The sequence below is a fragment of the Galeopterus variegatus genome, unplaced genomic scaffold (genome assembly GCF_000696425.1).
Source record: "Galeopterus variegatus unplaced genomic scaffold, G_variegatus-3.0.2 Scaffold779, whole genome shotgun sequence".
Lineage (NCBI taxonomy): Eukaryota > Metazoa > Chordata > Mammalia > Dermoptera > Cynocephalidae > Galeopterus > Galeopterus variegatus.
The window spans coordinates 86,144-153,552 of record NW_007726890.1 but is presented as its reverse complement, the minus strand read 5'-3'; the positions used below and the strand labels follow the sequence as shown (position 1 = coordinate 153,552).

Here is a 67,409-nt window from a genome sequence, read left to right as displayed (position 1 = left end):
GGGGGGGGGGGGGGGGGGGGGGGGGGGGGGGGGGGGGGGGGCGTAGAGGGCAGATAGTTATTTCTCTCTTCCTATAAATGTTCACTTTAACAAGAGAAGAAGTGTCCAAGAGGGGGAAATTTGAGGTCAGTGGGGCCTTTCCTCTGAGGGCACCTCTTCCTGGGCCCTACACTGTGCCCACTAAAGCTGCACCATCTCCTGGGAGGTGGGACGAAGATGTCGACCCCTGGCTCCCTTTCGGTTTCTGCCAGCATTAAGTGCATTAGGGAGGGCACACTAGAGTGAGAGCTGCCACCAGAGTGAGGATAAGGCCACTCTGCTCCCAGGCCTTGTTCTCAGTTGCACTCATCCTACTGCCCTTAGTGACCACGGTGTCAGGAAACTGCGAGCATTGTTCTCACCAAAGAAACAAGCATCTTAGCCTCAAAGTCCCAAGGGTACTGAATGCTGCCATTTAGTGAGCACCTACACATGTGCCAGCCATATATTTATATATATTATCTCATATGATCCACACAGTGTCCTCCTGGGGTAGGTACCATTATCACCCCAATTGACGGAGGAGGAAACTGAGGCTCAGAGAGGTTGAAGAAGTTGACTAGGAAGTTGCAGGGCAAGGAGTGTGCCCAACTTCAGAGCCCATACTCTTTTAACCCCCATACCACATTGCTTCTCCCAAGGCCTTGTCTGTCCAATAAGCTTTCAAAGGCCCTAGGCCCTTCAGAGGGCAATCTGACCTTTTGAGCCAGCCAGTCCTCTTCTAGGATCTGATCTACAGAAAGAGCCACATAAGTGCACAAAGATATATGGACGAAAACATTCACAACAATGCTGTCCGTAATAGTAAAAAATCGGAAACACCACAAATGGGGAATTAGATACATTATGGTTCGTTCATACAACACCGTGCAGCCATTAAACATGATGTTGTAGAACAATATTTAATGACATCAGGAAAATCTTTGCTTTTTTTTATTCTTTGATTTCAAATTTTAAAATTATACAAATAATGTACAAACATTTTTGTGTAAAAGAAATCCATGCTATGTCAGGGGAAAAGCAAGTACTAAAACATTATTTATACAGTGATTACATTTTTATTCAAGAAAAAGAAAACATGCACACTGAATAAAGACTGGAAAGATCTGCTCCAAATGGTTACCAGTGGTGATCTTATGAGAGGAGTTGGGTGGGACTGAGGGAGTGAGGGAAAGAAGTGTTCACTTTCATTTTTTTTTTTTTTTTTTTGTCCTTTTTGAGACCGGTCGCACCACGCTCAGCCAGTGAGCACTGTGAGCGCACCGGTCATCCCTATATAGGATCCGAACCCACGGCAGGAGCGCTGCTGTGCTCCCAGCGCTGCACTCTCCCGAGTGTGCCACGGGTTCAGCCCAAGAAGTGTTCACTTTCTACGCCCTAGTTCTATTTGAATTTCAGAAGTACCTATTACTTTTATATCTATGAAAAAAGAAACAATATTTCAATTTTTGAAAAAATAAAATTAAATTAACAAACAAATAAGACCCAAGCTTCTGGCCTCCAATATGGAGTAGCAATGAAGTCATTATCCTGCTGCCTTTTGGCACCAGCTTCTGGAAGGATGGGGGTGGGAGTGGATAATGCCCAAAGTGCTTAAAAAATCCAAAAAGCCCAGGGTGCCTGGGCCCCCATCAGATGGGATTCCTAAACCTTTTTAAACTTTTGGTTAATGTCTATCTACTAGCTCTAAGCTGGGGAAAGAAAAATATCAGAAAAATGATGTTTGAGATGCTTGAGAAAATGATGTTTTGAAATCCTCCCCTGCCCTGCAGAGGAGGCCAGGGGTGGTAGCATGTGTCAGAGCTCTGGGCTCCAGATTGGCCTGTAGGGTGATTAGTGGCTGAAGGCAGCTGTGCAAGGGCTCTAACAATCACAGGAGTCTGGGAGGGGCAGGCGAGGAGAGGCAGACCACAGGCCAGGGCCTCAGGGGCCATCAAGGCAGTGCTGAGCTCCCCAGCCAAAACTCCTCCTCTAGGCAGGGCTGTCAGAACCTCTTGTCCAGCCCCACGGACTTCTAGAAGATGCCAAGTGGGACCCTGAGCTCTGCAAACCAAGATCTGAGGTCCAAGAGGCTGACTCTTCACAGCTGGAGACCCTGTACCCCACCCAAGTCTGGGATGTCAGAGGCCTGGGGAGCTGTAGCCTCTAGCCCCCCTTGGAAGGGTGGGGACAGGCTGGTTCAAGGCCCCTCCAGGTCCTGGGAACAGCCAGTGGAAGCTCCTCTGGGGCAGGCAAAGCTTAGCACTTAGGAGCTTGGGCTGACCCAAGTTCAAGTCTTGGCTCTGTCATTCACTAGTTGGGTCACCTTAGACATATCACTTTACCTCCTTGAGCCTTGGTTTCTCCATCAATAAAGGGAAGATAATAGTACTAGTCCCATGGGACTGTTAGGAAGATTTAATGAACTGGTGTATATAAAGTATTTAGCACAATGTGCAGCACAAAATAAATGCTCAATGAATGATCATGGGTCTGATCGCCTCAATTTGCACCACCCTTCTACTCCCATTTCACTCCTTTCAGGCTCTTCTCACCTCTGACCTCTAGTCAGTTCAGTGACCAAGAGCAAAAGCTTTGGAGTTTAACCAAAAGTGTTTTCAAATTCTGGTTCCCCCACTTACTGGTTATACAACTTCAGGTAAGTTACATACACATACATTTCTTTTCTGAAAAATAGGGATAATGATCTAATAATACCTACCTCTTGGGGTCATTAGAGAAATAATGAGATAATTCATATAAAGCTCCTGGAACACAGTAACAATAAATGGCGGCTATTTAACCTGTTTGTAAACTCCAGTGCGCTGAGCTCAAGACGGCATAAAGGCCATGTCCATATGTGCTTGTCTGTAGACTACTTGGCATTAGGGCCTGCCATGGCCCAGAGACAAACTGACATCCAAGCCCCCAGGAGGTGCTGGGATTCAAGGGTAGAGGGTGCCCAGAGAAGCTGGCAAGGACCATCTGAGGGGCCTGGGGCAGCCTAGCTCTGTCCGGTTCGCAGTAAGACAATCAGCCCTGGGCATAAGAGTTATGGTAGACAACTCCCTTGCACTTCCATGGGATGCTAGAAGGAAGAGGATAAAGGCCAGATTCAAGCAGAGTTCAAGTCCAGCCAGCTCCCCACCAGTTCAGACTTAGAGCCACCTTCCTCCTCTCCTTCCCACCAGGGAAAGCAGCTGGAGGCACTGGACATCTCAGCTGAACTCTCTCCCCCTCTCACTCTCTGCCTCTGTTTCACAACCTTACTTTAGACTACCCCAGGCATGTTCTGACCAGCTCCCCCAAAGGCCTCTACAAATTCCCTCTCCTGCTTCCCAAGCCCAATGGCACCATGATGTGATACATGGCACTGAGGCCCCAGCCCCTGCTAGTCAGCTTCCAACTTCTCACTCACACAGCTCTGCGCCCAAGGCTTTTCACAGAAGTGGAGGCTGCAGCTGGGCCATGAGAGACCAAGGGCATTGAAACAAAAGCTAAGAGAGGTTTTTTTAAGGGGAAAAAAAAAAAACCCAAAAACAAACAAACAAAAAATCTACTAATCACCATGGTCTCAACAAGGCCCAACACCTTCCCCCCTCCAAAGTCAGGAAATTCAGGATGAAGTATGAGGTTTCCCAGCTGGGGAAAAGACGTGGCTCTCCCACCTCTCCTTCACAATAGAGGTTACCCTGGCTTCTCACACAACGTCAGCCACATTACATATTACTCAGCCAACAACACAATCAAGTGGGAAGGAACTGCCTCCCCTCTAGACCCAGCCAAGACTCCTCAAATCAGGAAGGACCTAAATCAATGGAATTCTATAGCACTTGATATGTAGGCTTCACCTTTTCCTATAACTTCACAGTGACCAATATAGCATTTGTATACCATTGCCTCTGGGACCTGCCAGGGATAGCATCAGAAAGAGCCCAGGGCAATGGCCCTCATAAAGGGACAGCCAACTTGACTGTGGGAACCTGGTAAGGCAACTTCCTGACTTTCTGTGCTTAGGAACCCCCACCATCAGTTCAACCTAAGTTCAGGGGTCTGGAAAGAGATTTAAGAGATTTAAGTTTAAAACAAAAATTCAACAACCACCCCCATCTCAGCCCAACTACATACAGTCAGCCCTCTATATGCCTAAAATGGAGAGATCAGTAATATCAATCCAAAACGATTCAAGGATTGCATTGCTGACCACATGCAAATACTGTAATTCTAAATCACTGGCAATGCAATTTCTCCTAAAGTTAACCCTAGCATGTGGTCAGTTTTCAACAAGTGTTTATTGAATGTTAAATAAATGAAAGGTTCATTTCATTCAAGTGACATCTAAAATTATTCAAACTCATATCTGCCTACACCTGCTTAACAGAGGGGCAGGGGGTTATGCCGGGAAGCTGTCTGGATTGGGAGTCAGTAACTGTCTGTGTGACCTTGGGTACATTACAGTACTTCATATGGAGAGAGAGAGACAGGAGAGAGAGAGAGAGAGAGAGAGAGAGAGAGAGAAACAGCAGCATAGACTACGTGAGCAGTATGTTCCTTTCAGCTGTGTTGCTCACCAGAGCATATATTTTATGACAAATAATCATTATGTCTCCTATCTGGGCGCAAAACTCCAACCCTTTTAATCCAGTTGGAAGAGCCAAATAGCTGAAAATGGGAAGTGGCTGGCAGAAAGGGCAGTAGGAAAGAGTGCTTGAAAGGGAAGGGGCATGGAATGTGTGGGAGGTCATTTTAGTCCATATTCCAGCATCATAAAACCACTTCTAAATCAAAGGCCCCTGCATTTCCCGGACCAGGTGTAGTGTGTGAGTTCCAACTTGTAATTTATTAATCGATTAGAAAACCCCTTAATACGGAAGAAAAATAGAAAAAGGATTTGGACAGATAACTCAGAAGAAATACAAATGGCAATAAACATAAAGCAGAGGGGAGGTAAAGAAAATGTTTAACCTCACTATTAACCAAAGAAATAGAAATGAAATGACATGAAGATACAGTCTACATCGACCAAATTACCAAATGCTTAAATGAGATGTGCTGAAGCAGACTCTCTGATGCACTGCTGGCAGGACAAACAGAGACAGCCTTTCTGCAAAACAATTTGGCCGTATTTATCAAGAGCCTTTAAAAGAACATTCCATTTGACTGAGTAATCCCACTTTTAGGAATTTATCCTAAGGAAATAATCACAGATATGCCCATATAAAAGTATAAGGAAGCTCATGAAAGCATTATTTATGATAATACAAAATGGGAAACTCCTAAATGTCTGACATTAGGGGGAGGGTTATGTACATGTTATGGAGTCATTAAGAAGTATTTTCAAATAATTTCTAATGATACGAAAAATACTAAGTTAAAAAAGCAGGTTTATATTTATAGTTGAATTCCAGTTATGTTTAAAAATTTACATGCACAGAAAAAAGACTAGAAAGAAATACACCAAAAACATTAACAGTAATTATTATATCTTGGTGATGAGTTTACCAGGGATTTTTAAAAATCTTATTTTCCTGTACTTTCCTAGTTTTCAACAATTGGCTTGTATTACTCTCAAAATTTAAAAAGAGCACACTAAAGGTATGAGGGGAAGGGGTTGTTTGTTTATTTTCTTTTTAAGCTATCCAAATTATTTAAAGATAGAAAGGGATCTTTGAGATAATATAGTCCAGTGGTTCTCAACAATCCCTTAGTGTATACAATATTTTGTAAGGCACTCTTTGCCACCCTGAAATGAACTTCATAGTTAATATAACCTGCTCAAACACATAATTTCTTTCAATTAGAGCAATATAATATAATAGCTACACTATAAAGGAGAAATAAAAGTAAAGAAATTTCTAATAAGATAATATGTATTTCAATATACAAACACCTGGGCAAGACTATACTAAAACATATAAAAAAGTAGTGAGATGCTTCCACCTATATGTAGAATCACTGTGAATGCATTCACTGCAAATGAAGACTCTACAGGTATGTCACACTGGCAACTTAAATACCCATAAATGGCATTGCCATCAGTGACACAATTTTCAAAAGTTGTGAACAGCTCCTAGTAAAGTTCTGAACAAAATAAAATGCCATCTTCCCCCAATTTACACAGTTGTTGCATTTCTGGAAATTCAGCGTATATATTAAAACTGTGAGTAGGGCTTGCATCCTTTAAAACTAATGATATTCAGAGTTTTAGCCTTTGACAGTATTTCTAAAACCTGTCATGTAAGAACAGCAAGAGATCCCCAAAATGTATTCTCAAAACTGGCACAAGTGCTTTTTGAATTATTGGGAAAATGGCTCTTCTTTAATAGCACCAAGGTATGAGAAAAAATTATCATTTATTTTAAAACCATTTGCTATGATCCCTTTTTGATTTTCCCTAGCCTGGCCCCTGCCTCAGAAGCACAAAATGAACTGAGCTGGAAGAAAATGATGAACAGGGCCAAGCTACAGGGAAAGGAAAGGAGGCTAGGTTGCTAGGTTACCACTTGAGCCAATCCAAGTGGTCCCAGAGGGGTACCAGATACAGGACAGGTCCCTCTCTGCCCTACTAAGTTGAGGGCCCTCTCAAAGGAAGGAGGTCAAAAGGTGGAGGAGGAGAGCCAATCACTCACATTAGGCACAAGTAAAGAAATGAGGCAGAAGCACAAAACAACAGACATCCCTGTATTTCTAAAACCATTCAAGTCTCCTTCATTAATTGGCTTCCCCTTAAAAGAAAGATTTCTTTATTAAGAAATACCAGAGAGTGAAAAACCCCCAACACATACACATTTGTAGGCTCACACAAAAGTGCAGAGATTTACATATTAAATTGCATTTAAGTTAGAAAATAGATTTAAAAACAAAATACATTTTCCCCCCCACAAAGTAAAGAGATTTGGTCAGTTGGAAAGGGGCCTTAGGGGTAAAGGCAGGATGGTATAGACAGGAAGAATGGACTTTAGCTGCTATAGAATTAGAACCCACTTCTAACCCAACCCCACTCCTGGGGGGAAAAGCAAAGACGGAGATGATCTCAGCTAGGGCCATTGAGGCTTCAGAGCCAACTGGACATAAAGAAATGGCCCAACATAGCCCAATTCCACCTGCCCCCAGGAGTTTTGGATCAGCGCCAACCATCCTGGCCTGGGAAGGTGGGGTGCATAGGAAGCTTGAGGAATGGGGAGGAAGGGGAGAGTTGGAGACAGTGTCAGCCAAACAATTTAAGGCCTTTCTCCTCCCCACCCCACTCTGGGAAAGATCAATTCTTCAGTCTCTCCTCTAATCAGAACTCAGGCTAGGGACAGTCCCAGCTGGTGCATGGTATGAACGGGACAGATCTTCAGGCCACAGTCTTAAATACTAGATATATAAAACTAACTAAATAAAGAAGATTTATAAAGGACAAGAAAGAGGGCAGGGAGTATGAAAAAGCAGAAACTTTTTAAAAAGTCATTTCACACTAGAGATAAGAGATTTCCATTTTGACCCTTCACATCAGAAAAAGAAAGCTTCTCTGACTGACCTACAAGTCTGCAGGAGAGTGGCTGAGGTAAGTTGAGGGAGGAGAGAAATCCATCCTAGCCCAGGAGAGGAGATGGGCTGAGTCCTGACTAAAGGGGTTCATATGAGTGGCAGGTTAACTGTAAAAATCTATTAACTTCCAAACTCTCCAGGCTTGGCCTTGTTTTGAAATAAATAAAATCTGAGAGGAAAAAACTAAGAGAGTCAGAAAAAGAATGGGAAAGTAGAAGCAGATAGGAGAGGAATGTGAGCCAGTCTCTCTCCCAATCTCTCTCTCCCTCAGGAATACTAAACTCAAATCCTGCTTCAAGGAAAATAGGAAGACATAGAGAAAAAATGGGGAGTGGCCAGATTTCATTAATTCCAATTAACTGGAAAGAGTGAGATAGGAATTGGAAAGGGGTCTTGATTACGGACCATTTAAAAAGAAATATATACCATCACTTGTAAAAGATCATTAACAAAATATTTCCAAGGGGAGGCTCTGATGAGTCTCCTTTAATAACCAAGACTCATTTGCAATTAGCAGTAGCCATCTGCTTTAAAAAAATAGCCTAATAAGGACCTTGTTCTCTTAAATAAATATAATCCCCCTACCCTCCCGATCTTGTTCACATTACATACTGCCTTGAAAGGCCTTTCTTCATAATCTAGAATAAGATAAACTTCAGCCCAGAATGTAGAATAAGTCAATGGAGAGTTTGGGAGCTATCTCTTCTACCCAAGGGCACCCTGGAAAATGGAAGTATGGGTAGTAACAAGCAACCCTTTCCAACCCCCACCCCCACCCTATACACAAACACATTCACATCCCCAAGGTGGTTCTTGGAATGGAAGGGGGAAGGAGGAGGCAGGCAGTTTGCATTAGACACAGTTTAATTGCCTTCAAATAGATTAAAAGTTCTGGTTTGCACTTTCCCCCTCCCCATAAGTCATCCAGACAGAACCCTGGCTTAGAAAGAGAAAAACACAGGTGCTCTAGGAAATATAGCCACATATAATACATAAATCTTCTTCCCTGAAATAGAGCAGGTCCTGAGCAGAGCTGACTGGGGGCCACAGCCCACCCCCAGGGTGAAGTGGCTCTGGGACTCTGTCAGTGGAAGTGCTGGAAGAGCAGGGCTTGCAGGAAGCCCCCGGTGTGGTTACCATAGCCCGAGATGGGCGGAGACCTTGGAGTGGGTTATCCGGGAGGGCAGCAGTGCTGGGCTTTCCCTCACTCAGCTGAGGCTTAATGGAAGTACTGGTTAGCATTTTCTTTCTTTTTTTTTTGTTTTGTTTTGTTTTGTTTTGTTTTAAGGGGACACAGAGGAAGAGGAGAGGAGAGCCTCTTTGTGCCTTGGTTTCCATATTTGTGCATTCAGGGCCTCAGCAGGCCTCACACAGGGAATCTGAGGGGCTAGTGTTTAAGTGAGCACTTGGGCTTCCTCTGAGGAAAAAGAACCACCAAAGTGCAGACTTTTATTACTGCCATTCCTGCTCCTAATGGGAGCAAGAGTCAAAAAAAATTAAAAGAGCTAATGAGAAAGGAGTAGAGATGAGACAGAGAGTGTGAGGGGCTATACCGTTGGCATCTCATAAGTGCTTATTGAGAATGGCACAAGAATTAAAGTTTCTGGGTAGTCTACAAGAAATGTAAGTTGTTATCTCTACCACAACTACTTACGTATATATAATGGGAAAAGAGTGGGGCTTGGGTGTTAGAGAGTGGTTGGGGGACAAAGGAGAAGCTACATGAATAAATACAACAAGTGTGAAAGGTACCTGCCCCATTCCTAAAAGGATTAGCTGGCAATGCTGGCACTTTGTAGCCAGGAGAATCCTCCAATCTCACTCTCCATCCTCATCAATTCTGAAGGCCCCAAGAACCCAGTTAGGATTCCCTGGCTAGAGGTTCCTGTTACTGCCTCTGGACTTGGGACATGCAGCAGCTTGAGACAATTTGAGCCAGTCCCAAGAATCTTTAGCCCCAGAATGAAAGCAATGACCCCAAGCAGAGAGCTGGGACCTGGAGGGAAGAGAGAGAGGAGTCCAGGGGAGTGGCTGAGGCCATGGAAAACCAGTGCCATGCCCAAGAGACTCATTTATCCAGTTACCAGAGGTGACTGACATCTTCACCAGAAATAAATTTTTAAAAAAAATGTTTTATAAAAGCTTGCAGCAAGAAAATGCCAGTGTGCGATTGAGTAACTAAAGACCGAAGAAAGACAGTAAGATGGACAGCTTACTTGCTCTCTGTCTCAGGTTTTATCTTCTCCCATGAAATTTCTCATAGCATTAATTAAACACAAACAAAAGTCTTTTCTATAGATAGGCTATTTCTCAGCTTCAGTCACCTCCTGTGGTGGCCCTGGGGGCTCTGGAGGTGGCATCTCTTCGGGAGTGTTAGAGTCCTCTGGCATCTCATTTGAGTTCAGATGTTCTGTTGGGGCCTGAGAAGGAAAAGATATCAGACTCAACACAAAGCTCTCCCTTAAAATCCAAATGCAGATAGACACTGAACTCGTCTTCTGAACCCCTTAGCCACAATGATGCTACAGATATGCAGCCACCAACATCAAAGTCAGAACCAAGACCAGGCTATCGTTTTCTCAGCAGAGTGCACTGAAGTTTATTTGAGTTCTACCCTTAAGTGTCTATTGTGGACAAATTTTCCATTATTACTCACGATAATAATAATAGGAACTACAAATAATCACACAGCACCCCCCCCCCCACACACACACACACCACTCCTTCACAACAGAATGTTTTACTTGTCTAACAAGGCCTGACCCAATGATTCTCCAATCTGGTTTCTGCCCTAACACTTGGCTAACTAGAATAGTGATTCTAAACCAAAGAAGGTGGGATGTCAAAATCTTCAGATGATCATATATGGTTTGAAAATGCTCCCTAAGTGATTTTAAAATATCATCCTTCCCCACATTCAACTGAGAATCACTAACCTAGATTGTTACGATTTAAAACCAGACTCATAAGAAAAATGATATTCAAAATGATGACAGTAATATATAAACATGGATTTGCTGTACTTCAAAAAGAAAATTCAACATTTAGGAAGGCAAAGTAGAGAACAATTATCTACCTTACAAAAAGCATTCACTTAATAGTAGGATTCTATTTGAAAACAAAGTTCAAGTCTACTAAAAATATATTAGAACTAATAAACAAGTTTGGCAAGGTTTCAGAATACAAGATCAATATCCGAAAATCAATTGTATTTTTATACACTTCCAATCAACAATCTGAAAATGAAGTTAGGAAAACAATTTCATTTACAATAACATCAAAAATAACACTTATGAATAAATGTAACAAGAGTATAAAACTTAAACTCAGAAAACTACAAAATATTGTTAAAAGAAATTAAAGAAGACCTAAAGAAATGAAAAGACAGCCCATGTTAATAGCTCGGAAGACTTAATCTTCTTAGAATAGCAGTGTTCCCCAAACTGATCTATAGGTTCAATGCAATCCCCATCAAAATTCCCACTGGCCTCTTTGCAGAAATTGACAAGCTGATCCTAAGATTATATGGGAATTTAAGAAACCTAGAATAGCCAAAACAATTGTGAAAAAGAAGAATAAAGTTGGAGAACTCACATTTCCTAATTTCAAAACTTACTACAATGCTAAAGTGCTAAAGTAACCAAGACAGTGTGGTACTGGCATAAGAACAGACATATTGATCAATAATATAGAACTGAGAGTGCAGAAACAAACCCTCACATTTATAGGCAATTGATTTTTTGACAAGGGTGACAAGACAATTCTATGAAAAAAGAATAGTCTTTTCAACAAATGGTACAGAGAAAACTGGATGTCCACATACAAAAGATGTGGACCCCCTACTTCATACCATACATGAAAATTAACTCAAAATGGATCAAAGACTTAAATGGATCAAAGAGATAAAACTATAAAACTCTTACAAGAAAACAGAGGTATAAATCTTCATGGCCTTGGATTAGGAAACAGTTTCTCAGATATGACACCAAAAGCACAAGCAACAAAAGAACAAAATAGATAAATTGGACTATATCAAAATGTAAAACTTTTGTGCTTCAGAAGACACCATCAAGGGCCGGCCTGTGGCTCATTCAGGAGAGTGCGGAGCTGATAACACCAAAGCCATGGGTTCGGATCCTATATATAGGGATGGCTGGTTCGCTCACTGGCTAAGCATGGTGCTGACAACACCAAGCCAAGGGTTAAGACACCATCAAGAAAGTGAAAAGACAACCCTCAGAATGGGAGGAAATATTTGCAAATCACGTATCTGGTAACGGACTTGCATACAGATTATATAAAGAACTCTTACAACTCAACAATAAAAAAGACAAATAACCCAATTAAAAAAGAAACAAAGGATCTGAATAGACAATTCTCCAAGGAAAATAGACAAATAGCCAATAAGTACATTAAAATACACTCAACATCATTAGTCATCAGGGAAATGCAAATCAAAATCACAATGAAATACCACTTCACACTCACTAAATTGGCTAGAATCAAAATGTCAGATAAGAGCTGCTAAGGATGTAGAGAAACCGGAACCCTCACACACTGCTGGTGGGAATGTGAAACGGTGTAGTTACTTCAGAAAACAGTCCAGCAGTTCCTCAAACTATGACCCAGCAATTTCACTCCCAGGTGAAATGAAAATATACATCCATACAAAAACTTGTACATGAATGTTCACAGCAGCATCACTCATAATAACCAAAAGGTGGTAACAACCCAAATGTCCATAAACTGACCAATGGATAAATAAAATATGGTTTATCCACATAATGGAATATTATTCAGCCATATAAAGAAACAAAGCACTGCTACATGCTACAACATGAATGAAATTTGAAAATATGCTATGTGAAAGAAGCTAGTCAAAAAATACAACACATTGCATGATTCCATTTATATGAAATATACAGAATAGGCAAATCTATAGCAAAGGAAAGTAGATTAGTGGTTGTCTGGGGATGGGCCTAGGGAAGGCGATGGAAAGGGAGGGTGACTGCTAATGGATACAGGGTTTCTTGGGGGGGGAAAGATATGAAAATATTTTAAAATTGATTTTTGCAATGATTGTACAACTCTGTTAATATACTACAAACCAGTGAATTGGACATTTTATTTATTTTGTTCTTGTTTTTTGGGTTTTTGTTTTTTGGTGGTTGACCAGTACAGGGATTGAGCCCTGGACCTTGGTGTTATCAGCACCACACTGTAACCAACTGAGCTAACTGGCCTGAATCAGACATTTTAAAAAGGGATTGTATAGTATGTGAATCATATCTCAATAAAGCTCTTATTTTTTAAAAAAGAAAGTTCAAATAATAACTTTTTAGAAACATAAGAGCTGGCCAGTTAGCTCAGTTGGTTAGAGTGTGGTATTGATAATACCAAGGTCCAGAGTTCAATTCCTATCACCAGCCAACTGCTTTATAAAGTACATCTTGAGCAGGACAGCTGGAAGAGTTTCCACAACATCTGCACAGTCCAGTGAGGAAGCCCTCTTCTACCAAGGTAACCACATCACCAACTCCAACATGATATCCTATAGCATTTTATGCTTCCCTCATCAAGGTACTTTTCACAAAGTTGAGCAATGACCTGTTTTCTTGTCTCTCATCCCCACTAGAAAATGAGCTCTTGAAAGCAGGGACATCATTTGCCTTGTTCACCAGTATATCCCCAGCACATAGCTCAGTGGCTGCCACAGAGGAGCTGCTTAATTTATGCTGAAGAAATGAATAAATCTTAATCTACCTCAAGGGCACAAAGACCTGAAGGCAATGTCGAGACAGAAACAGAGACAGGGGAGCTAGAGTGATTAGGATACAAAATCACCTAATTATATTTCTAAGCTGTAAATTTAGCCAACACCCTATCACCAACTCAGCCTTAAGAGTCAGGAACACTTACTGGGCTCTGTGGCAAAAGGCTGCTACCGGTCTCTTGAGTACTGGGAGGTCGACTTCCACTTTCCTCCAATGGCAAAATACCCCTTCGATCCAGCACACTGAAAGGACAGAAGAGTTAATAAAGGACTTGGCATTCACCTCCGCACCCACCCAGCTCACTGATCCTTGCTATGTATACTGGAAAACATAAACTTGTCCTTTAGCAATCTAGACTCATCCCAGCACACGCCTCCTATCTTCTATTCACTTTTTCTTCCACAAACCAGGGAACGCCACATTAACCAGGGAACAACCAAATAAAATAAGAATGAAAGATCATCCCTTCCAAACAACCAGCTCATGGTCTATGGTCTGTGTAGATATGGTACCAAGTGACAACCTGTGGGAAGACCTATTTGACACCAAGAGGTCAAAGAATGCATCAGACCAGGTAACAGGATTGGGTTGAGTTGCTCATCGCAAGAGCCCCAGGACCTTTTAGTCCCCTGAGTACCTGGGGGGCAAGGGGCCACACAGCACTTCACAGCAGTTCTTCACAATGTTGCCATGGCTGTAGGGATTCTGGACACGATTCTTCCCTGTCCATGATCCTTTGATCTGCATGGTAAAAGCCAAGGCTTACATTAAAAATTATGTTGAAGAAATACATGTAGCACGGGATGATGCAAAAGTTCCGGAGATTAATGGTGGCAATGGTTGTACAACAATGCAAATGTATTGAATGCCTCTGAATTGTACATTTAAAAAATGGTTAAGATGGCAAGTCTTATATTGTGTATACTTTATCACAATAAAAAAAGAAATACATACATAACCATGAAAAAACATTCACAATAGAGTGAAAAAAGTGGATAACTGAACAATACATATTATTTTTATTTAAAAATACATAATGTATACACATAAACATGGGAACAAGTCTAGACAAGTCTAGAAGACTATAAATCACTCCATTAACAAAGGTGATGTCTAAGAGGTAGTTACAGGGACTTTTCTTCTTTTTTGTTCATCTGTATTTTCTGATTTTCTACAAAGAACATGGACTGATTGGTAACTTATTAAAAGTAATGATTTATTCAGTGCAACTGTCCCTCTCCATTCCAAATCTAGAGGCACCAAACAGTTTTTAACAGTTTTCCTAATGCCCTACAGGCATTCAGCTCCAAACAAAGCTGTCTACTTTCTCTTCCACACATGCAATTTAACAATCTCCCACCCCAGGTTTCTGCATGCCTCAACCTCTTGGGCCCTGGAGACTAAGGTCTCTAGCAGGTAACAAGAGACCAGTCTTTTGGGAGAGGAAGAATACGTGGTGAGGAGAAGAGATAGTTCACTCACATCTTCATTGGTTGTCTGGTTGAGAGCCACAAGGAAAGTGTGAAATCCAGTCAGTCCCACGACGGACCACAGCGTGAAGAAGCAAATGAGGACTTCTAGAACAGTGAGGTGAGGTTAAGGAATGTTGAAGAAGCCACACCAGGGGACTCAATGCCTAACCTGTGTTAATGGCACCAATCACACTGTCTTTACCTCTTGGAATATATATGAGAAAAAACCAAGTGTCCATACATAACAACAGATGAATTCTAAACCTTTATGAAAGGTAAAGGATTTCTGTTCATCCACTTCGAGTAGATCTCTGGCATCTCTAGTGTATTTAAGTGCTTGCCTATTTATTCACCACTGGCTCTTTGAAGAGGATGTTTAGGAGGGGCCCAAAGCTAAACAATGTTGGCTATCACTGCCAATGGGAATCCCACCAAAAAATAAACTTTATAAATAAAAAAATAGTGGAAAAAAAGGGATGTGTTTTATAGAAATCTCACCTGAATCCCCTTTTCAGAAATGCAGCCACTGTACAAAATAAGTCTTAGCGGTAACAGGAAGGCAGGACTTCCAGTAAGTAACATAAAAGGTATACTGAGGCAAAGTATAGCCCACCAAAGGAGAGAAGACTGAGCCTAGGATCAGAAGGACTTGGGAGGGAGGCAACCGAGAAGGGGGTGAGGGGAAGTCCTTCCTCCAAGCCTGGGCCATCTTCCATTCTGATTGCTTGCACTAAGACTACATTTTTTTATTTTAGACTTGGCACTCTTTGACGTTTGAAAAACTAGATGGTGGGAGAACTGCTGGGAGAAAGCATGCTGGAAAGTAGTTTAAGAAAGCTTCACAGGGACATACTGCCAGGGGAGGATATGTTCCAGGAGTTTCTTTCAATGTCTCCAGGAAGCCAATTTTCAAGGATTCTGTGAAATTGGGAGGAGGAATAGAGAGAAAAATTAGTGACTACAGTCAAAACTACACACTATTCTAGTGCCTACTCACTCCTCTCCCTCTCTATCCCATGCTACATACTAGCAAGAGATAAGCTCTCAGGGGCTGGCTGCTTAGCTCATTTGGTTAGAGCGCCACCTTGTAATTCTAAGGTCAAGGGTTCAGATCCCTATGCCAGCCAGCCCCCAAAAAAAAAAAAAAAAAAAGAGGGAGAAAGAGAGAGAGAGATAAGCTCTCACTCAGACAAGGGTGAAGAATATTACCTCCAAGCTGGTAGTCTCATGACTAAAGAGTTCACATTTCCAAAGCAGGACCAGGCACTGGACTAGAGAGCCGGCCAGAGCATCATGCTCCCTTCCCTTTTCCCTAGCCCCCAACTATGGGCAAGCAGGGGGACATTAACAGATGAAAGAAATCAGAAATAGCCAAGAAAATTCCTCTCTCCTCACCAGTCTGTGCCCTTCCCTTGTTCACAATCCAGCTCATGACTCCTCTCTCCAGGAAGCTGTTTTGATTAAGGCCACCCCCTTAACTCCACATCCCATCCACCCTCAGATTGTTTTTTTGTGTGTGTGTGTGCATGTGCACACATGTGGGTGTGTGTTTTCTATCTCCCAAAGCAGACCATGAGCTATTAAAAGGCATTTCTCTGGTAAAAAAAAAAAAAAAAAAAAAAAAACCCTTCTACCATCTAGCACAAGGCAGAAGAAAAGAAGATGCACAGAGCCAAAATGCATCCCTAACTTTTGGGATCAACTCAGAAATGTCCAGTACTCTGCATGCAGACCAGTAATTATTGTCCCAGTCCCCAGCAGAGGGCCAGAGAGAAGGCCAACACATTCAGTAAGTACTGATGTGAGCCCAGGTTTGCAGCCCTGCTCAATAGCAGACAGTAGTGCTCATTTCTAACCGGTCCTAAAGTGCCTTCACAGTGGTCAAAGTCCCACCAGGAAACCCAACTACCCCCTAAGCTGTCCTCAAGTCTCCCCCCACCCCATCCCACTTCCACTCCAACAACAGACACTGCTCTGAATACTCACTGAGGGCCACATAGACGATGTTGAAGGCAAAGACATAAATTGTGAGGAGGGAGAGAGAAAGGATGAAGAGGTAGAAGTAGCGGTAGTTCCTCTTTCCAACACAATTCCCCACCCAGGGGCAGTGATGGTCGAAGCGCTCTGTGGGAGAAAGAGGAGAGTCCAGTGTCAAAGAGAGAGTCCAGAGCAATCCCACCATCCACGTAATACCTCATTCAAAGACCCCCAGGGTTACTGCCTATTTCAGTTGTAAAATACACGGATTTCTGTTTTTTACTTCTACAAAATGTTTTCACAGCCATCTCATTTGATCCCCACAATCATCCTGGAAGTTGGGCAAAAGGAGATACTCTTTTACCCATTTTACAGATGAGGAAACTAAGGCACTGAGGGGTTAAGTGATCTGTCTCACTTTGCCAGTTAACAGTAAAGACATTGCTTTTCCAAATAAAAACCTTAGCAGGTGGGTCTATTAAGTTCAGGAAGAATAAACAGCAAAAGTAATAGAAGAAAACACAAATGACAAAGAAAAACAGATTTGACTCCATAAACTTTAAAAAAATATTTTGTCCATGTTAAAAAATACTATAAAGAAATCTAAAGAGAAAAAAAAAAACAGCATTGTATATAAGATTGTACCTCACTATATGAAAAGACCTTACAAATCAATAAGAATACAAATATTTCCACAAGAAAATAGCTGGGGCTGGCCAGTTAGCTCACTTAGGATAGCATGGTGCTGACAATACCGAGGTCAAGGGTTTGGATTCTCATACCAGCCAGCCAGAAGAAAAAGAAAAGAAAAGAAAATGGCCAAAGGTTACTTGAAATTTACTAAGAGAGATCTTAAGTGTACTCAACACACACACACACACACAATGGTAACTATGTGTGGTAATGGATATGTTGATTAATTTGACTGTGGTAATCATTACAATATATATGTATATTAAAACATCACATTGTACCCCTTGAATATATGCAATTTGTCAATCATACCTCAGTAAAGCTGGAAATAAAAATAAGATATATATATATAAAACAAACAAAAAATAGGGTAAAACAGTTAATAAATACCATATAAATATATATTTAAAAATTTTCAGGTTCACTAATAATTCAGTGAAATACTAGTAAAACAATAAGATACTATTTTGCTTATCAAAATAAGAATATAAGTAATAATATCCAGTGCTAGTGAGAATAGTGTAAAATGGACACTCTCAGGTACTGCTTGTGGGAGTATCAATTGAGAGAACAATTGGCAGTATGTATCAAGAGCCTTAATAATGCTCACACCCCTTTGGCAGAATAAATCCATTTTGGTAATTTCTCATAAGGAAATAGAGATGCGCACAGAAATTTAAGTTCAATAATTTTTATTAAATTTTATTGTGGTAAAATATATATAACATATGCATATTATATATAACAAATATATATATTTGCCATTTTAACCATTTTAAGTGTATAGTTCAGTGACATTAATTGCATTCACAATGTTGTGCAACCCTCACCACTATTTATTTCCAAAACTTTTTCATTTACCAAACAGAAACACTGTACCCATTAAGCAGTAACTCTCCATTTCCCCCTTCCCTAGCTTCTGGCAACCTCTAATCTTCTCTCTATATAAATTTGCCTATTCTTGATATTTCATATAAATGAAATTACACAATAATTGTCCTTTTGTGTCTGGCTTCTTTCACGTAGCATAATGTTTTCAAGGTTCATCCATGTTGTAGCATGTATCAGTACTTCATTCCTTTTTATAACTGAATAATATTCTATTGTATGGATATACCACATCTTATATTACCCACTCATCTGTTGATGGACACTTGGGTTGTTTCCACCTTTTGGCTATTGCAAATGATGATGCTATGAAGATCAACATATGAGTATGTTTTGAGTCCCTGTTTTCAATTCTTTTGGGTATTGTTATGGACTGAATTTTGTCCCCCATCCCCAATTCATATGTTGAAGCCCTAACCCCCAATGAAGCTGTGTTTGGAGATAGGATCTTTAAGGAGGTAACCAAGGTTAAATGAGGTCATAAGGGTAGGGCCCTAATACAATAAGACTGGTGTCCTTATAAGAAGAGGATGAGACACCAGGAGTATGTGAGTATAGAGTGTGTGAGGATGCAGCAAGAAGGCAGCCATCTGCAAGCCAGGGAAAGAGGCCTCAGAAGAAACTAACCCTAACGGCCCCTTGACCTTAGACTGCCAGCCTCCAGAACTGTGAGAAAATAATTTCTGTTGTTTAAGCCATCAGTTATGGTAGCCTGAGCACACTAATCCAGGAGTGAAAATGCTAGGTCATATGGTAAGTCTACGCTTAACTTTTTGAGGAACTACCAAATGGCTTTCTACAGCAATGTATGGAGGTTCCAATTTCTCCATGTCCTTAACTTTAATAATTTTGACTGCAGTGCTATAATAATGAATAAAAAGGAATAGTGAATAATGTCTAATGACAGGAGACTGCCTAAATAAACTAGAATATAACCATATGATGGATTATGCAGTCATCAAAATACTATGTTCAAAAAACATTTATTAGAGATGTAGAAAATGCACTAAGGATTTTAAGTGACAAAAGCAGGATTAAAAAACTATCATATATGGTCTGATTTCACAAATGAGAGACTGAAAGGAAATACACCAAAATGGAAAGTGAGTTTAGAATTAAGTTTTATTTATATTTTCTGTACTTCCCATATTTTCTACAATGAACATGTATTATTTTAATGAATAAAAAAACTCACAAAGAATAAAAATACATCATTTTTAAAAAGCAGTGAGCTGTGTAATGGTCAAAAAATAAGGCTGTAAGAATGTTACAACTCTGGGTAAAGGGCTATGGCTGTAGATTGGATGCCCCTCCAACCTCATTGAAGCTTAAAACTCCACCGTAACTGCCAAGAGGAAATAATGAAGTCAGAGTTGCAGCAGAGAAATTCCATCAGTGCCATGCCTACTGGAGCCTAGTGGAGCGGGACTGCCACAGAGACCCCAGAATTATGGAGCTACCAACGTGCAATGCCAGCCTGTGAAGAGCTAAAGCATCACCTGACACCAGGAAAGCCATAGGAACAGAGCTGCCTGAGGACTTGGGGACCCAACCCCACACCAGTGTGCAGAGGACATCGAACATGGAGTCAAAGTACAGGATTCTTCAGCTTTAAGATTTGATGCTTACTCTGCTTGTTTGGGGCCTATTTCTCCTTTCTTTTGGCCGTTTTCTCCCTTTTTGAATGGGAATGTGTACCTTGTGCTTGTCCCACCATTGTATCTTGGAAGTAGATAACTTGTTTTTGATTTCACAGATGGGACTTTGAACTTTGGACTTTTGAGTTGAAACAAGTTAAGACTTTGGGGATAAAATAAATGTATTTGCATGTGAAAAGGACGTGAGTTTTAGGTGGTCGGGGTGGAATGCTGTAGATTGGATAACCCCCCTCCTTGTTGAACCTTAAATCCCCACTGTAAGTGTTGAGGATGGGAAATCCTATTACAGTAATTGAAAGGTGGGGCCTTGAAGAGGTGATTAGATGGTAGGACCATGCCATAGTGAATGGATTAATAATGGTGGTCTGGGGAGTGGTTCTGAGGGCTTTAAAAGGAGAGTACGTGAGGAACTCTCCACTCTCTGCTCCACCATTTCCTGCCATGTGACACCCCTGGTACTGTTGCCATCACCAAGACCCTCTCCAGATGTGTTTCCTGGACTTTGGACTTCCCAGCCTCTGAAACCGTAAGCAATAAATTTCATTTTCTTACAAATTACCCAGTTCCATACATTTTATTATAAGCAACAGAAATGAACTAATGCAATTCCCGAGAAAGGGAATCACTGGCATCAAAGTGTATACATGTTTTAAGGTTTTTGTTTGTTTGTTTGTTTGTTTTTGTCTTTTTGTCTTTTTTCGTGACCGGCAATGGATTGCAACCCTCAGTGTCGCGCCCGTACCGGACCGGGACCGGCAATGGGATCGCAACCCTCGGTGTTGCCCCCGCTCCTTACTCAGCCAGTGAGCGGCCGGTCTGCATGTGGGATCCGAACCCTCAGCGGGAGCGCCGCCACACTTCCCAAGCGGCGCACTGTAGCAGTGCGCCACCGGGCCGGCCCTGTTTTAAGGTTTTTAATGAATCTGTTTAGGTTGCCTTCCAAAAAGTTTGTTCCAATCTATACCCCTATAGTACAGGACTAAGCATTATCAGGTTTTCCTTGCTAATTCTCTAGATTAAAAAAGCATCCAGTTTTAATACCTATTTCTTTGATTATTAGTAGGAATGAACATTTTTTTCATGTTAACTAGCCAATTGTATTTCCTGTTTAATGAATGGTCCATATTTCTACTTGAATGTTAGTGTTTTTTAAAAAATCGATTATTATGAGTTCTTCATATTTAAGAATATTAATAAGTTTTTTATATTAATATTAATCTGAAAACCTTACATCAGACCCTCTTTAAATATCTTTTTCTGGTTCATTTAAAATGAGTTTCAATTTACAAAAATCTTATCTACATATAACTTTTTACCATATAAAGCAAGATACACCTCCCAACCTTTGCCTGAAGAATTGGCTGGTAAGAAGAAATCAATGTCCTCAGACATGCTGCTACATGGCATACAGAAGGAATGTTAAAGTATGCCTTGTGATAATATCAGCAATTTCACATATATGTCTATCAATAGGCATATTTATAGCTTGTTTCTGATCTTTCCCAGGGTTCAGCACACAGTAGGCAGTGATTATAACTAAGCCATATATATGTGGATGGAAGCACAGACCCCTATATCATGCACATATGCCCAACACACTTGCAGCAGCAGCACACATGGAAGAAACGTGCAGTTTGAAATCAAACCTGTTTCAGCTTTGTCTCATACTAATTACATAAATTTAGAAAAAGTGCTTCACCTATTTCCTCTTCTGTAAAATGGGGATAATACTGATCTCACCGGGTTGTTACGAGTCTCAAATGAATTAAAGGGAAATCGTTTAGCACAGGGCCCAGTATGTAGTAGGAAATCAAATGCTAGCATCTTTCCTCCCTTTGGGAACACCACTTTTTATACCCTATAGGCCTTCCTTCCTCAATACTGCCCTCCAGTGGACAAGGATACTCCTCACCCATATAAGGTGAGCCCTGCATGAAACAGATCCAGTAGAGGAAAATGTAGATTTTAAAAACAGGTAAAGTTTATTCATCAAAGATTTTTTTTTTCCATTTTAGACTAGAGAATATTTAAATTATGATTTGATCCACACAAGTACAATTTATTTGCAGTTGTTCAAGAGCTTCTTTTCTATGTAAATGTCCTATCTAAATCTAGCCTGTCTCCCATCTAAATCTTTCTTCCCACCCCCACTGATTTTTCCCACGAATGTGACCACCCTGACCCTCTTGTTCAACTCAGCTTTCCCACCAGGCAACATCCCCTTGGCTTTACTCACCCACACAGTTGTCACAAATGCTACAGTGGGAGGCCCGGGGAGGCCTGAAGATCTTGCATGTATAACAGTATTTCAGTTTCACAATCTGGTTGTTTATCTGGAAATTCTTGATACGAGGGGGTGGTCGCTGGCCCTGGGGCACCGCACCATTGGTAGCTTCTGTAAATCAGTAAAGACAGTTAACATCAAAGCTAGCCATTATTTGAGTCCAAAAGTCTCACCATCTCTCCAAAAGCAATGGGGGTAATCAAAGATTCCCTAGGCCCACTGTCTTCTTCACATGAGCATTTTTAGACTAGACTTTTTTTTTGTTATTTAAACCTGGTTGCTTTATTTTGCACTTTTAAAATAAAAATATGAAATGCTTCACAAATTTCTGTGTCATTCTTGCACAGGGGTCATGTTAATCTCTGTATCATTCCAAATTTAGTATGTGTGCTGCTGAAGTGACCACTACAGACTAGACTTTCTTTTTTTTAAAAAAAAAAAGATGACTGGTAAGGAAATCTTAACCCTTGACTTGGTGTTGTCAGCACCACACTCTCCCGAGTGAGCCACGGGGCCGGCCCTAGACTAGACTTTCAACATCACAGAGTGTCGCCCCAGAATTCCACTGAGTGCCAAGCAATTCTGTTGTGTACATATGAAAAAGTGTTTCTTCAAGGTTTTCTGTCTGATTACAAAAAAATCATAAAAGAAAAATGGCTAAAAAAGTAAATGAAATGGAAACATTCAACTTCACTAATAATCAGAGGAATAAAAATTAAAACACAAAGATACAATTTCCACCTATTATATTAACAAAGATTCTACTTCTAAGAACTTATCAAAATTACAAAGAAATATAAGAGAGGTTTATTTGTTACAGAATCCCTTTTAATAGTGAAAAACTAAAAGTAACCTCAATGTCACAATAGGAGACTGGTAAATTATGATACATGCATAGAATAGAATATTACGTAGTCATTTAACATGATGTAGACAAACACAGGAAAATACTCATAGTATATTGCAAAATGAAAATGTATGCTAAAAAGCAATATGGATAAAAGGAAACTATCTTGCAAAAATAAAATATATGCATGAAAAAAGACTGGTAATACTTAGAATTAGAAAAACAACTACTAAAATAAAAGAAATACATGCTTATAAAAAGGTTGGAAAAACAAAATATAAGAAAAGGTAAAAATCACTGAAAACCTCTCAACTCAGAGATATTCATACATTTTAGTGTATTTGCTTCTCATCCTCTCTTAACGGATAAATAAGTGTTCATGATTTTTTAAAATTTGAGATCATATTATAAATGCAATTTTGTACCATAAATTGTTTACTTAACATTATACTGTGAACATTTCCCCATGGTTGTTATTTTTTTTCTAAAACATCATTATTCCATCTTATGCATACATTTTGATTAATTTAACCATTTTGTATTTTTGCACATTTAAATTGTCTCTGGTTTCTTACTATTTTTTAAAAAAAAATTTTAAATTCCTATAAAAGATGACAGGTAAGGGGATCTTAACCCTTGACTTGGTGTTGTCAGCACCACACTCTCCAAGTGAGCTAACCAGCCATCCCTATATAGGGATCCGAATCCGTGACCTTGGTGTTATCAGCAACACACTCTCCCAAGTGAGCCACAGGCTGGACGGCCCTGGTTTTTTACTATTTAAATGATGTTGCATGCAAAAACTCAAAACATTACAGATAAAAGCTTAAGGCCCCTTTGATCGCCACCCTAATCCCAGTCCCCTCCTCCCTTCCCCAAGAATGTATTCATGGGTTAAAATTAGTTTCTAAAACAGAAAGGAAAAAGAAAAGAATGTCAAAGTCTGAGCAGTAATATACGAAGTTGCTGGCATTAAAATAGTTATACTCATATTAATAAGAAAAAGGGAAAAAGAAAAAATGATGCACTGAAAATCTTCCTACAGGAACTTGTAAAAATCTGATTATTTCCTTCAGCTAAACCCTTAGAGAAGTAAAATTACTGGATCAAAGGGTATGAACCCTTAAAGTCCATATTAGTGATTGCCAAGTTGCTTCTCAGACAGATTGTATGAATTTGCACGCCTGCCCATCTGCAGTATATGAGAATGCCTGTCTCATTGCACCCTCGCCACGCAGTATAATTCTAAAAACAGAATATTTTTCAATTCACTTTGATTTTAAAAATATCTGCCATATGGAACATTTTTCCTTTTTTTGCAGAGTGGGGTAGATGCTGTGAAATCAAACAATAACAGTGTGTCACAAGTCTTAAAAGGATGGGGATGGCTGTTCAAGAGGATAAGTACCAGCATGCCACCCTACTGTTCCTTTGCATATGCTTTACATGAGGGCACCTGAGAGACAGAGTTCATGGCTCAGGCCCTGTGAAGCAAGGGAATCACATAACTTCTTTCCCCACCCCCCACTCACAGCAAACCCAGTACAGGGCTAAGCATAAGTTGACAAAAACTTGCTAACGTGAACATACGTATGAACTCAAGAAACATTCTTCTATCGTGAGAAACAGGCTAAATGCAGAGGTCGCAATGTGGCAGCTTTAGTCTGGGCCCCAGGCCCATTGATCAGGTGCCAAAAGAGCTAACCTTATTAACAATCTGCTTTGAGATGCAAGGGACAAGTCACGGCACTGCCTTGACCCTCACTTTCTCCATATGTGACTGGGAAGGGAGCTATAGAAAAATAGTCCAGGCAGAGAGAAAAACAGCACTCAAAACTCTCCCTCACTATCTTGCTCCTAACTAGCCCAGTTCTACAGGGTCTCCCCCGAACTCTAGCCGTGTCAACACACCTTGCCTCTGCTTTCTTCCCACTATTCCGACCCTCACCCACCCCAAAGTAGTTCTAGCTCATATGTGCATAAACCAATTTCTCCTTAGCTCAACTAGAGCAGGCTGGAATTTTTCAAAAAGAAAGCCACTAAGAAGCTAGGAGAAAACATAACTAGAATAAATAAAAGAAATAACAAAAGCATGGAAGCCTTCAAGGCACCCTCAAGGAACTAAAGGCTAGTCAGAGACTGGTGCGCTACTGGCATAGCTTCTTAGTCTTACAAGTCCTGGGTCCCTTCTACTCTATCTGGCTTGGATGGTGACTCAAGCTACTTGGGCACCGAACTTGAGAAACACTTACTAGGCACTGCTACTGATCTGGTAGGCTCCCACTCCCTCCTAGTACTGGCCTCATAGTCTTCTTTCCCATTGTCAGCTCCTAGGATATCCCCTTCTAGCCCTGGGATGTTCTGCTTCAATTCATGAAGCCACCCTGGCTCCTGGATAGTGTAGCACTTCATCTCTGTACCAAATATTATCATCCTGAGCCGCAGTCTGCACTGTACTGGACCCACAATTGCTTCCTTTACCCCTACTAGAGTTTTCAGTGGGTCCTTGCATCAAAGCTGCCCCTTCTCACCTTGTGTGTTCCCCTAAAGTAGGAATTCTTGGTCAGGGGACCATGAATGTGCTTTAGAAGATCTATGAATCTCTGAAATTATATCCAAAATTGTGTGTATGTGCATGCATGTAAGAATATTTCATGGGGAGAAGGTTTACAGCTTTCACCAAAAAATCAAATGCAGGGCTGGTCAGTTAGTTCAGTTGGTTAGAGTGCAGTGTTATAACACCAAGGTCAAGGGTTCAGATCCCTTTACAGGCCAACTGCCAAAAAAAAATTCAAATGCATTGGTAACCCCCCAAAAAAGTAAAAGAAAAAAACATCCTCTTGGTAACAATGCAGCAGGACCTTGGTAACAAATCCTTCCTGAAGTGCAACCCAACACAGGGAAGAACAAAGCCTACAACTTTAGAATCTTGCTACGCCTGCCTTACCAAATTCACAGGGGGTGGTCATGATCTCAGATTCAGGATCACAACAGCCAGAAATGATGGTTAATCAGCAGCTACCATTATGATTCCATTCCCTTAAGTGATTAGGGCCACCCACTGTGCAGCAGCTTGCCAGCTGGTTGGGAAACTCACCTATCTCCATTTCTATGAAAGCTGCTTCATCTGGTAGGGCCCGAGGAATCACTCCAGGGTCACTGAAGCTGGTCCTCAACAGTGTAGCCATGGAGAAAAGGAAAAGTAGGGCAGCAAACACAGGGATGGCAGGAGACAGCTGAACAGCCAGGTAGCGGCACCTGAAGAAAGCAGGCAATTCAACATTTAATTATACCTACCCGATGTTGATCTCCAATTGTTAAAAGTATGTTCATCTGGTCTCTGTAACAAAATCAGCAATACTTCAAGGGCAGGGACCATGCTATTTACTTCTCTTGAATTTCCCAAAACTCCTAACATTATGGTTCTGCTCATAGTAGGAGCTCAACAAATACTTAATTGTTTGATGTCACCTATAACACAGAAGACAGTCTCAAGGGATCTCCCTTACCCCCCAAGCCCAGTCCCTTTTATCATCCCGCTGGGAGCAACATTTTCACTGCCTCATGAAAGGCACCCACCCGGTTAAGGACAGGGAAGCAAATGAGCCTGGATTGTAAGCACCACAGGTTGATCCCACTCTGGGAACATCCAGAGCTCTTCACACCCACTCATCTGACATTAGGGCTGAGCTCAATGAGGAGGGAGAAAAGCCGTGTCAGGGTATCTCAGCATGCTTCAAGACCAAGGAAAAGCTTCAGAGCTGCTGATTGACTCTGCAACATCCATTCCTCTTGTCTCCTCAATTAGCTCAGCTAGTAGGTGACTAATGACCATCATCAAGGGAATAAGAAAATCGTATCTCCTTATTACCTCTTCCCAACATCCTGTTCACTCTCCTTTGTCCTCATAATGCACCTGGAAGGCCATTCCTCTTCCTCTCTAGCTATACAACCTCTACTCATCTTTCAGGTCCCAGAGACATCAATACCATCATTGTCACCATTGCAACTACAATTTATTGAGTGCTCACCATATGCCAGGCACTGCACTAAGTTCTTTATATTCATCATCTTATCCAATTTTCACATGAAGTCTATGATGTAGATTCCATTAGAGCCATTTGATAGATGAAGAATCTGGGACTTAGGGAAGTCTTGCCTCCTCCAAAGGCCCATGCTAATCTGCACTAAGCTCTCTTTACTCCCTACAGTCCTCACTGCCAGAGCCTTGTATTATTTCCTAGAATTTCTCAGTATATTGACCACATCTCTCCCAACTGGACTTCATAAGAGCAAGAACCTGCTCTTTTTGCACTGGGAATGCTTGAGTTCAAATTCTGGCTCTACCAGCTCCTAGTTGGGGTCACTTTAACTTCAATCTCCTTATCTGTAAAATGAGGATAACAACATTACTTCCTGGGTCCATCGTGTGGGTCAAACGCACTAGTATAAATAAAGCGCTTACAACTGCACTTGACACATAGTAAATGTTAAGTAAATGTTAGCTATTAGCATTATCATCATGATTCTTTATCCCCCAGAGCCTAATACGGTAAGGGAACAACAAACTTACCAATAAGTACTTGTTGATCTGAACTGAATTTCGAACTAAATAAATGGGAATATGTGATGAAAGTTACCACTGACCTATTTTTATTCTCCTCCTCCTGAGGCACATTTCCCCTTGAAAACAGAGATCTTCACACGGAGGCAGACTATAAGTGGATGAGCAAGGAGCAGAGGGAGACTGGAGAAAGCAAGATAGGGGAAAAGCTTCCCTCATCATCATGGGGAGTAAGCAGGCTGCTGTCCATTCAAAGCAAATGTTTGACCCCGGGTTGTATATTCGCTGCAGTTTCGTAACGACCCCCATGAGATCCTCCCCATCCTCCCTACCACACATACAACTGCATCCAGGGACTCACAACAACTTCAATTAGGCTAAGCAGTTTGTGATGAAGGTGAACATATGAAGTGAACCTGAAAGACAATTTTAGTGGCCTTTTTGTTTGCTTGTTTGTTTATCTTTAACAAAATCCTTGGTCTTAGCTTGTTTTTGAGTGATTTACTTCTCCTAAAAGCCAAGCGTAGGGGAATAATTTGGAGAACTGAAGGATCTGGCAGCAGAGTTCAGGGTAATTAAGGTTCTTGCATATCACTAGCTTGTGGATCGTCCTCCTATCCATTTCTCCCCTTCATTGGTACAGATAATCAAAAGTGGATTCAGAAGCGAAAATTGCCTACACTTAGGGAGAAGTATGAGGCTTCATTTCATGAACAAGCCAAGTGAGATCACCACACTAACAGAAAACAGCCATCTTCCTAATCACTGCTCATCACTAAGATCACTCTTGAAAGCAAAGGAATGTCTCCAGGACTCAAACTGCCCTGTGTGTACGGTCTCCAATCAAAAGACTTAGAAAAAACAGAGCTATCTGATTGGCCACCAAAGAGAGTTTAATTATTTTTATTAAAGGGAAAGAATACAGAACCACCACCAAAAAAATTGAGAATTAATGCTGTCCCCATGCACAAAAGGACCCGAGCTTAACTAAGTCCAGTTCCAACACCTGCTTGTAGATCAGACAAAGGACAACTTAGATTTGAATTACACTACACCACCAAGGATAAAGATCTCTGTAATCTCCACATAGACTATCTTCTGCACCTGCTAAAACAATCCACTCTGTATGTCAACAAGTACACAACAGGCTCATTGTATTGTTCTCCTCCAGAGATGAGGCTACTGGCAGCCAGTTGTCTCTAGTGAGTGGGTGTGGCTAGGAAGGCAGATGTGTGACCAGCAGGCCTTTCTACTCGAGTAAGAGGAAACTTCGAGATCCAGCAGCTAAGACTATTCTGAACTACAACCCATAGTGTCTGTCTCCAATATTTATGACAAAAAAAGTCCCCCCTAGGGTGGGGGGATTGGGGAGATGTTGGGCAAAGGACACAAAATTTCAATAAGGAAGAATCAGTTCAAGAGATCTATTGCACATCATAGTGACTATAGTTAATAACAATATATTGTAAGAGAGTACTTCAAAATGTTCATGGAAAAATAGAATCCAAAGATAACACAAACATTTCTATGAACTTTTTGAAGACCCCTCGTATACTTGAAAATTGCTGAGAGTACATTTTAAGTGTTCTCATCACAAAAAAATAAGTATGTGAGGTAATGTATATATTAATTAGCTTGATTTTATTATTCCGTAATGTATACATATATCAAGACATCATGTTGTATACCATAAATATATATAATTTCCATTTGTTATTTTTTTTTATTTTTTATTTTTTGTCTTTTTTCCATGTCCGGCAACGGATCGCAACCCTCAGTGTTGCCCCCGTACCAGACTGGGGACCGGCAATGGGATTGCAACCCTCGGTGTTGCTCCCACACCTCGCTCAGCCAGGGAGCAGGAACCGGTCTGTATGTGGGATCCGAACCCTCGGACGGGAGCGCCGCCGTGCTTCCCAAGCGGCGCACTATCCAGTGCGCCACCGGGCCAGCCCCCCCATTTGTTCTTTTTAAAAAAATTTAAATACCCCCCTAGTTAGTCCCATATTTGCAGTAAGCTGGAGATCTGTCTCTGACAGGAATAAGCTATGTAAACCTTTAGTGGTAATTCCTGATATCAACCTCCAAAGTCGGGGATATCCTCAAACATCACTAATTTGTCTTAGAGAAAGACTGGATCTGCCATTCACGAACATAAGCTAATTGTTTTTGAAACCTCCTAGAACTTTCTGTCTATATCGCTTCTTGTAATAATGATATCCATACACTTCTTGAAACAGAATTCTCCTTTGTCTTCGAAGTATCAAGAGGTCTTCCTCCTTCCGGGAGGTTAGAAGACCCTTTTCTCCCTTGTGAATTTTATAAATGCAGCCATGTCCCAGCTAAGTCTTCATTTCTGCCACCTGAAGAGACATCATCATTTTAAGCAATCCTCTACCAACTTCTTGACTGTCCTCAGGCTTTCCTACCTGGGCTAGGTGATTGGATTCCCACATGTACCCCCAGGCCACATGGTGGTACTGACCAGCAGTAACCAGCAGTGCCAGGCTGATGTGTCATGTCCCATCCCCCATCCCTAGCATGCTCGTTCATTGGAGGGATGGTGACAGTGACACAGACTCTAATTCATATTAAAAAACAAAAAAAAAACGTCAAAAGAGATTCATGAGTGAAGCTGGTAAGAAACCAGACAGACTCCATGGCAGGGCTGTGTCTCACAGACTAGCAGCTTGGATTGGTATTCTATAAAATACTCTGCTTCTAAGTCTCCCTAATAGCTTCCTTGCTATGTTTTTTGTTTGTTTGTCTGTTCTTTTATCAGTGCAATCAATCAGCCAACAAGTATTTACTGGTCTAACAAATGAAGAATAAGAGAAATAGGACTTAATTCTGTTGGGGAAAACATAACTAACATATGAAACAGCTGAAGAATAAGATAAAACCAATAATCAAGTGTTAGAATAGTGATTCAGACTCTAAGGACTGTAAGTGGTCAGAGAAGAGCTCTCTTGGGGAGCTGGTGGCTACTTGAAACTGCTCCAATAGCAGCTGTTAAGGATGGCTTTAAGGAAGAGCTGTGCTTGCAATAACAGAAAGTGCCCAAGGATCAGAGCCCCATGATGCCCTTTGGTCACACATGATAGAAATAAGCCTTTGCTATAAGCCCTCCCTAACATGGATGGCCTCCTGTCCTCTTACTACCTACCTTCTATAGACTGAATGCTTGTGTCCCCCCTCCCAATTCATGTTAAAATCTTAACCCCCAATGTGATGGTATTTGGAGGTGGAGCCTTTGGTAGGTGATTATGTCACCTAAGGCTCCACCCTCATGAATGGGACTAGTGCCCTTATAAAAGAGACCCTGGAGAGCTCCCTTGCCCCTTTGGCCATGTGAGGACACAGCAAGAAGATACCATCTGTGAACCAGGAAGTGGGCCCTCACCAGATGCTGAATATTCCAATGCTTTGATCTAGGACTTCCCAGCCTCCAGAATTGTGAGAAATAAATTTCTATTTTATTTTATTTATTTTTTGGGCAATTGGCCCATATAGGGATCTGAACCCTTGACCTTAGAGTTGTCAACACCATGCTCTAAACAACTAGCCAACCAGCCGGCCCTGAAATAAATTTCTGTTGTTTACCAAGACACCCAGTCTATGGTAATTTGTTTTAGCAGCACAAACAGACCAAGATGCTAACTCTAGAGCACAGTAAACATGTAGAACCACCCATAAGACTGTTTCAAGGACCTTCTGGTGACCCTCAAGAGTCTACTGAAGGAAAAAGTTGCCTTTAACACTAAAAACAGAATTTTAAATTGGCCTCCAGATTTACCACTATGTGAAGGTCAGAGGAAAACACATAATCCTCTTTTGCTCCAGCAGCAATGGGGAAAATTAACCAAACAGGGACATTTTCAATTCTGAGGTGACAAGCCATCCATGGGGAAAATAGGATAATTTAGTCAGGCTCCCTTGGTTCAAGTCTGGTTGGGGTTGGAGCAGCACATTTCTTGTAAACAAGTTGTGTGTGGGTGGACTTAGTGCACATGTACACCAATGTATCTTTTTAGTTTTGTTTCTATTGTGTGTTCTTCAGTTTGTGAAGCAGACCAGGCTGGCAGAGCTCACATCTAAAAATAGAGCATGTTCGGGCCGGCCCGGTGGCACACTGCTATAGTGCGCCGCTTGGGAAGCGCGGCGGCGCTCCCACCGAGGGTTCGGATCCCACATACAGACCAGTTCCCGCTCACTGGCTGAGCGAGGCGTGGGAGCAACACCGAGGGCTGCGATCCCATTGCCGGTCCCGGTCCGGTACGGGGGCGACACTGAGGGTTGCGATCCATTGCCGGACACGGAAAAAGACAAAAAAAAAAATAAAAATAGAGCATGTTCACTCTGCCAGCAGCTGCTCAGTTTCTCAATGGACTTTGCTGGTAGCAGTTGAGTTTCTGAGTTTCTCCTATGGATTACTTAACTCTTAGCGTGTGTGTGCTGAATAAAGACTATTTCTTCTTCAACCAAGGCCCCAAGGACCTTTTTGCTGGTTACCTAGCTCATAGACCTGCATGTGAAGGGTTTGTGAATGGGCTCAAGGTCTGTGAGCTCCAGACCCTAGCCCTAGCTCTACACCATCCTCTCACAGAGGAGATTCAAAACCTGTATCCAGGCAAACCCACTCAGCAGTTGCCAAATTTCAGTTATAATAACAAATTTCAAATTTCAATTATAATATACCCCCATTCAAGAACTTATAACAATTCCCTGATGCCTATTATATTAAGCCCCAAACTCCACAGAACAGTATTCCAAGGCTCTCCATTAACTGGCCTGGTCTGACCATTATCATAAGGCTCCTGTCTTCTCATTGCTCCATTCCAGAAACATCCCACTAATTACCAAGAATTAGCAAGCTTGTTGCTATTGCATGAGGCATAAGGTGCCTCATTTGTTCTTAAACACAATACCAGCTCTGGCATCTTTGAGGAGGAAGATTTAGGAGGTCTCTTCTCCCCTTCAATAAACATCTCAATTGATGTCAGCATGCTAGAGGACATCTCTGTTCTTTGTGCTTGCTTTTCCCAAAATAGAGGATCACTATACCCAGTTAAGACTCATTCTCAAAAGATGGGGGAGGCATTCAGTGGAGACTGACAGCGTGAAACTCATTACCACAAAAGGTAGTACAGGCTTAAAATATATAGAGCAATTCTGAATGACAGAACTGTAAAGAACTGTTACAGGAAAGCAAACTGTTCAGGAGCAATAACCCTACCTTTCCTCAGGGAACATACCTTATCAGCAAGTTAAGTTTAGCTAAGTGTAATAGATTGGTATCAAAGACGCAACTATGCCTTTCTAAAACTGTCATTTGGTTGGCCAACTCACAGACAGAATCTTAGGCTAGATGAAGCACAAGATTCACCTCCACAGAGTAATTGTCCAGAGAATGCTCTCTTGGTTAAAGGTCGTAATAAAGTCACTTTTTCCTCCTCCCAACCTCACTTAAGGATACTTTTCAGGAACCCAGACCTTGCCACTATAGGCACTAATATTCCGCTATGTCATGTTTGGCTTTGGTCTACATAGCCCTGTGTCTCCTCAAACCTGGTAACTCTGTATTATCAGATCTGTTTTTTCTGTTCCATCTGTCCATACGGGACACGGTGCCCCTTTCATCAGAATCACCCACAGGGGAACAAGGTAGGGAGCACATACTGCTCAGTTTTTCTCTGAGCAATCCTCATCCTGGCAGCAGGGACTAGGAGTGGCCACAGAGGTGATGATCCCTGGTTAACTCACAATGCTCCGTATGTTCTAAATTCACATTTAGAGATGGGCTTCCCCATTCTTGCAAGGCTACCAGAACGCCATGCTGGAATGCTGTCAGTTTTTCACAAAGATGACTTCATTTTCTAGAAGTATGAGCTTGGGAGACCCAAATAACCTAGAAGCCACTAGGTAACACATATATTAGCTAACAAGAACTGAGAATATGGTTGTCTAGCATTTGGCACTATGCACAGCTTTAGCAATTTGAATGTCTTCAGGATTCCATATCCAAAAGATAATAATGAGATGAAAGGCAGTGTCACGTAGAAAAACTGGCTGGCCATCCCATCTTGATGGAGTGACCTCACTTCTGTGGGCCTGTTTTCCTCACTTGCAAAATGATGGAGACAGTCTCCAAAGCCCCATCCATCTCTACCATCCTATGATTCTGTGAGTCAAGATGGTTAAATTTTAATGCATCCACAATGTACTAACTGAGCAACATTTACTGACCACCTACTCTAGTAAGGCCTGGTGGAAGGCACTGCAGGGGCTACACAGACATAGGAGGTAGTCCCTGACCCTGAAAGAGCTCACATCAACAACAAGTGAAAAGTATAATCACCATAGTACTCAAAAATATAAAGAATGTTAAAAGAGAAAGCTAGGAAGCCAATTCCAGAAGACGGTGCACTTGGTCCTTTCCCCAGGACAACACTTTATCAGGAAGTTGAGTTTAACTAAATACCACAATAGCCTTTCAGTAGCTGGACAGCTCACAGGTTGTCAGTGTCATTCTGCTATAGTGTCCTGACATTCCAAGCCAAGCTGGTGGCTATGTATTCATCATACACACTGGACAGGGTTTGAGTAGGAAAGACTAAAAATGATTCATGTGCTCAAAGCTAAAACTGTCATACACACTCACATTTCCTAAATATCTCACCCTAAGAATGAATTAGGAAATCCTTTGTCTTTAAGCATTGTATGATTTTCACTCTGCTTTTAAATTTAAATATATTTACCATGAATAAAATTACATTTAAATACAGCTACCTACCAGTAATCTATACTTTCCCCTATATTATCAAAATATAGTATATCTATACTCTATTTTGTATGTATTTTGAATCTTTCAGACAGACACAGGGTTATATAGAAATTCAGACTCTTGGAGTTGCAAGAGGCTTAGTGAATATCTAGCCCAATTTCCACTCTGTGACAGCAGCCCTGAGAGATGGGCACCAGTTTCTTCAGCAACACTTCTAACTGGCTCCTTGGTGGACAACCGTTTTTGGTTTTAGGTATGTATTCAACCTACTTTCTGTCCACTGAAAATTACAGGTCCGTCATTTGAAAGTCCAGATTTGTAAAGGCAAAGTCCAAAAATAAAAGGATATCCACTGACACTATTAACACTGTATGTTTCCCAAACTGGCCAGCCACCAATAAGTAAATAAATAAAAATAAAATGTTTAACTATTAACACTGCATGTTTTTCATTAAAGGGCACCCCACACCTGACCAGCCTTCTCAAGACATCTGGCTGACCCAGAACTGTACTGCAGGCAGCTATAAATCAACTCACACTTGTTCCTAGGCACCTGCTACACACAGGACCGTTACTGAAATGCACAGCCAGATGTGTCTCAAGATATGGACTATCTTCCCACATGGCAAAAATGCAGCAGCCAGAGGATATGGAGTCTACGCTCCTGGACAATTTAAAAATGAAAATAGACAGCCATTTGTCTTTTCAGATACCCTCACCTGCCTGAAGACAGGGGGTTAGATCAGCTGATTTCCTGAGGTTTCATTAAGTTCTAATACCAACAAAGGAACCCATATTCTGCCCCGCAAACCCTACCCTCCTTCCACTATGTGGCTGGTAGCAAATTATAGACTCCAAAGAAAAAGGTTGACCAGAAAGAGACTACATTCCTCACATGCATGCTGGTGTACCTTGTACAGCCTGTCATTGGCTAGGCACAAGACAGCCATCATCTAGAGTGTCTCTGTGTCTGTATACCACACACACGCATGTATGTTCATGAACATGTATTCCACCATTCTCAGTAAAAAGATTCATCTGGAGTCAGTTGTCTTTGGTCAGACTTATACTTCCCCATTCCACTCCTCAGCTAATAGATTTACTTCCTTCTCCCCTTCTTCTCCCACTACTCCCTGCCCAAGCCCTACCTTCAAAAATATTTATTCTTTCACACTGACAGCTGGAACTCAGGGTAGTTTTACAAACAACCTCAGGCAAAGTGCAAGAAATAACTTGGGGGAAAAAGTCACCTTGGTAGAAAACTCAACCTGTCTCTTTCGAATAGTAACTTAGCTAATTATAAGCTTTATCCCATGGGCAGTCTTCTTTAGAGGCCTTAAGGGCCCTAGGTGGAAAAGATCCAAATCAGACTCTCTTGCTGGCTCCCAGATACACAAAGGACTAAGCAGCAATAGTTCCAAATTTCAAGTTCCTCTGGCCAGTCAAACCCAGAGGTTTCCTGAGCCCAGAACTACCAACTCACTCAGAGCCTAGAAACAAGTCTCATCTCTGTTTTGAATGGTTCCAATCATAAAAACGTAACCACGGGGATGGGGGAAGGGAGACAAAAAGGGCCAAAGAGAGAGGGAGAATAATAGAGAGCAAAGTTCAGATTTGCGCTTCCAAAAAGAAGCAAGGCAGGAACAAAGCAAAGAAAAGTTGGAGAGAAGGGTGAGGAAAAGGAAAAAAATGTTTTAATGTTATATATATGCCTGCTTGACTGCACATGCTCATCTGTGCCACACATAAGCATGTGCACACTCAGCCAGGAAACTCAGACTGGAAAGTAGCTAAGAAGCCTTCAGCAACCTGCCTGACTTTGCCAAATACTTCACAAAGTCAGCAGCAGCAAAAGGGCCTTTAACAAAGGGCTCCTATGATCATATTTTCCCAGCCCAGTTATAAACTGGGCCCCCTTCCTCCCCCTGCTGCTTCTCAAACCAGCTGCAACCATCCAAAAGTCTGGCAAAGCATCCCAAAAGTCACTCTCGATGCACTGGGAAAGGCTGAAGCCCTCACAGAAGGACAGAAATGAGCCCCAAGAGACCTGAGCTTATTTTAATTACCCACAAAGGCTGGTCAAGGAGCCCCCTCCCACCTCTCATGGCCATGCCCCAGCAGGTCCCCTGTGAACATGAAGTACAGCAGGCTCACATCAGTGTGGCTTGTTGTCTACACACTCCTCTTGGCTCCTCAAGGCCCTCCCCATAGGGATCCCAAAACAATTAGAACTGCTCCCATCCCTAGAGCATAGAGGATTCTCAGCACATCCAGTAGTCATGCCACAGTGCCCTAGAATCCAACTGGCCACCTCCCTAGAGGAGTGACCTACACAGACTTCAAACAGTGGCTACAGTACGAGGTACTACATCACAGGAAAAAATAACTCCAAGGCTGGTATCAGGCATACACAGAATAGAGAGTTGTTTATGTTCAGTGATTTTGAGGGAAAGAATGAGCAATTCACTTTTGATAGGCATATATGTGCCACACACACCACTAGTTTGTGGTACAGCTGAGGCTGGACCCAATCTGCAGGTTCCCAATTCAGTTCGCTTTTCTATTTAACAGCTTGCTGAGAGCTGAACCCTAAGGAAATAGGACCCAGAATAACAGAATAGGTGAGTGGTGCTATAACAATGAGGGGTGGCCCCAGGCTTGGGAGGGGTGGGGAAGAGGCAGTTTGTCACTGAGCTCTAAGGAGACCACTGAAAGAGGGAGATAAGTAATTAAGATAAACTTCTTTATATCCCAAGTTTTTCAGAGCCCCAAATCAGTGCTATAGAATTGGTATTAAAGGTCTTGGTCTTTTTAGGAAGCACATACTCTGCTATAATCACAAAGCAATGAATTCAGTTGGCACAATCTATAGACATTGCTCAAGAGGATAGTAAAAGTCATCCAAGGACAGGCCACAAACTCCCCTGAAAGAGGGTTCTTCCTCTGGACCCAAAGTAATATAATCTGGCAATTCTACCTAATGGATACTCACTCGAAGGCGAAGAAGAGTGTACATGTCCCCAGGATGAGGAAGAGGGTCAAGTAGAAGATGCCCTTCTGCCGGGCCATCATGACGCGGCCATCACAGCAGAAGGTGTTCCTGCCTGGGAGTTTCTCCCATTTCCGTGTCACCTTCTTTCTCACCACCATCACAGACATGATTGGAATTCCTGGTCCAAAATGGGCTTTGTGATTACACGAGAGAAAAAGCAGAGGCTGGGCCCAGCTTTGAAATCACATCGCCTGCTATTGCTGCTGTTGGATCAAACATCATCAAAAGTTCAATTTCTAACCCTAAGAAAAAGCACAAAAAGAAAAAAAAAAAAATGAGACAGGAATAAGAAAATGCAGTTCAACTCTCCTGTCCCAGAGGCAGAAACATGAACATTGCCTGAAGGGGCAGGGATAGGGAAGTGGGGAAAGTTTATTTCCAATCTGCATTTGTCCTCTAAAAGGAAAAACAAAGCACCTAAAAAAAAAAAAAAAAAAAAAAAAAAAGAAAGGGTTAGTATTTCTTAAATAAACCCCTATGCTTCCAATCTAATACTGATTTGATAATAATAGAACCTTGGAACTAGAAGGAATTTCATAGGTGACTGTCCCAATTACTTTGTCTTGTAAATGTGTAAATTGAGGACCAGAGAGAGGAAATAACTTATCCAGGGTCACACAGCTGCAAAACTGAGACAAGAAAACACATCTGCTGACTTCCAGTCCAGGGCACATTCCACTATACCACAATGTTCTTTAATAATTAAGAGGACACTAAAAATAATAGCAGAGTTTCTGTCCTTAAGGTGCTGTTCCTTGCCCTCCTCCATTTCTTCACATTCTTTCTTCAATTAGCCACTCAAATATGAATCACACCACGGAACAAGTCACCCTCTGGCAGGGGTAAGAGGTCTGGACACTCTGTACACATACGCGCATTGTATTTACACAAAACAGATTTCCCCTGATCAAACCCTCTGTAACTTCCCGAGTCCGGGAAATTAAACAATCTTGCTGGTCTAGCCAAACATTTGTGGGAATCTTTATGAAACCATATCACAGGCCTGCAGGTGAAGGGCTGACAAGCAAGAGAGATTCAGCAATGGTTGGTGACTGATGATGGGCGGTTGGGGGGCAGGGGGCGCGTTGGCAGCCGCTGAGAAAAGTCATAAGGGCTCTTTCTTGGACATTTCATAAGTACCATCTCTACTCAGCATCCTAAATTCCCAGGCCTAGGCGTCTCAGCCACTGCCACCCTTCTCCTCCTCGCAGGTGTGGTGCTGTGGCCTCTATTTACTGACACCACATGCCCCACGCTGGCAAGAATGAGGCGGAAGCCTGCAGCCTGACTGTCAAGAGAGAAACAACCAACTAGATCATTCCTGGGCTGGAGAAGGCAAGGGTCCAAAAAGAGACCAGGAGCTGAACAGGGAAAAGAGAAGGTATACGGCTTGGGAAAGGGGAGGGGGCACCAGAGGTGCGGAGAACACTTCCTTTGTGTAAAACTAACCTGGAAAACAATATCCTCCTGATCAACCGGCCCAGCGGGAGAAGAGAGACCAGGAAGGGCAACCCGGCCTGGGAGAACAAAGATCAAAATACGTCGGGAAGCAGCGACTGGCCCACCAGCCGGGTGCCCGAGGCCGACTCCGGGGACGGGCCGCGGGTGCGGCCTCGGGAGGCCCGCCCTGCCTCCGCCACACAGCGGACCACCGCCCCAGGCAGGTTGGGACGCGCGCCACCTCCACACGCACACGCATCCACCCGCCCGTACACACTCACACACGCCCCGCCACGTGTAGTCACCCCGGGCCAGGGGCTGGGCGGCTGGCGAGTTGAGCAGGGCGGTGCCAACGTCCCCGCGTCCCCACGCAGTTAAAGGGGAGGCAGCCCACCACGCAGCCGAGCCCAGGAGACCCCCCACCCCCACCCCTCGTTACCTGAACGAGAGAGACTGAATTCAGCAGGCAACAGAGGGCAGGAAGTGGACTGTCCCAGGGGACCGCGTCGGCCGCCAAAGGTGGCAGCGACTTCTCCTCCCGGGCCGGGAGGCTGTCTCCTTCTGACAAGGGGCCCCAACACTCGGGGCCCTAAACCAGCTGTGGCAGCCGCCCACCGCTGGCCAAATGGAACGCTCCTCACGTCACCAGGTCGCTCCAGTAGTTGCTCGCCTTCCATTGGCTGGTCAGCCTCGGCGCCTCCGCCCCTGCCACCCCTGCCCCGAACTACTATTGGCTACCCCTAACGCCACTCGGATATGCCCCCGCCCACTCCCCCACCCATCTCTCTGCCACATGCCCACCTGCCAAGCTACTGCCAGCCTCTCTATGGGGTCCGAGCGCCAGTATGTGAAGTGTTGCCTTCTATTAATATAGTTACGCACAGATGGAGCTGGAGGGTAGTGCTGATGGGACAGGGAGGGGCGGGGACCAGCCTCCCCCACCACAACCCCGCACACACATGGTGAGATGCTGAAGCAAAACTAGCTCACAGATCCGGGTGCTCACCCCAAACCAGGTCCGCCCTGGGCCTCTCCTCCTCTGTTTGCATAAAAATCAACCGCAAAGGGCTAGCCCGTTATCTCAGTTGGTTAGAGCCTGGAGAAGTAACACCAAGGTCAAGGGTTCGTATCCCCACGCCCGCCAGCAGCCAAAATAAACCGCAACTCAGGATCTTATACTTTACAAGCATAAAGACAAGTCCTCTGTTTTGCAAGTCCCATTCAGCAACCAGAGATCCCACCTCTGTCTCAGTCCCCCTGGCCTACATCGCTAAGGTTTTCAGGGTGTGTCAGGATGGCTAAGTGGTCTACGGTGCCAGACTCTAAGGCTTTCAGAACAAAACAAACATAAAAAGGAAATTGAAAGGGATAACTGTCCCCAAGAACATAGAAATCATTTTGCAGTACTGAAAACAAGTAATTAATATCAAGGGAGATGAACTCCACAGAGAGGATATAAATTCTTCCAGGTAGGTAATAAAGTAAAGATTGCCAAAAAGCTTGTAAATTTCTTATAGATTTGGAGAGCTCATGATAATTAAGGAGGAATCCAAGACAGAATTTCCACCCATCAACCAGATTGATTTTTTTCTCCTGCCACCCCTTCTGCAGTTACTGCCACCATGAGCCACTGCTACTGATCCCAGTGAGTTTTATTCTTTAAAGAAGTTTGAGATTGGAGTGGGGGAAACAGTTGAGAACGACAGCATTATATTATACGGTGGACTTCAAAAGGCACTAGGCCTGTTTCTACTAGTATAGCTCTTGCCTTCCAAATGTAAAAGGAAAAATGAGAAAAAAAACCTGAAAGTGGCGTCTCTTAAACAGCCACACTGTTAGGGGAGAGCGCCTACATTACCAGCCTAGGTTTTCCTGAGCTTGACAAAAGTTTCTCTAGGGTGAGGGTATTCGGAAGTAGTACAGAAGAGACTGCCAAAGCTCCTTCTGAGGCAGTTTTTCATTAGTTGAAGGACCACATATGTGGTCAAGAACTATTTCTCCTTTACAGTATCTGGATCCCACACAAGATGAAACAAAAAGCTACATAATGATAATTACATTTGACATTTTCATGGCATCCTTCAATCAAAAATTTTAAAGGTTTAGAAAAAGAAAAAAAATGTAAAGGTTTTAAAAATCACTAGGTAATTCTCTTATAAGAGAGATGTATTATAATTACTTTGTAGAGAAATGTCTTTATAAAGCTTCTATTGTTCCTTAGCACTCATGCTGAGTATAATCCTTGGTTTATTCCTTATGAAGCATATGATCAGTATCATAGCCTCCAATTCTCCCTTTTGAATTCTGAAGGGTGCTGGTATTGCACGCACTTAATATGAAAGGGAGAAGAACTTCCCTCAGCCCCATCAGCTCTCTGGATTCCCAAGCCTGAGTATATCAGGAGCCTTTGGACATAGCATGGTCAGCCCAGCTGCCATCCTTCTGACTCAGCAGCACCCAAACATACTTTGTCCATAGCTCAGGTGCAGGTGAAGCCTGGGGAGTCCTGGAATCAATGTGTCATGGCAACACATTCCTGAGTTCTGCCCCTCCCTGCTCTGGGTCACATTCCCTCTGGGATTAAGTGGCTATGTAAGTCAGACTTGTTTTCTTACAATCTGTTATTATTTGTGCTCACCACTAAAAGAAAAATAAGGAAAATCTATGTGTACAAACACTCCATAGCACTTCCTTCTATGTAATTACACCATTTTATATCTTTAAAGTTTTAATACACACACAACTAAATTGTGACTTAAACTGAGATGATGTTTTTGTTTTATATTCCTTTTCTCTCCTCTTCTCTTCCAACAAACCTCCCACTTTATGCATCCAAACCAGTGCTGGCTCTTTTGAAGGGGAGTTACAGTCACACGATGAGCGCTATAAACATCACTAGAATCAGGATATAGCTTTCCATTTTATAAGACAGCTCATTGTGTAGTGGCATATATTCTGATGTACTTGTTTAAAAATACCTGTCTCTATATTTGTTTCCTCTGTGTGTGTGTGTGTGTGTGTGTGTGTGTGTGTGTGTGTGTAGGTGCAAAGTGCTGTTTGAAGGGCCTCAGATCCTGAGTGCCACCAATGGGTTGGAGCTTGCCTGTTAGTGTTGCTCCAGGGACTCCTTCTGCAACCACCCAGAGACCCTTCAGTACTGTATCCAAGAACAGACACAAGAAATCAGCCCCCATCCTGTGTTCGAGCTCATGATGATTCCTTTTTTGTCTATTTTCTCTAGTTTACACCCTCCCATGTCCCCTTGCCCTCCACCCTACACAAGTGTCGCTTCCCACCCCACCTACCTGACTTGCACCCCTCTCCCTACTTTCTGGCTGTAAATCAATATATGCTTATAAAATGAACTGATGAGCAAAAAAGAGAACCATGGAATGTCCTGCCCACACTTGAGCAGCTAGTATTCTTAAGCAACATCTGCTTCTCTAAGGCCTAGGCTGCTATTGCTGACATGGAAGAGGCAGGATGGTATGTAGAGCAGAAAGGGCATAAGCATTATGGCCAGATAAACCTAGGTTCAAATCCTGGCTTTGTTCCTTAATAACTTGTTGCTGTGGATTGAATGTCCCCCAAACTCATTGGAAACTTAATCTCCATTGTTACTGTTAAGAGGGTGGGAAATCCTATTGTGGCAATTGAAAGGTTGGACCTTTAAGAGGTGATTTGATTGTGAGGACTGTACCCTCATGAATGGATTAATCCATTGATGGCTTAATGGGTGGTCATGGGTGTGATTCTGATGGCTTTATAAGGAGAACAAGTGAGAAGTTTAGCTCTCTCTTCCTCAGCCCATTCACCGTGTGATACACTGGTCACCACAGGACTCTAGAGAGTTCCCATTAAGAAGGTCCTCACCAGATGTGTCACTGGACCTTGGACTTACCAGACTCCAAACCGTAAGAAAAAAATTTTATTTCTTTGTAAATTACCCAGTTTCAGGTATTCTGTTATAAGCAATGAAATGGACTAACATATTTGGGTAACCTTCAGCAAGTAATTTATCCTTTGTTGACCTTGGTGTTATCAACATCATGCTCTAACCAACTGAGCTAACCAGCCAGCCAGTAATTTATCCTTTCTGAGCCTATTTCCTCATCTGTAAAATAAAGCTAATACCTACTTCATAGAGTTATAAAGGGGATCAGAGATAACGTGTGCTAAATGTGTGGCATGTAGGAGAAACACAATCAATGCTGAACATTATTCTATGTATCTGCCCTTTCCCACCTCCCTCCTTTAGCCACACTGCTGACTGAGAGTAGAGAGGTAAGAAGAACGAGACCCATTCTTCACTTTGTAGAGCCCATGTCATCCATATGCCACCATGTTTTCATAGCCTCTAAATTCAATACTGGATGTAATCTTTATCTGACTGGCTGCTTGGTTTCCCAGCCCTCCACACCACCCCCTAATTGGAAAAAGCTTGGGCAGTCAAATGGCTGTTCTTTAGCACCATCTTCCCAAGTGAATTCTCAATATTGCTGCCACATTATTTGTTTCACCAGGTGAGAGATAAAATAGAATCACTTTCATTAGGTGCCTCCTGTGTTCACAGCTCTGTGCTGGCATTGTTGGCTCCTCTCAGAGACTGAGCAGCCCCTTTAAGACACCCATGCATGAAAGCCAAACATACAGAAAGCCCAATGCAGGGAAACTGTTCATCACAATGCAACTGAACACTCAAAGTCAAGACTCTGTTTCTTCCTCTGATGCCTAGCTGCTCCTGCTGGTTCCCAATTTGGCACCATCTCTAGACTGGATTTGTGACTCTACTTGGAATGGTTTTTGGTGCTATGTTTGAACTCTCAACACTAGCCCTAAGACTACCCTCTCATTAAACAAGAATCATAATAACAGCAGTAGAGACCACTTATTGAGGACCTCCTCTGAGCCAGGGATCGCACCATGTGCTTTACGCAGATTATATTCCCAGATTATGATCTAATTTTGATGTCTAAGTGAGAGCATCTGACACTGACCTGGCATGGCCCTAGTTTTTGACCCTGCCCAACCTTCTCATTCCAGGAGCTGACCTCAGGAGATTGTGTAGCCTAAAAATACAAACCAGTTTATCAGTCAATCATTAAGTATGCACTGAACACCCACAGTTTGCCCAGCCTGTAATAGGCCACATGGGAAATACTGAAGAAGTATAAGACATGATCCCGCCTCCAAGGAACTTAAAATATTCTAAGGGAGAAAAGACTAGCACCTGCGAAGTCATTAAAGATAAATACAAAACAGTGCAGAGTCAGATTCTCAACTATTCACAGCAGTCTCCAAATTCTTGAGGAGAGCTTGACTCAAAAGGCTGTACACTCTCAAATACTGTTGGAAGAAGAGTAAATTGGTAAAATCTTTTAGTAGAGCTATGTGGCAGTATCTCTTAAATTTTTTTTTTTTTTTTTTTGGTGGCCAGCGGCACAGGGATAGAACCCTGGATCTTGGTGTTATCAGCACCATGCTCTAACCAGCTGAGCTAACTAACCAACCCCTCTCTTAACATTTTTACATTATGTAACCATTGACCCAACAATCCAACTTCTATCTAGAAATACTAGTTCAAAGATGTTCACCATAGCATTGCTCATAATTGCAAAAATTAGCATACAAAAAGTTCATTAACTACTTCACATCCATACAGTGGACTATTATGCAACTATTAAAAATAATGAGATATGAATACAGAAAAAAACAGACCATCACCTTTCTGTATGTGCATATATTTCAATAAAAATTTTACATTAAGAATAATTTTCTTAGAAAATTATCTATGTGCTGATATGCAAGTGTCCCCAATATACATCAAGTTTAAAAAGCAAGTGTCTAAATATTTATAAAATCCAACTTTTTAAAAATAAAACAAATGTGTGTATGTCTATGATTTTATATATGTATACTTTCAAAGTCTGGAAGGATATTTACCAAAAAGTGGTTACCTCTGGAGAATGAGGATGGTGAACAAACCTTTAAATTTTACTTTATATACTTTCTTAATGTCTAAATTAGTTATAAGGGGAATGTATTAATTTTAGGACTTAAAAAATAAAATTTTTAAAAATTATTATAAGGCTGCATACTTCTTGTTCAATATGGCAGAGTGACCACATGCATTTGTCTCCTCTCCCTCCTAACACACTGCTATAGGTCAAATGTGTCCCCCAAAAGTTCATGTATTAGAAACTAAATCTCGGGCCGGCCCGGTGGCGCACCGCTACAGTGCGCCACTTGGGAAGCGCGGTGGCACTCCCGCCGAGGGTTCGGATCCCACATACAGGCCGGTTCCCACTCACTGGCTGAGCGAGGTGCGGGCGCAGCACCGAGGGTTGCGATTCCGTTGCCGGTCCTGGTCCGGTACGGGCGCGACACTGAGGGTTGCAATCCATTGCCTGACACGAAAAAAGACAAAAAGGAAAAAAAAAAAAAGAAACTAAATCTCCATTGCAATAGTGTTAAGAGGGTGAGAAATCCATTATGATATTTGAAAGGTGGGACTTCTGAGAGCACTCCCGCCCAGGGTTCGGATCCCACATACAGGCCGGTTCCCACTCACTGGCTGAGCGAGGTGCGGGCGCAGCACCGAGGGTTGCGATTCCGTTGCCGGTCCTGGTCCGGTACGGGCGCGACACTGAGGGTTGCAATCCATTGCCTGACACGAAAAAAGACAAAAAGGAAAAAAAAAAAAAGAAACTAAATCTCCATTGCAATAGTGTTAAGAGGGTGAGAAATCCATTATGATATTTGAAAGGTGGGACTTCTGAGAGGTGATTAGATTCCAAGGACTGTACCCTAGTGAATGGATTGGTCCATTCATAGAGTAATGGGTTGATGTTTCAATGGGTGGTCATGGGTGTGGTTCTGATGACTTTACAAGGAGAGCGAGTGAGCAGGTTAGCACTCTTGTTCAGCCTATTCTTGCCATCTGACACCCTATGTCGCTGTAGAAATCCTTTACTGGAGGTGTCCCCTGGACTGTAGACTTCCCAGCCTCCAAAACTGTAAGGAATAAATTTCATTTCTTTGTAAATTATCCCATTTCAGGTATTCTGTTATAAGCAACAGAAACAGATTAATACAGACACCATTAGAATTACAGTACTGGGATTGAAAGGGTATAAACCCACAACAAGGAGAAGAGGGACATCAGAGGACAATGTATTTCCTCAATTTCTGGAAGACAGAAATTAGAGGGAAGAGTATTGACTGAACACACAGGGACTAAGGCCAATTAGGGAGCCAACCAATCCAGAAAAATGCCATAGAGAACATAGAAGGAGGACTCCAGGAAAAAGGGAAATCAGCAGAAGAGATGGTATGATTAACAGCTAGGAACATTGAGGATACAATAAAGGCAGAGAACGCAGGTGGGAGACAATAAAGAAATGCCAGGAAAAGCAAAAGCTACACAAGAAGTTCATGAATCAAATGTGAAAAATTGGTTCAAATTAACAGAGGAATTGGGCTTCCAGAAGAATAGCATTTATTCTGAGCAACAGATAAAATGAGGAAGAAGCTGGAAGATAGCAGGGATACTGTTTTTTAAAAAGGCATATATTTAGTCTACTTGCAGTAGAAAACAAAAAAGGCAATCAGAAATTCAATATAAAAAACTCTCCCAAAATGCCATTTTCTCAGTAATGAAAGCAGCTAGAACATGGAATGATATAGAGCAATTAATGGCGGTATAGACATTAGAAACATGAAAAAGAAAATGTAATCAAGGTACATCCCTTGGCCTTACACTGAAAAACATTTACATAATTATAATAATGTAAACTCTATATTGGTTTTCAATGTTTGGAATCCAACCTAGAGACAAATCACGAGAAACTTAATTATGATGACAAAGTATAAAGTAAACGTTAACAAACTTAATGCAAAAGCATAGCTTGCAGAAGTTGGAAAGTAAAATTAGGGGAGTGGAAGGATGTGGAGGCACTATTATTCCAATTTTAGAAAGTGTGGAATCGGGCTGGCCCGGTGGCGCACTGCTACAGTGCGCTGCTTGGGAGTGCGGCAGCGCTCCCGCCGAGGGTTCAGATCCCACATACAGACCGGTTCCCGCTCACTGGCTGAGCAAGGTGCGGGTGCAACACTGAGGGCTGCGATCCCGTTGCCGGTCCTGGTCCGGTACGGGCGTGACACTGAGGGTTGCGATCCATTGCCGGACACGAAAAAAGACAAAAAAAAAAATAAAGTGTGGAATCAAGAGATACTATCTACAGATGAACAAGAATGTGTCTTTTATAAAGGTACAAAGATAAGCAAAAAGACATACAAAGAAGATACGTTAGAATGATTTTCTACAGGGGCCGGCCTGTGGCTCACTCGGTAGAGTGTGGTGCTGATAACACCAAGGCCGCAGGTTCGGGTCCCATATAGGGATGGCCGGTTGGCTCACTAGTGAGCGTAGTGCTGACAACACCAAGTCAAGTGTTAGGATCCTCTTACCGGTCATCTGTAAAAAAAAAAAGAAAAAAGAATGGTTATCTACGGGGAGGGGAGCTGAACAGATGACGTATTAGGAGGAAGAGAGGGGCGGTGCTGTGGTGTAAGTGAGCCAAATCCCCATCTATCAGAGCAGGTCTAGAGCTGGTGAACTGGGGAAGGAGTTAGGGAAAATGCATTATTGCAATATCCCCCTTACTGGTTTCCCAGCTTACACCCCTGTCCCTTCACAGTCTATTATTAACACAGCAGCTAGAGAGATTCTTTTAAAACCTAACTCAGATCTGTCACCCATAGCTTATCCAATGGCTTCCCATCTCACTCAGAACAAAAGCCAAAAAGTCATTACGATGGCTCGCTAGGCCTTGCACAATCATCTGCCTCACCATGCCCCAGCCCCTGAATCTCTGACTACTACTTCTTGCTCAGCTGCCGTGGCCTCCTTGCTGTTCCTTGAACAAACTGGACACATTCCCACCTCGAGACCTTGACACCAGCTATTCTTTCCACCTAGAAGTATCTTTCACCAGATATTTGCATGGCTTGCTCAATCACCTCGTTCAGAACCCTACTCAAGTGTCCACTTCTCAGAGAGGTTTTCCCTTGGCTATTCTATCAGTCCATTTTCTGTTGCTCATAACAGAATACTTGAAACTGGGTAATTTATATGAAAACAAAGGCTATTTCTTATAGTTTGGGAGGCTGGGAAGTCCAAGGTCCAGGGGGACATCTGGTGAGGGCCTTCATATGGGTGGGAACTCTCTGAAGCATCCCAAGGCAGTGCAGGGTATGACATGGTGAGGAGGGAGAAGACAGCTCCTTAATAAAGCCACCAGTCTACACCCATGATAACTGTAGTAGTCAGGGTTCTCCAGAGAGACAGAACCAATGTGACATATACATAAAAATATATGAGAGGGGACTTATTAGGGGGATTGGCTCCTGTGATTATGAAAGCTGAGGAGTCCCACCATAGGCCAGTAGCATGGCTCAGTCCAAGTATGGAGGCCTTGGAACCAGAGAAGCCGATGGTGCTATTCTCAGTCTGAGGCCAAAGGCCTGGGAGCCAGGATTCTGCTGGTGTAAGTCCTGGAACCTAAAGGCTGAAGAGTCATGAGTTCTGATGACAGGAGAGAAGAGTATATCCCAGCTCCAGTGGAAATAGAGTGAGAGATTGGCATTTTCCTTCATTTTTGTTCTCTCTGGCCCCCCAGTGGAGTGGATGGTGCCCGCCCATACTGAGGATGGATCTTTCCCAACCAGTCCACTCAGGCTTACATGCTAATCTTTCCTGGAAACACCCTCAAAGTCACACCCAAAAATAATGCTTTACCAGGTTTCTACATATTCCTTAATCTACCTAAATGAACCATCACAATAACCCATTAAACCACTGACACATTACTCCATGAATGGATTAACACATTCACAAGTACATAGTCCTCATGATCCAATCACCTCCCAAAGGCCCCAACTTTCAATACTGCCACAGTCTAATTTCCCACCCTTTTAACACTGTTGCAATGGGGATCAAGCTTCAATGAGTTTTGGGGAGACATTCACACAACAGCTACCCAATTTGAAATTGCAGCCCTCCCGCAGAACTCCTTATCTCCTTTCCCTGCTTTATTTTTCTCCATAGCATTTACTGTCTTTTAAGAAACCACATATTTTAATTATTTATCTTGCTTATCATTGCTCTCCCCCATTAAAATGTAAACTCAGTAAGAGCAGGGCTTTTTGTCTGTTTTGTTCGCTGCTCTATCCCCAGTGCTTAGAACAGTGACTGACACACAGTAGGTACTTATTGTGGGCTAAATTGCAACCCCCCAAAAATTAATATGTTGAAGTCCCAACACACAGTACCTTAGAAAGTAACTGTATTTGGAGATAAGGTCTTTACTGAGGTAATTAAGTTAAAATGAGGTTATTAGGGTATGGGTATACTCCAATATGAATGGTGTCCTTGGAAGAGAAAGAGACACCAGGAACACGTGCACAGAGGAACAACCATGTGAAGAGGGAGTAAGACAGCAGCCACCTGCAAGCCAAGAAGAGAGGCTTGGAACAGATCCTTCGTTAGGTCTTCAGAGGAAATCAACCATGCCGGTACCTTGATCTTGGACTTCCAGGCTCCGGAACTGTAAGAAAATAAATTTCTGTTGTTTAAGCCACCCAGGCTGTGGTATTTTGTTATGGCAACCCTAGCAAACAAACAGTGCTCAATAAATATTTTGTTTAGATGAATGGATAAACAGGTAAATGGATAAACAGATAAATTGGTATGGCAGGAACCATTAGAAAAATCCAAACCATTAACAGCTAAAACTGGTAGCTCTGTTGTGTTTGGTTCAAGAGTGTTGTTTAAAATTTATATGTTGTCAGTGATTAAAACAACACTGTTTTCGTAAAAACCATTTTTCTAATTCTAACAAGTAAGAAGTGAAAAGGAATGGATGTGAGTGTTGTAGGAAACTGCCAGCTGGTGATGGGCTGGTGTCCTGGCACATGGTGGTGTCCGCCACTGCCTGTGGGGCTGCTCTTCTGCCTGCCCCAAGTCCACAGTCTGGGGGGGGCCTGACAGTCCTGTCCAGAAGAGAAAGGAAAGATTCCTGAAGACTCTTGGAGAAAAGGTTTTGTGCCCTCAGGTGGGGCTTATCCTCTCATATTTATAATCTTAATTTATTCAGTGACACCTTGGGAGCAAATGGCTCTTTTATTGTTTTGTACATAGTCCATACCTGAGTGTTGAAAATAAGTCATTCAGTGTATAAGTAAAACAAGCCTGTTTTTGGTCTTCAAAACAAAAAATAAATAAAAATAGTAGCTCTTAGGGAATGGGACCACAGGTAAGGAGGGGTAGGCAGGAGATAGTTGCTTTTCATTATAAACAAGCCCTTTGGCACTATTTAATTTTTATCTACATGAGTGCATTATTTGATAAGCATTTTTAATGTTAATATTTTTAAAAGGCTTTATATTAATGGTTCTCAATGAGGACAATTTTGCTCCCCCAGAGGACATATGCCAATGTCTAGAGACATTTTGGGTGCCACACTGGGGGTGGGGGGAAGTACTTACAATGCATGGGACAGCTCCCTGCAACAAAGAATTATTCTGCCCAGAATGTCAATAAGGGCAAGGTTGAGGAACCCTGTTTTACATAAATGTGTAAATGATAGATCCATAACAAGTTATTAAGGAATGTTATGGCTGCTTAGTAAATAGAGTCAACCTGTGAAAAGAACATCATGTAGAAAACATACCATACTACCCCACAAGCCATTCTTTGGTGGCTCTTTTAGAAAAACATTCCAGACTGAATGATAGTGCTGGTGGCAGTGCTAGGAGTACAGGAGGCATAGTAAATATAGACAGACTGACCGACTTCTGTCCACAGATCCTTATACAAGCCTTCAGGATCCACAAATGCAAGCGGACCGTTCGTCTCATATTACCTCACTCTCTCTTCACCGCCTCTTCCTGCTAATCTCATTCATCCCCTCTGCTCTTCACAAATCAACACTCAACACTACCTTACTTCTTTAATCCCAAATCCCAATTCCAAAATTTCTTCCAGATCACAACTCATGCTGGAATGCCTTCTCTGCATTTTCAAGTCAAGTTTTCTCCCTTCTGTCATTTCCAGAGCACCTCTTTGATGAAATCTTCTCCAACTCCTTGGAAAAGACTGAACAATTTCTCACTGATTCCATCTTACATAAAAACATAACCCCCTACCAAAAGCATCTACTTTTTCATATACACACTAAGTAAATATTAAATGTCTGGATCTGTTAGGTGTTTTGGTTGTTATGTGTTCATGATAAATGTGTCTGTGTTAGTGTTATGCCCAGCTAAAAGTGGTTTAGACGGATGTCTGGTGACCTGCTCTGGGAATATGGTTTCCAAGGAGGGGTTTGAGAAGGAGCAAGAGCAGTTACTGTTCCGTGTTAATACTCAAAACATTCGTTTTCACCTCGAAAAGCAACATTTCTCTGCTGCCAGGTACTGAGAGCTTGCTAGCAAATGGGAAATAGCCTTTTCCAGAATCAACACACTTGGAATATCTGTAAACGGAAACACAAGAAACTGGTAACGGTGGTTGCCTTCAGGGGAAAAAACTAGAGAACTTGAAGATAAGAGAGAAAGAGAAACCTAATTTTCAGTGTACATCCTTTTATAACTTTGGAATTTTGTTCCATGTGAATATATTACCTATACAAAATATTAAATTTTTTTTTAATTAGGGCCAGTTCGTAATTACACTAGCACTGGAGAAGTAATTTTTTTATGGCTGTGTTCTTTCTTTTTTTATTATATATATTTTTATTGATTATACATTTTCATGGGACACAGAGCTGACCATCAGCACCTGTGTCCAAGATGTGATAATCCGATCAATACTACCCACTACCATCAATCCACAATTATTCCCCGTGTCCCCCATCCAATCTCTCCCCAACCAACTCCCCACTCCAGCAACCCTAGGTCTGTTCCCTCCCTCTCCAAGTCCAATGAACCACTGTTGTCTTTTACATCAGTATACTGCACAAAATTACAGTATTTAAATCTTAAGCCAAACCTCTGCCCAGCTACAATTAGATGTAAATTTTTTTTTTTTTGGTGGCTGTCTGGTAACAGGGACCAAACCCTGGACCTTGTGGACTTTGGCGTTATCAACACTACCAACTGAGCTAACCATCATATCTTATATTCAGAACTAAAATATTAGACATATATTCCAGCAATCTGTTAGACTCTGAATCCCACACTGAGAAAAAAACTAAAAGAAATTAATGTCTGCAATGATATGTTCCTTGTTGATAAGATTTTCTTTAAATTGTATGGAAATAGGCAAATGAAAATTGACCTAAATTGTAATATCCATATACATCACTAAAGCATCAATTTTAAGGATAACTGGAGGTCTGAAAAAAAATTCAGTGACAAAATTTTAATGACAGTTTAACGTAGGATATATAATTGATTGACCAAGAGTTTTGAACACTCTGTTATAAGGGACAAAAGAAGACCATTCTATCCAGGAATAAATAGTTCCCTGCTTTGTTTTAACTTGGACATAATAATGATAGAGACCAAATCCCTTGGGGTGAAAGAATGTTTTATTGAGAACTTCTTTTCCTCAAAATTTCCTCTTTCCGGGCCGGCCTGTGGCTCACTCGGGAGAGTGCGGTGCTGATAACACCAAGGCCCCGGGTTCGGATCCCATATAGGGATGGCTGGTTCGCTCACTGGGTGAGCATGGTGCTGACAGCACCAAGTCAAGGGTTAAGATCCCCTTACCGGTCATCTTTAAAAAAAAACAAAAATTTCCTCTTTCCCCAGTGACTGTAATACTGAATGTGACAAACTTTAAAAAAAAAAATGGAAATTTCCCTTGTCCAAACTTAGCCTCTAATATGAAGATATACTCTTTTTTCATCTTACCTCTAAGGCCCTTCTGAACTTGAGGATGTTTACCAGACCTCTGGCCATCCAAGATGAATGGTCCTCACTCTGACATACCTTCCCTAGGGAACTCAAGGAAATTGACTTTCGGAGGTTCCAGTCAAGATGGTGGAACATACTGTCCTCACCATCACTCTCTTCCACTAATCAACCAATTTACAATTATAAAAATGTAACATCAGCCAAGCTGGGGCCGCTGGAGCTCAGGGGAAGAGGAGGAGAGATCTACGGAGTTCATGAGGTCAGGAGAAACCACGATGAGAGAAAGAAAAAGCTGCTCTGAGCATTTCAGGCTGTGGCTGCTTTAAGGCTCCAGCTGCTGAGCGCATGGAGCAGGAGCCAGCAGAAGCCATAGCTGTGCCCTTCAGATGGAGTTACTTGGAGGCAGCAGGCGAGAAGAGAGCCTTGGTGGCCCCCAGGACAGCAAGACCACTAATAGGGTTCCCGTGGACCAACGCACGAGTGAGGAGCCAGAACAACTAAAAAAAGGGAGCCATTCAGAGGCTGGTGAGTCTTCACAAGGGACCGATGCAGGGCCCATCCCATGGGAAGTGTTTGGAGCATGGGCACTGGGGGAGAGGGGCCCACTGGGAGAATACTGGGACACAGCAAGGACAGCTGATCAAACCCCCAATCAGTGCAGGACCATTCAGAGGAGACTGGTTGGGAATGCAGAATTGCATGGGGTGGGGCCGGCCTGGTGGCGCACTCGGTAGAGTGCGGTGCTTGGGAGCGCGGCGGCACTCCTGCCGAGGGTTCGGATCCCATATGGAGACCAGTCCGCTCACTGGTTGAGCGCGGTGCGGGCGCGACACCGAGGGTTGCAATCCCGTTGCCAGTCGGGGGTACGGGCGCAACACCGAGGGTTGCGATCCCGTTACCGGTCACGAAAAAAGACAAAAAGGGAAAAAAAAGAATTGCATGGGGTGCAGTTTGATGAAAAAACTCAGTCCCAGATCAGAGTTTCCACACAACCCAGGTGCATCGGGTCTCTGGAGAGCCAGAAGTACCTATAAGGTAAGCCATTAAATTCTGAGCTGCACAAAAAGCCTTCTCTAGGGAAACAGCAGCAAAGCAGCAATGTAGCTCAACCACACAGATCAAGTACTGGTTCCCACAGGAAGTTCCCCTGTTTAAGAAGTAAGCAAAGGACAACAAATTAATTCTGGCCCAGGCACACCACCAGAGCCTTGGGGCCTTCCCAGGGACCCGAGGCATGGAGAAGGGGACTGGACCCCCTCCCACAACCAGGCACACCACACCAGCACTTCAGGGCCCATCCAGGGACCCAAGTCATGGAGAAGGGGGCCGGACCCCCCACCCACAACCAGACACACCACCAGCACCTCAGGGCCCTGCCTGGGGGCCCAGGGCATGGAGCTGAGGACCAGACTCCCCCTCCCACAACCAGGCACACCATGCCAGTGCTTTGGCACCCCACCTAGGGACCTGAGGCATGAAGAAGGGGACTGAACCCTCCTCCCAAAACCAGGCACACCGCACCAGCACCTTGGAATCCACCCGTGGACCCAAGGCATGGAGAAGGGGACCGGACCCCTCTCCCACAACCAGGCACACTGTGCCAATGCCTTGGGGCTCACCCAGGATCCTAAGGAATGGAGAAGGGGACTGGATGCCCCTCTCACAACCAGGCACACCACGCCAGTGCCTCAGTGCCCACCCAGGGACCCAAGGTATGGAGCCGGGGACCGGACCCCCTTCCCAGAACCAGGCACACTGCACCAGTGCCTCAGGGCCCACCCAGGGACCCAAAGTATGGAATCTGGGACCAGACCTCCCTCCCACAACCTGGCACACCACACCAGCACCTTGGGACCTGCCCAGGGACCCAAGGCATGGAGCCAGCCAGGGACTAGACACTCCCCACAACCAGGCACACTGCCAGGGGCAAGGAGTATGCCAAAAACATCACCTCCATATGGGTGGTCCAACACAGCCACCACCATAACCATGGCTGCCATGAAAGTGGCTAGATGCCACAACCACCACACAGATGGTCTGCCAGCCAGCCACTGGAGTGCATTGACACAAGGAGAGTCACCAGCAGAGATAAAGAAAAGAAGAGGATGTCTCTCTCCAAAAAGCCCATTTCAGAGTGACAGAAGAAGCATCTGCTCTATGATAGTATTGGGGGACCTGACCACATCTCTCAGCATTGGACAGATCATCTAGGCAACAAATCAACTGAGTAACCATTACTCTTTCAGAAGGAGAGAAGAAATCTAGTGCAATTAGATGGGGGAGGGGGAGGGAATGGGGGAAGGGGAGAGGTTGGACAAGCAGCATAAAGAATAATTACAATTTGTAACAATATATATGCTAGTAATATTGATTTAATCAACATATCTCAATGTTCAACCCCCAAAATGTGTATAAACGATTTTGATTCAATAAAAAAAATTTTAAAAAGGAAATGGACTTTCATTCCCATTGATGAGCCTCGCCCTACTAGCACCTCCCATAAAATCTTGCTTCTGATCTCTGAATACATTTGCACAGAAGCTAAGCTGAAGACTAATTTGCAAAAGGTGATGTGAATACGTTAAAAAAAATATACTTCTTAATACTTCTCTTCTAAATGGGGGAGGAATCAGGCTAATCTGAATCCCAGCCAGGCTATCTACCTACCTAGAGCTATTCGGTATACTTTCTGTCCCTCTACTCTATGTGTTTCTGTTCTGGGTTAAAGAGATATACCACCAGTTATTACATTTATCTGTAGAAATTTAATCTCTGTAATTCTAAAAATTTTTAAAAAGTAATCTTCTCATCTTTATAAAGCCTGTTCCTACCTGTCAACAGTTTAATTGGTTGTGCATGTACACTGGTATATTAGTCTGCTCAGGCTGCCATAATGAAAACCACAGACTGGGTCAGTTAAACTACAGAAATTTATTTCTCATAGTTCTGGGGTCTAGGAGTCCCAGATTAAGGTGCAGGCCAATTCGGTTCCTGGTGAGGGCTCTCTTCCTGGCTTGCAGACAGCTGCCTTCTTGCTGCATCTTCACATGGCCTTTCCTCTGTGGCACTCAGAGAGAGAGATTTCTGGTGTCTCTTCCTCTTATAGTCCTGTCACATTAGGACCCCACCCTTATTACTTCCTCATAGGCCCTGTGTCCAAATACAGTCACACTGGGGGTTAGGGCTTAAAAATATGAATGGGGGGAACACAGTTCAGTCCATAACAACTGCATTAACAGTAAAACACAATTGTTCATATTTTAGTAAATGAGCAGGTTATCGGAGCTATATGTAGGGAGTACATACCTATCTACATATATACAAACATTTAGAACTAGCCAGGAGGAGAAGTGAAAAGTTTTTTTAGGACTTTGGTGGGAATGGTGCATAGAATAGATTTGGGAAAGAAGAAAGAAGGATGTTAGAAAGGAATAGAGACAATCATTTGGTGGAATAGGAAAGAAGGAGCAGCACCACCCTATATTTACAGTTTTTGTCCAGGAGAGTGTTGAGTTGCTAGTGAAGTCTTCCACCAAAGCAAACAAATTCCACAGGATTGAGTAGGCTTCTCTGAACCCCCACTCCTCATAATATCCAGTGGGTCAAAGCTCTGCATGGCAGACTGGAATATGAACATTGGTCTAACCTGTCCCATCCTGATTGCAGGTTCACAGGAAAATGGCAACTATGTCCATTTAACTCACTCTCTACAGTTATTGTTGGGCAGAGAAGCATTTAAATGCTTTTGATGTTGATGATTATGGAGAAAAATGGAATATAAATGGCTACTGACAAGTTTTATTGTAACAACTTTTATAGCTCCATTATTAAGAAGATGAATATCTTCATATTTCTAAACAAGAGGTAATCACATGTCTAAAGCCTCTTTGCCCCTCACTTATTTTGTTAAAATGCTATTCTCATTTATTCTCCATTTTTACCCCCTTGGTGTGCATTAGTTACTATGGAAACATCAAGATACCACAGTTTGAGCAGGATTCCAAAGCTCTATTAGAGTATGAAGGCAATTTACATCAAGGTGTTGGGAGAGGGAGCTGTTGCTGAGGGTCACAAATGAACACAAGACAAAATAAAATGTATGGCACTGCCAGACAAACGCAAACCTTATTCAGACAGCACCAAGGAAGGATTAGGGTTCATCTCATCTGCTCACTCTGTGTACCAGAATCCTGACTGTAGTTACCAGTAAGGTCTACCAAGTAAAGATATTTAGCTATAAAAACACCAGCATGGGTTCTTTCAACTCAGAACTTTAGAAGAACAGCTTTAAAAATTAGTTGGGTAACTGAATCACACTATGGAATTAGTTATGCACACATTACTGAACAATTGACTTCATCATGAACAAACACAACACAAAAGAATACACACACATATGCACAACACATATATCAAATATGAAGCCCACATTCCAATTACCAAATTAATCAACTTACATGTATCTTTACCTATTCTTTCTGCTTTTTCTCCTATTACAATATGTGAGAGTCCCAGAAGAGTTCAACCACTTTCATGACCTCAATTATCACCCATAGGTTAAAGATTCCCAAATACATATTTTGATCCCTGACCTTTGCCCACTTATGTGTGGGTACCTACTACACATCTCCATCACAATGTCCCACATACAATTAAAAATGAATTTATCATCTGTATTAGTCAGGGTTCTCCAGAGAAACATATATATACATGTATATATACATATATATATATATACACACACATATATACATATATATATACACACACATACACACACACACACACAAAGAGAGAGATTGATTATAAGAAATTGGCTCACACAATTATGGAGGTTGAGAAGTTCCATGATCCGCCATCACAAGCTGGAGACCCACTAGAGCTGGTGGTGTAATTCCAGTCTGAGACCAAATGCCTGAGAACCATGAGAAACAATGGTGAATTTCCAGTCCAAGTGCAAAAGAAGACCAATGCCCCAGTTCAAAAATAGGCAGAGAAAACAAATTTTCCTTTACCCTGCCTTTTGTTTTATTAAGGCCTCCAGTTGGTTGGAAGAGATCCACCCACATTGGGGAGGCACTCTATTTTACTCAGTCTACCAATTCAAATGTTAATCTCATCCAGAAATACCCTCACAGACACACCCAGAATAATGTTTAACCAATTATGTGTGCCCCCTGTGTCCCAGTCAAGTTGACACATGAAATTAACCATCACATCATCTTCCCTCTTGAATTAGATATTACTCATATTCTTTACCTCAGTTGTGATGCCACATCTACCCAATCACCCAAGCTAAAAACCTGAAAATCACCTTTTCTTCCTCCTTCTCCCTTATTCACTATATGAAATCAATCACCAAGCCCTGCAAATGTTACTTACTAAAAAATGCCTCAAATTTGTCCCCTCCTCCACAATTCTTTTTTGACATTGTCTATTTAAATAATGTGATGAAAGATGAGGATTAAGCTCACTTTCAACCCTACTACCTCCCATCGATCCCTTCCAATATAGCTGTAACATTATTTTCATTTCCTCTAATGGCTATCTTTTTCACTTTAGATAACATGTATAAACTTATATTTTATGTTTGATCAGCCACAGATAGTATATCCTAATTGCCTACTTTGTAAAATAAGACAATAGTTTCCTATATTTCCCTCCACCTGTCCTCGCCCCTACCTCCCAACCAATATCCATTTCTCCACATCTCTATCTTCACTCTCGCCCAAGCCATCATGTTAACAAACCTCCTACTTTGTCTCTCTACTTCCATTCTTGCCCCTTTTAACTCTTCACACAACAGCCAGAGTGATTTTTTTATGATCATAAATCAATTTCTGCTTCTGTCAATGGCAGAGTAAGTTGTTTCCAATGAACGTTCCCACAAAGAACAATTATAAAAGCTGGACAACACATAAAAAAATTTGATCATATTGGAGAGCCCTCAAGGTAGCAAGGAACTGAGAGGCCCAGATTCTAGAGAAAAGAGAAACCTAGAGGAAGAGATAAGCCAGACATGTGGTTGCATTTTTGCTTTTGAGGATTTATCAATTTGAATCTGTGGATGAGAAGCTAAGAACCTAAGCAGAAAATGGTGTAGAAAACAATGGCTGAGAAGGGAAAAATGGAATTGAAGGTCCATAAAGGAAAAGGAGCCCTGGTAAACACCACAGAATTTTAGTGGGGTCCCCCAAAGGGCTATATCCTAGGAGTAAGAGAGAATGGGAAATAGATTAGTCCTCATGAAGCCTAGAGCTCAGTCTCAATCTCTAACCAGATTAAGGTGAGCTATCCCTGCCTTGAGTTCTTGCCAGAATAAAAAACAAACCCCTTTTGGAAGAAGATAACATCAACCAGCAGCTCAAATTATCTCTTCAACTTTTTATATTGTGTCCAACATTCAATCACTAATATTGAAGCATGCAAAAAGACAGCCACTAGAATAACAAATGCTGGCAAGGATGCAGAGAAAGGTGAACCCTCTTACACTGTTGGTGGGACTGTAAATTAGTACATCCATTATAGAAACCATTACAGAAGTTTCTCAAACAACTACAGATAGAACTGCCATGTGATCTAGCAATCCCACTACTGGGTATATACCCCAAGGAATGGAAATCATCATTTCAAAGGGATGCCTGCACTCCCATGTTCATTGCAGATCTATTTACAATAGCCAAGATATGGAACCAATCTAAATATCCGTCAGTGGATGACTGGATAAGGAAAATATGGTATATATACACAATGGAATACTACTCAGGCATGAAAAAGAATGAAATTCTGCCATTCCCAGCAACATGGATGAGCTTGGAGAAAATTATGTTAAGTGAAATGAGCCAGGCATGCAAAGAGAAATACCACATGACTTCACTCATAAGTGGGAGGTGAAAAATAGATAAAGAGAGAAAGAAACAAATAAACAAACAAACAACAATCACAATAATATGTTGAACTTTCAGAAGGAGAGAAAAGAACTGTGGTTACTAGAGGTAAGAAAAGGGAAGAGGAAGCGGGGTTAGGGAGAAATTGGTTAATGGACACAAAGAATGAATACATTTTGCAGTGGTGAACATGCTAACTATCCTGATTTGGTGATCACATATTGTACACAAATATCGATAGTCGACCTTGTACCCCACAAATACATATAATCAATCATGTTTCAATTAAAAATACAGGCCTTGTTGGATTTCCGCATCAAGTCTGTTAGTGATAGATCACACCTTTTTGGTCCAATCACATTTCTACACAGTTGTCCATGCTTCACTCATGCCTACATAATGAAGCAACCATAAAAACGCAAGAGCACAGGGTTCGGGGAGCTTCCAGATAGCTGAACATGTGGAGATTCCCGAAGGGTGGTGCACCCAGAAAGGGTATGGAAACCTCGCACCCCTTCCCCCATACCTAGTCCTATGCATCTTTTCATCTATATTCTTTATAATAAACTGGTAAACATAAGCATGTTTCCTTGAGATCTGTGAGTTGCTAATGCAAACTAATCAAACCCAAGGAGGAGGTTGTGAGAACACTGATTTTCAGCGACTGGCATCTGAAGTGGGAGGAAGTCTTGTGGGACTGAGTCCCAGTGTGGGATCTGATGCTATCTCCAGGTGGATAGTGTCGGAATTGAATTGGAGGGCACCCAGCTGGTATCCATTGGAGAACTGTTTGCTTGCTAGTGGGGAGAAATCCCCACACATTTGGTCACAGAAGTCAGTCTTCTGTGATTGTGATAGTTGCTGAGTATAGAGGGAAAAACACTTCAGTGTGTGTTTTTTCCTCCAAACAACAGGCACACCCTGTTTTATTGCAATTTGCTTTATTAAGCTTCACAGATATTGTCTTTTTCATAAACTGAAGTTTTGTGACAACCCTGCATCAAGCAAGTCTATCAGCACCATTTTTCCAACAGCATGTACTTACTTCATGTCTCTGTGTCACATTTTGGTAATGCCCACAATATTTCAAACTTTTTCATTATTATTATATGTTATAGTAATCTGTGATCAGTGATCTTTTTTTCTTTCTTTCTTTCTTTCTTTTTCTTTTTTTTTTTTTTTTTTTTTTTTTTTTTTTGGCAGCTGGCCAGTCCAGGCATCCAAACCCTTGACTTTGGTATTATAATGATCAATGATCTTTGATGTGACTATTATAACTGTTTTAGGGCACCATGAACTGTGCCCCACAGAAGATGGCGAACTTAATCAATGAATGTTGCATGTGTTCTGACTCCTCCACCAACCAGCTGTTTCCCCATCTCTCTCCCTCTCCTCAGGCCTCCCTATTTTCTGACACAACAACATTGAAATTGGGCCAATTAATAACCCTACAATGGCCCCTAAGTGTTCGAGTAAAAGGAAGAGTTGCACATTTTTCACTTTAAATCAAAAGCTAGAAATGATGAAGCTTTGTGAGGAAGGCATGTTGAAAGCCAAGACAGGCCAAAAGCTAGGTCTCTTGCACCAAACAGATAGCCAAGTTGTGAATGCAAAGGAAAAGTTCTTGAAGGAAATGAAAAGTGCTACTCCAGTGAACACATGAATGATAAGAAAGCAAAACAGCCTTATTGCTGCTATGGAGAAGTTTTAGTGGTCTGGATAGAAGATCAAACCAGCCGCAACATTCCCGTAAGCCAAAGCCTAATACAGAGCAAGGCCCTAACTCTCTTGAATTCTGTTAAGGCTGAGAGAGGTGAGGAAGCTGCAGAAGAAAAGTTTGAAGCTGGCAGAGGTTGGTTGATGAGGTTTACGGAAAGAAGCCTTCTCCATAACATACAAGTGCAAGGTGAGGCAGCAAGTGCTGGTGCAGAAGCTGCAGCAAGTTACCCAGAAGATCTAGCTGAGATCATTGATGAGGGTGCCTACATTAAACAGCAGATTTTCACTATAGACAGAACAGTCTTATGTTGTAAGAAGATGCCATCTATGACTTTCATAGCTAGAGAGGAAAAGTCAATGCCTGGCTTCAAAGCTTCAAGGACAGGCTGACTCTCTTGTTAGGGCCTAGTGCAGCTGATGACCCTTAAGCTGAAGCCAACGCTCATTTACCATTCCAAAAATCCTAGGGCCCTTTGAATTATGCTAAATCTACTCTACTGTGCTCTATAAATGGAACAACAAAGCCTGGATGACAGCATGTCTGTTCACAGCATGGTTTACCGATTATTTTAAACCAACTGTTGAGACCTACTACTCAGGAAAAAAAAAAAAAAAAAAGATTCTCTTCAAAATGTTGCTGCTCATTGACAGTGCACTTAGTCACCCAAGAGCTCCAATGGAGATGTACAAGGAGATTAATGTTGTTTTCATGCCTGCTAACACAGTATCCATTCTGCAGCCCATGAATCGAGGAGTAATTTGAAGTCTTATTATTTAAGACTTGAAGTCTTATTATTTACTTTGAAGTCTTATTATTTACTTTGAAGTCTTATTATTTAAGAAATACATTTCATAAGGCTATAGCTGTCATAGATAGTGATTCCTTTGACAGATCTGGGCAAAGTGAATTGAAAACCTTCTGGAGGGCCAGCCCGGTAGCGCACTGGAGAAGTGCGCCGCTTGGGAGTGTGGCGGCGCTCCCACCGAGGGTTTGGATCCCATGTGGAGACCGGTTCCCGCTCACTGGCTGAGCGCGGTGCGGGCACAGCACCAAGGGTTGTTTTTTTGTGGATCCCGTTGCCGGTCAGTAAAAAAGACAAAAAGGAAAAAAAAAAGAAAAAAAGAAAACCTTCTGGAAAGGATTTACCATTCTAGATGCCATCAAGAACATTCGTGATTCATGGGAGGAGATCATAATAACAACATTAACAGGAGTTTGAAAGAAGTTGATTCCAACCCTCCAGGATGATATTGACGGGTTCGAGACTTCAGTGGAGGAAGTAACTGCAGATGTGGTGGAAATAGCAAGAGAACTAGAATTACAAGTGGAGCCTGAAGATGCGACTGATTGCTGCAATGTTATGACAAAACTTGAATGGATGAGGAGTTGCTTCTTATGAATGAGCAAAGAAAATGGTTCCTTGAGATGAAGTCTACTCCTGGTGAAGATGTTGTGAACGTTGTTGAAATGACAACAAAAGATTTAGAATATTACACAAACTTAGTAGATAAAGCAGCAGCAGGGTTTGAGAGGACTGACTCCAATTTTGAAAGAAGTTCTACTGTGGGCAAAATGCTATCAAACAGCATCACGTGCTACAGAGAAATCCTTCATGAAAGGAAGAGTCAATAGAAGCAGCCAACTTCATTATTCTCTTATCTTAAGAAATTCACAGCCACCCCAACCTTCAGCAACAAACATACTAATCAGTCAGCAGCCATCAATATTGAGGCAGGACCCTCTACTGGCAAAAGATTATGACTCGCTGAAGGCTCAGATGATCATTAGCATTTTTTAGCAATAAAGTATTTTTAATTAAGGTATGCACATTGTTTTTTAGACATAATGCTATTTATTGTACACATAATAGACTACAGTATAGTTCAAACATAACTTATATATGAACGGGGAAACCACAAAATTTGTGTGATTTGCTTTATTGCAATATTTGCTTTATTGTGGTGGTCTGGAAACAAACCTGCCATATCTCTAACATCTTTGGAGATAAGGTTTCAAAGTACCGCTCCACAAGATACCTATTAATTGCAAAGAAAAAAAGAATTACTTTCTGGTGGGATGGAATGAAAAAACAAAGCATCATTTCTGTGGTATTCCTGTCAAAAACTCATAACCTGAAAATAATCACAAGGAAACATCAAATAAACCCAAGTTATGGGACATTTCACAATATAACTGGACTGTAATCTTCAAGTGTTAAGATCATGGAAGTCAAGGAAAGACAGGAACTGTTGCAGATTGAAGGAGACAAAATAGACATGACAACCAAATGCAATGCTTGGTTGTGAACCGGACTTTTTGGCTATAAACGGCATTACTGAAAAAAACTGGCAAAACTTGAAGGCAATTTGAGAATTAAATAGTAGTGATGTATCAATGTTAATCTTCTGATATTGATTGTTATTTCCTAGTTTTGTAAGGGAATGCACTTGGGAAACAGATGGAAACATGTTGAAATGATAAAGCATCATGTCAGCTATTTACACATAAAAGGTTCAGGGGTAAAAAAAGTTCTTTGTACTGTACTTAAAACATTTCTGTAGGTTTGAGATTGTTTCAAGATTTTAAAAACTGTCTTCTGGGATTTAAAAAACATGATAAATTAAAATTCGTGATATCAAAAGCACATGACAACAGCTCAATTTACAAGGGAATAAATTGAGTTAAATTGTTGTAAGGTCCTTACATTAAGCAGTGGTAAAAGTATTAATTTAAGGTGGGTTTTGGTCAAGAACGCATGTCATAATTTTTAGGTTAACAACTAAAAGGATAGTAAAATAATATGTTACTAATAAACTAAAAGAGGGAAAATAGTATAATAAAAGTACATCATACTTAGTGACTCACTTCCAAAGCATGGAGTATGGGAAGGGTGAAAGAGTGACTTTACAGTGGAGAAAACTGTCAGACACCACCTTAATCAAGGTTAATAGGACCGGTGAAAAGTCATGTGGACAGTATGTACCCTCTGATATGATGTGATGAGAAGGACACTTCATCTTTGTGGAATTATTTCTCAGAACCCATAAACCCAAACTAATCATGAAAAAAAACAACAGACAAACCCAAATTGAGGGGCATTTTACAAAATGCCTGAAAAATTCTACTCAAAATTATTAAGGTCATGAAAAACAAAGACTAAGAAGTTGTCAAAAATCAGAGGAGACTAAGGAGTCATAACAACTAAATGTAGTGTTGTATCATGGATTGGGTCCTGAAACAGAAAAATAATATTAATGAAAAAAACTGGTGAGATCTGAATAAAATCTAGAGTTTAGTAAATAATGATGTGGTGATGTTAGTTTCTTAATTTTGACAAATGTAAGATGATAATACTAGGCAAAGTTGAAACTGAGTGGGAGGCATACAGGTGCTTTCTGTACTACCTTTGCAACTTTTCTGTAAATATAAAATTACTCCAAAGTAAAAAGTTTATTCAAAGCAAACATTATAAGTCCAAAAGTAGGCAAGAAAGGGAAAAAAGGAAACAAAGAACACATATGACAAATAGAAAACAAACAGAAAGATGGTAGATATATAACCCCAAATGTGTCGATAATTACATTAAATGTAACTAAGTTAGTATTTCAATTAAAGAAACAGTCCAACTATATGAAAAAAAATGCAAGCAATAAGGAAAATAAATCAGGATGACTGTGAGTATCAGACAGAATAAACTTTAAGGGAATCAGCATTACCAGAGATAAACAGGGACTTTTCATAATGAAAGAAGGGTTTGATTCAACAGGAAATTATAACAATCTTACATTTGTATATATGTAATAACATAGTCACAAAATGTATAAAGTAAAAACTGACAGAACTAAGAGAAGAAATTTTTAAAATTTGGGGCAATTTATACACATCTCCCTCAGTAATTGATAGAAAAAGCAGACAAAAAAATCATTAAGCACACGGAAGAGTTGAACAACATGATCAACAATCAACAATTGAAGAATACACATTCTATTCAACTGCAAATAAAACATTTACCAAAATTGGCCATAGTATGGGTCATAAAGCAAGTCTTAACAAATTTCAAAGGATTGAAATCATGCAGAGTAGGATTTCTGACCACAGTCGAATTAAGCTAGGACTGAATAACAAAAAGATAACAGGAAAATCCCTATTTGAAAATTATATAAATATAATAAGAATTATAAAAATACTCTTTCAAATAACCCTGGGATCAGAGAATAAATTAATGATAATGAAAATATAAGTTGTACAGAAACTTATGGGATGCCCCTAAAACAGTGAGGAAAGAAAAGAAGTGTCTTAGGCATGGTTCCCCGCAAACAGAGCTTGAGACAAGACTTCAAATGCAGTTTATTTTAGAAAGTGATATCAAGGAATAGGAGTGGAGCACTTGGATGAGTGGAAAAGGGAAGGAGAGAAAGCCAACCCAAGTGGTCAACACTGTGGCCACGCAGGGCTCATTCTTACAGGGGGTCCTCTGAAAAAACACTTAAAACATAACTTTGAACTTGCAGTTGAAGGGACAGAAGAGGGAACTATTTATCCACAGATTCAATTCCACCAGTCAAGTATTGTCTAATGGGGAGTTAACACTCTCATACTTTCAAATTTACATATATATCAGAATAGCTGAGTGGGTGCTAGGAAGCACCCCACAAGGTGGCCACAGAAAAGCCATAGGACAGAAAGCAAGAGATAAGCACTCCAGCTGAGGTGAACTACTGTTGGTTTATATCTGTGCACAGCTGGATGCCTCAGCAACAACTGTAGTAAAAAAAAAGTCGGCAGAAATATATGAGGACAGAAACAAGATATGTTTGGTAGATGAAAACAAAGGTTAAAATAAAGACATTTTCAGATCAATGACAGCTGAGTGAATTTGTCAGAAACAGATCCATACTATGAGAAATACTAAAGAAAGTTCTGTAGGTGGAAGGGAAATAATACCAGATGGAAATTCAGATCTTCATGAAGAAAAGAAGGTACTGAAAATGAAAACACGTAAATATAAAAACCTATCTTGTTCTTTCCTTAATTCTTTAAAAGTCAATTGACTTTTTATTTTTATTTTTATTTTTTTTTTTCCTTTTTGTCTTTTTTCGTGACCGGCAATGTATTGCAACCCTCAGTGTCGCGCCCGTACCGGACCGGGACCGGCAACGGGATCGCAACCCTCGGTGTTGCGCCCGCACCTCGCTCAGCCAGTGAGTGGGAACTGGTCTGTATGTGGGATCCGAACCCTCGGCAGTGTGCCACCGGGCCGGCCCATCAATTGACTTTTTATTTTTATTTTTATGTTTTTTTTTCCTTTTTGTCTTTTTTCGTGACCGGCAATGTATTGCAACCCTCAGTGTCGCGCCCGTACCGGACCGGGACCGGCAACGGGATCGCAACCCTCGGTGTTGCGCCCGCACCTCGCTCAGCCAGTGAGTGGGAACTGGTCTGTATGTGGGATCCGAACCCTCGGCAGTGTGCCACCGGGCCGGCCCATCAATTGACTTTTTAAAGCAAAATTAATAACACAAATTTTGAGGTTTATGACATAGGAAAAAGTAAGATATAAAACAATAGCACAAAAGACAAAAAGGAGTGAAAATAGAATTATGTAGTTATAATGTTCATATATAATAAGTGAAGCTTTATAATTTTCATTCAGGTAGACTGCGATAAATTAAGTGTGCCTATTGTAATCCCTACAGAGACCACCAAAAAAATTAATTAATTAATTAATTAATTAAATACACACACACACACACACATATAGACATACATATATATATATATATAAACAGTTACAGCTAAAAAGCCAACAGAGTAGGTAGAATGGAACACTAAAAAATAATGAATTAATCCAAAAGAAGATAAGAAAGGAGGGGGAAAAAAGGGACAAAGAACAGAGGG

General features: G+C 41.8%; 1 protein-coding gene across 2 annotated transcripts; it reads right to left on the bottom strand.

Moving 5' to 3' along the window:
* Positions 1 to 6,678: 6,678 nt before the first annotated feature.
* ZDHHC9 (zinc finger, DHHC-type containing 9) lies at positions 6,679 to 39,611 on the bottom strand. 2 transcript variants are annotated; one of them, XM_008572388.1, is made up of 11 exons: positions 39,424 to 39,611; positions 38,994 to 39,061; positions 37,485 to 37,786; positions 26,242 to 26,402; positions 22,250 to 22,408; positions 16,784 to 16,921; positions 15,667 to 15,715; positions 14,808 to 14,910; positions 13,963 to 14,066; positions 13,471 to 13,567; positions 6,679 to 9,971 (listed from the first exon to the last, which is right to left on the bottom strand). In XM_008572388.1, exons 3-11 carry the CDS (start codon positions 37,649 to 37,651, stop codon positions 9,855 to 9,857), a joined length of 1,095 nt encoding a protein of 364 aa, XP_008570610.1. In that variant the 5' UTR covers positions 37,652 to 37,786; positions 38,994 to 39,061; positions 39,424 to 39,611; the 3' UTR covers positions 6,679 to 9,854. The 2 variants fall into 2 exon arrangements, with proteins under 2 accessions (XP_008570610.1, XP_008570611.1); XM_008572389.1 differs by lacking the exon at positions 38,994 to 39,061 and having other exon boundaries at positions 39,424 to 39,544.
* Positions 39,612 to 67,409: the final 27,798 nt, after the last annotated feature.

What these genes read in the sequence shown, in the direction of transcription:
- ZDHHC9 (XM_008572388.1), bottom strand. Translation starts at nt 37,651, where the DNA reads ATGTCTGTGATGGTGGTGAGAAAGAAGGTGACACGGAAATGGGAGAAA. An exon ending in TTGAAAGAAACTCCTGGAAC is followed by an intron (nt 14,911 to 15,666) that starts ATATCCTCCCCT and finishes ACCTCACCTCAC; the next exon opens with TGTTCTAGAAGTCCTCATTT. An exon ending in ACCAGACAACCAATGAAGAT is followed by an intron (nt 14,067 to 14,807) that starts GTGAGTGAACTA and finishes TTTACCATGCAG; the next exon opens with ATCAAAGGATCATGGACAGG.